This window comes from Glycine soja, chromosome 17, assembly GCF_004193775.1.
Source record: "Glycine soja cultivar W05 chromosome 17, ASM419377v2, whole genome shotgun sequence".
In the NCBI taxonomy this organism is placed as follows: domain Eukaryota; kingdom Viridiplantae; phylum Streptophyta; class Magnoliopsida; order Fabales; family Fabaceae; genus Glycine; species Glycine soja.
Genome location: NC_041018.1, coordinates 9202830 through 9269317, shown reverse-complemented (window position 1 = coordinate 9269317; position 66488 = coordinate 9202830). Strand labels below are relative to the sequence as shown.

Below are 66488 nucleotides of genomic sequence, written 5' to 3'. Positions count from 1 at the left end.
AGAGATAAGTCAATCTTGTAGCTCACAATCTTGTTAGGATTTCAAGATTTTATGTTAACTCTTATGAATTTCGTTATATCCCATCTTATATTGTTTCTAATGTTATGAATAAAATTATATATATCATTCATCATTCATTAAAAAAGAAAGAGCAGTTTGATGGATAATACAATTCTCGCACCAGCCAACTATTTTTTATTAAACCCTAAACCAACCAACTAGGAAAGTTATACTGTGCATAAACTTTTATAAATTTTACAAGAATAAAGTAAGATGTTTTTACAAGAATAAAGTAAGATGTTTTTATATTAACCTCAGAAAAGGTTCAGAATAATTTATAAATTTTACAAGAATAAAGTGAGATGTTTTTTCATTATGCAGTAATACTTTTATATTAACCTCAATTTAAATTTGATTTGTTTTCCATTTTTGAAAGTTAAAAAATTATGTAAATTTTTTTCTTAAGGAAAGACTAAACACATTATTTTTATTAAAAATAAGAAATATAAATAAATAAAATTGAAATAAGATTAAAAAGAGCATATTTAATTTTATACTATACTAATTTATCTTATTATGCATAATCCTCCTTTTAAGGGCATTGAATTCAAACTCACATATAAAACAGGATATCAAAATAGATAGATAGTATTACTTTGGACCCCATCAGCAGAAGCTGCCATGCCCATTATGATATGTCCCGGACTACAACAAATCAAGATCGCATAAGATTGCCACTGCTGTTTTCCCGTTATATGCCTCCGTACGTGTCCTTCTACGCTTGGTCCACTTTTCACTGAAATTTATGCTTCCCCAATATAATACTATGGTTGCAGAATTTTTAAATGCTTAATATTTAGGTGCAGATTCTCAATTTCACTTCTGCTTCTCTTCTTTATATTGTTGTATGTGATTCATTACATTACACGGTTGCCAGATTGGCCACGCTTTGTTCAGTGTATTCAGCAAATTATTAAAGAGTAGAACTCTGAATTCTCTGCTCTGAAAGATGTTAAAGTTGGTTGTTTCTGCATCCCCTCTTCGTTTGCAGTTATCCTCTCGCCATTCCATGTCGTTAAATTTGCCACATTCTGCCAATTCATTAGAGTGAGTGGCAGGTTTCCATGTAGAACTCAACAACAAAGCACACTTCAAATCTTAAATCATTAATTGTGGCATCCTCCAAAAATCTCTAGAAAACATAAAATAAAATAAACCAAATCATCTTTGGACTTTTCTGAACCTTTTCCTTTTCCTTTTATGGCATCCATAAGTTGGTTCCCTATATAATTTTATTCAATATTTTGGTACTGTCACTGTCACATGTATCTTTCACCACAGGTAATTTTATTTAAGACAGATAACATTAGTAACTTTGGCAAGATTTTTTTTGAATATTTAATATAATTACATATTCAAAATTTAAATTCAAGACAACTAATTAAGCTAAATCAGTTATTTCACTGCATGGTAGTAGTTCAATCCAAGTGACATTTATTTAGCTTTTCTTTTCTTTTCTTATCTTAATGTTTTTGCCTTTTTTTTTCCCTAGCTCCCACCAATTTCTTTGTGGGTTCTTTTCCTTGTAGCATGCAAACAAGTAGGCATCATAAAGGTGGGTCATTGAAGGGTGTAGTTGATGGCACTTTTGAAGGTCTGGGGAGAAGAATGTTATGGAGCAAGTGATGGAGCTTCGAGTCTTCCTATACGTTTGCCACTGCAATTTATGCTGGGTCTGCTACCAGAATTGTAACCAAAAGTTTAAGCGACAAGATCTAGCAGATAAAAAGGAGAGTAATGGAAAACAAAAAACAAGAAATTATTTGTGTACGGCCTGATACACACTAGAATGATTAGAATTATTAGCCTTATATGAATAGCAAGAAGCAAGAATTCAAAGTGTATCCTGTAGAATCACAAATTGAAACATCCCATCAAACGGGAAACAAGATCTGGTTTAACATGCATATCCCAACACACATCCAATTCGGTTCAAATCAACCCATGTCCTCGCATTTTTTGTATGATTAAATTGTGCTTGAATATTTATTTTCTTGTTCTTGTGAGCCATGCATGATTATTAATCTAATAGGGAAAAAGAAAACAAAAAAATGACCGTTTTTGGGTCCACAAGATCAACATAATGAAATGGGATACGTGACAGCTAGTCTACTTTGAGAAGAAAAATTAAAAAAGATGGGGGGTATGTCTTTGTTGACTGATGTATAAAGTTTGAAAAGTGAGGAGCATGATGGTGTAGTCGTGCCTTTGCAACAAAAAATGCAATGAAGTGGATCATATTATGGTTTCACTTCAAGATAATGCAATGCAAACATGAGGGTTGATAATATGGATCATACTATAGTATCACTTCAAGATAATCTTGCAGTATTAATCACAATCACAGCAACATGTCAGGTCACATTATGGAACAATTAATATAAGATTGCTATGCATGCACGTAACATTTAATCAAAACAGGTTCAATTCAAAATAAAACTCTAGTTAGAGCATTTAAGAATCATGATTAATATTACATCATTGAGTTGTACCAGTAGTGCACCACTTTTGACAAAGTATATACAGATATATTTCGTATTTGTGAGGTGGGCGCGGGTATGGGCCAAAGTAAGTGGCCAACCGAGACCCCTACAAAGGTAATTGCCTCACATGTCTTGCAAGGACACCATAAATTATAAGATGACTACGCTGTATCGTATGCATAATACGGACAACTAAGCCATAATATTAATGTTATATACTTGCTACCCTCCCATTGCGATTCAAATTGGGGTGGTGAATTCAATTTTGGGGGCACGGGTTCTTCGTGCATCCTGACTCCTTAGTACTATTTCTTAGCAGGGAATAATGGGTGACAATTAATTGCTCTGTTTTGTTCAATGATTTTTTTTTATTAGTTTTGTGTCTTTTTCTTTAATAGCATAACATGACATTACTTAATATGAAAGAATGCATATCCTTGAATAAGAGTTCAACCAACTAATCAGCTGATCAGACAAAAAGAACCATCCATGGCAGAGTTTACGATGTCGTCTGCATGCTGCTTCTGCTTTCTGCTTTGTTATTCCAAAAGAAAACTAAAAAACATAAAATGTTATTGATTTGCGGTTGCACAAGCTTTAACACAAAGACGGGGGGGTGCTTTTGAGCATCTACCTTTATGAGGTTTCTTCTATTATCACCATTATTAAACGGTGATAAAAAAGAGACCCTTTTTTCCATAAAGAAAATAAGAAAATTTTGTCTTGTATTCATCTCATAATCTATGTATAATCATCTATGTACCACAAGCTATTGTTTTACTATTTTGACTCCAAAAAATGACAGAATTTTAAGATTGAGGATTGCAAATAAATTGGCAATTACTAGTTCTGTTTTTCTGTTTCTTATACGAGAATGCTTTTTTTTTTTTTTTTTGAAAAAAAGTATGAGAAAACACCAAGTAAATACTAAAAAGCGCAAGAAAACACACTTGAGAAAACATCCATTTAAATGACATTATACAAAAACGAAGGAATAAACTCAACAATCTCTCGGCTCACATCTAGAGAATGATAAAATTTAGTCAGTTCATCAGCTACTTGATTAAATGTATGTGTGTTGTTATAATTATAAAAAGTATATATTATTTTAAAATAAAACCTTGCTATTTTGTATGGAAGAAACAAATAAGAAAAGGAAGACTTGTTTTAATCAACAATAGGTGCATTAACACACATCATGGGGATCACCAAAGGCATTAATATGTTTTTGGTTGTTATAATATTTTTTATTTTATTTTTTATAAAATATTTTTTCAAAATAGTCCTTGCATAATTTTATTTTTTAATTTTGCTCCTTGTTATTTTTTTAATCTTTATAATATATATTTGTAAAAGATGTTAACAAAAATAGTTACAAAAAGATTAAACAAATTAAAACTTAGAAATGTTTGTAGTTATGAGTAATGTTTTTAAATATAATAATACGTAAATATCTAATTTTATAAGTATTTTTAGAATAAAATGAAAATTTATGATATATCAATTAACCTTAATTCATTTAACTATTATTTATCATCATTTTTTTTCTTATGCAAAGAATATTGGCAATAACTTCATTTTTTTTTAAATCAATAATTTTATTGTTAAACTAAGGTTTGAGTTAATTTTTAAATTTTTCTTTCTCATTAAAAATATTCAGATCAAACATAAGTAAAAAAATTAAGGAATAAAAGTATTATTTTTCTAATCAACAAAAGTCTAATAAACATGATTCTTTTTATGAAAACTAATTACTAAAGTAATAACTTCTATTTATCGTAAAAAAGGGTAACTTCTACTTTGTTGTTTAAAAAGAAGTTGAAATTCAAAAAAATTCTTAACAGTTAACACATATATATTGTCAATGATTTAATTAATCATGTATTTAGCGAATTAATACATACTCATTTAGCGCCGTGCTTCATGCTGTCTTCTCATGCATTATTTCCACGTTCATAAATCCGAAAGCCGAATTTTTTTATCTATACTCAAATAATTAGTAAAAATATATTTAATTAAATAATTTTTCATAAATAGATATAAGTTATCTATATATATATAATAATAATTTTATAAATATATAATAAATAAAAATAAAAATAAGTGATATTATAAATTTATGAATAAATATATATAAGTTTGATTTGAATTTAGTTTTAAAATAAAATCCAAAATTCAATCTAATAAAAAAATTGATTTATTCTGTTTTTTTTTTGTCAACATTAAATTTGATCGATTTAAGAACTTTCCTACTATTGTCCATCAGCTCAAAATTTAAACTAAAAACATTTCTAAATTTTAAAAAATACATTTGTTTAACTTTTTCTCACTTTTCATCTAATTAAACTATACTATTCATCCAAGTGTAATATATACTTGTCCTTTTTCTCTTACTATTCATCCAAGTGTAATATATACTTGTCCTTTTTCTCTTACTATTCATCCAACTACTTCACACGGCAAACATTTCTAAGTTTTTTCATCTAATTAAATTGTACTATTCATCCAAGTGCATAAAATATTTGTTCATTTTCTCTTACTATTCATCCAACTACTTCACACATCAAACATTTCTAAGTTTTAATTTGCTTAATCTTTTTATAACTAATTTTTAAACATCTTTTACAAATATATTTCTTTAAAAGAAAAGGGTATTTAAACTTAGAAAACATATCCAGAAACTCTTTTCTTTAAACTTAACTTGAGTGACTCATGTGTGAGGGTTAATTATTAACACACACACACATAATTAACACAATACATGACATATATAAAACTTAGACAGTAGAATAGTAGAGTTTGTGAATTCCTTTTGGAAAAATTACTTTTGAGAGAACAAAACCTAGTGGGTTCGTCAGCAGAAGGCCTGGGGACTGAGCTAACATGCCTCAACATAAAGAACACCAAAAGCTTAGTTGCTACACCTTTTGGTCGTCACATTTCATACAATCCCACGGGATAAGAACGTGAGGACAATCCAAAAAATACCTTGATGCCCTCTTCCCACCACTCCTTCTCAAAGAAAATCTAAAATTTGAACAAAGCAAAAAAAAGAAAAAAAATCGAATGACCTACAAAATACTAGCTCGCATATATAAAATCTAAAGATTCATTCAAATCCTAAACATAGCCTATCGCAAAGAATATTAATATTTAAGGAATCTTCACTATTCTTCTTTTGACAATTTTTCTTCCTAGGATCAACATGTTGCCGCTCTGTAGCCTCTCATTCAGTAAAAAGGATTCCTTCTGTACATCTCCATTGCTATTTGATTATATATACAATCTGTCAATTTATAAAACCACTAAAAATAAATCGAGAATGGAAAAATTAATTAATTGTGAATATTGAAATTGAAAGTGTAGCTTGCATTCGCTGAAATATGGGCTTTAATTGGTTTCAGTACCGAATACCAAATTTAATCAAGATGATGCCATTGAATTAATTTAACAAAAGTAACTCATTGCATTGTAACTTTGTTAATTAGTTGTTATTCCACGTCACGTTTGGTCTCGCATGTGCTTGGAATCAAAGCCAACAAAAGCCACAATATAAAAACCCCACTTCATCACAAACTCAAAGAAGAAGAAGCCCACACACTTTCAAAATACTCTCACACGTACATGTTATGTTATCAGCTGCACCCAGCATGAATACTAACACCTCTGTGATCACCGCCATCACCACCACACGGGACGAACCCGACTATGACAGCAGCTCCTCCTCGATTACGGTACCGGAATCAAGCAGGAGCTGGATGACCAACCTCAGCTTCGGCAGCCGGCGCCGCCGGAGCTCGGTCTCCGTCTGCTCCTCCACCGCGGAGAGCCCGCACGCAAAGCCCCACAAGGCGAACCATGCTGCATGGGAGGCGATGCGGCGGCTCAGGCGGGACAAGGGGCAGGTGGGGCTGGACCACTTCCGGCTGTTGCGCCGGCTGGGGAGCGGCGACATCGGGAACGTGTACCTTTGCCAGATAAGGAACCCCATTGTGGGGTTGCCGCAGTGCTTCTATGCCATGAAAGTGGTTGACAGAGAGGCACTTGCTATAAGGAAGAAGCTGCAGAGAGCGGAGATGGAGAAGGAGATTCTGGCCATGCTTGATCACCCTTTCTTGCCTACTTTGTATACTGAGTTTGACGCTTCTCATTACTCTTGCTTGCTCATGGAGTTCTGCCCCGGTGGAGACTTGTATGCTGCTCGCCAACGCCAGCCCGGGAAGCGCTTTTCCATAGCATCCTCTAAGTAAGCACTTTTTTACTCTTTTCTTAACCTTTTCTTGGTATTTTCGTGACTGCGTTATTACTGGCAAATATTTACCAACTTCATCCATGACTAAAATGCCTAATAATTTGACTTATATATCACTTTTAATACATTTTTTCTATTTTTACATTTTATTTTTATTCATAAAATTTGAACTAGTAACTTGATCTTATAAATAATTTTTGGATACAAAAGTAAAGGTGATTTGCAGAGTTTTTCAAAGCTTTTTATTTATAAAAAAAACTACTCTAGAAAAACTCTAAAAAAACACTTATGACACTTGTATCTAAATATATCTTTAACAAAAAAAAAGTCACTTATTTTAAAGAAATAATTATTTATTATTGTCAACTTTTTATGATTGTATTTGAAAAAATGAGTCATTATATTTGAATAACTAATCAGAGATCATCCTTAGTATTAACTTTAAGGTAATATTCTTATAAGTCCCGTGTATGATGGTTAATGATTGAATGAGAGTGTAATTAACTTAATATTATTATGATTATATAAAGGTACTAACGTGGGGGTAAATTTTGGAAAATACTGCACAGGTTTTATGCGGCTGAGACACTATTGGCACTGGAGTATCTTCACATGATGGGAATAGTGTACAGGGATTTGAAGCCAGAGAATGTTCTTGTGAGGGAGGATGGACACATTATGCTTACAGATTTTGATCTATCGCTGAAATGTGACGTTGTTCCCAAGCTGTTAAGGAGCAAGACCAGATTAGAACGCAGCATCAAGAGTACAAAGAGATCCATGCCAGCCTGCACTGCCCCCATGCAGCCTGTGCTGTCATGTTTCTTGTCATCATCAAGGAAGAAAAAGAAAGCCACTGTGACAACAGTTATAAGGGAAAATGTTGAGGTGGAAGAAAATGATCCAGAGCTGGTGGCTGAGCCCATTGATGCCAAGTCCAAGTCATTTGTGGGGACACATGAGTACTTGGCACCAGAAGTGATTCTGGGCCAAGGACATGGGAGTGCAGTGGATTGGTGGACATTTGGGGTGTTCTTGTATGAGATGTTATATGGTAGAACACCCTTCAAAGGTGAAAACAATGAGAAAACTCTCGTCAACATTTTGAAGCAGCCCTTGGCTTTCCCTAGAATTGTAGTTGGCACCAGCAAGGAGTTTGAAGAGATGGTGAACGTTCAAGACCTTATAAGCAAGTTGTTGGTGAAGAATCCTAGTAAGAGAATTGGAAGCCTCATGGGTTCTGTTGAGATCAAAAGGCATGAGTTCTTCAAAGGTGTAAATTGGGCCTTAATTAGAGCAGTTAGGCCCCCTGAGGTCCCTAGTGAAATGAACAAACTTAGGAGTAGGGTTTTGCTGCCAAAACTAAGCAAAACAGATAGGGATCAGCCTTATCAGCTTAGAAGTCATCATTTTGAATACTTCTAACTGAAAACATGTAAATAGTTTAGAAAAAACAGGTTTTCCACGCAAATATGTGTTTGCCATTAAAAAAATTAAGGGTTCTTTCCCCCTTGTTTTCTGTTTTTCTTTCTCTTTTTTCTATGTACTGATGAAAGAAAGAATTAGATAAAGTAGTATGTGTATGACTAAGGCACTATGCATTGAACTCACGGTTTATTCCTCATTATAATAATAATATTGTTATGTCTCTACCAATAAAATTATCAGTAGTTGAGGATTTGTAGGTGTAAAAAAGTGGGATCCCATAATTGTCCTAATGTGATTCTCATGAAAGGTTATGAAGTCATGTGATGACAATAATTACACTTCTAATTGCTGGGAAGAAAAGATAAAAACCACTTTATTTTAACAATACTTTATAACATTGTATACCTTTTTCTCGTATGGCTATTTTCACATCTGTGCATCCACATGTCCTTTTCACCGAACGAAGAAAAGAAAGAAAAAAGAAATGTTATGGGGCTCTCTTTTTTTCTTATTGTTTTTTTGGTGAAAATTGTAAAATTTAAATTGCGGTGATTATCTACTACTCCTTTATAATAAATTAAGATTCTAAAAGCTCACTTGAGTTTATGATTGGGTTACATTCTTTAAGGAGAGAGAAATGAATGTAAACAGCCCTTAATTTCTCAAATCAGAGGTAATGAATGTCTGAAATTAGTTAATAATAAAAATGGAGGAGATTTGGGAATGTGTTGCTAACAGTAATGATGAAGTGAGAGGGGAATAAAGGGAGTGTAGGCAGTGTGGACCATTTTGAATGCAGTGAAAAAATGACAGCAATAATTTGATCTTAACATTTAAACCAAAGAAAACCAATCAAAATCCAAGACGAATCCTTTTCTTACCTAAACTATCTACTGTGAGTCAGTGCATTATGGATGCCAACCAAAAACTCTGGTGGTGCTCTCTTCCATGGCATCCCGAATAACAATGAACATTCATTACGTACTTGGAAATGGAATCCTTGATCTCTCTCTGCCTGCGTCGTGAAAAGAAAGGGACCATTTTCCTCTTTCGTGTAAAAAGTTGATCATTTTCACATGGTAATGACAACAGTCAACAGAACATAAAACAATAGATTTGTTTGATTTATCCGTATATGGAGAGAACAACAGATTGCAATTTTGAATCATAATGTGCATTGTGACTTAGTTGGAATATTTTATATGGTCGGATTTTATGTTACTTCCTAAAGACTAGTTTCACTATGAATTAAAGAATATTGTGAGAATAACTTGTGAAAGAATTAAAAAAGAATAATAGCATATGCATCCTGGCAACAGAAACATGATCAAAAAATAAAAATGGAATCACATACCACTTTAACTCAAACTATGGTGGTGTGGTGACTTTCTCCCTCCACAAAGGAGAGTTTCCTAAATTTGGCCGCATCCTCTGCCATTTAAGTGGTAACTTTTGCCATAAATCACAATCACTAAAAGGAAGACAGCATAAGTCACCATTTAGATTTGCATTCTAATGGAGTACAGCATTATATTGGGCAAGCATCAGCTTTTATCATCGATGTCATTGATTCAGTTCTTTAAACATGAATGAGCTGTAAGACGTATGTGTCCAAATACAGTCGAGTACTTAAATGACTTTTTCTCATTTTTCTTTTTGGCCTTTTGTTTTCTTTTTAGAGGTTAGATCTTTAGGGTGAAGTGAGTGAGGGACTGAGGAGCTCATGTCATTGGTTCAGTTGTTTTTGTGACAGACTGACAGCACATTGCTGAGGTTGAATCTCGTGGCTTTGAAGGTTGTTGATTAACGGTAGTAATGTAGAATGAAGGTTTGGCTGCCAATTTCATTTTTTCCTTATCATGAGACTTGTTATGATTTTTTTTTATAAAAAAATTATGAACATTACAATGTCCTAATCTTACTCGAATTGGATAATACAGTGATAAGTACCCTTTAACTATTTAACTTGACTGCATTTTATTCGAGAGTTGAGACCACTGTTAAATTAAAATAATTCCACAGTGAATTGGTTTACACCATAGTTTTTATGAGCTTCTTTGTTTGTGAAAATTTTATTGGATATATTAATTTTATGAATAAATATTAGAATTAATAAATATATAATTAAGATGTGAGAAACCTGTATAGAAAATGACTAAATAAACCCTGTTTTCATTGATAAAATTGTGGACTGATACACCGTACTCTCAGAGATGACATGTCTCTTAGCAGATACAGACCCCCCAAGTTACACACGCACATTGGTACCCTTCAGCACAGAACAAAAAAACTCAACTTTCACCAAAATAATAAGAGGGGGAAAAAAGTAATCATGCCATAAATGTCCATCAGATGTGTTATGTGAAAAAGCTTAACTATGTTGGAGCCATTATAGCAATCCAACCAAACTAGTATGATTTGATAGTTCTTTTTCTTCGTTGGATCTCCCTCGTTAGTTGCGATCTCTCTCCCAAGCTAGTTTCACCTTCACTTTTCTAACGTATATATATCAACGCACTGAAAATTTTCCTTGTTTTCCCCCCTGCAAAACTGAAGCATATACAATTTGGTGACGTAAGCATTGAAAAAATTTAACTTGAATTCTCAACTACAATTAAGATTAGAATGAGACTTTAGTCAGTTTCAATGGAGATTATCTAATGCTTTCTATGTTTAATTTGAGGGGTGTTCGCTTATCTTACACAAAACCAATTAAAATGCGTAATCATTAATTAAGTGTGGTACTAAAGGTAACATGCTTTTAAGAAAAAGATTAGGAGTTAATTTAAACTCTATAAAGCTAATTATTAAAATAGTCGCCCAATCCGTTGAAACACTAATTTCACAACTTGAATGCATGATTGATGACAAACAGTTAAAGTGTACAGGGGATTTTTTTATATATATAAAAAGGATAAAAACATATACAAAGGGTTTGTGCATGTGTTTGTATATAATCCACTAAAAATATGAGAAAGATGCGCAAAATAAAAACTTTTGAAGTCACATTTTCTAATATTAATCTCGTTTGAGCATAGTTACTGGCTTACTGCAAATTTCTGTGGAGATCCAAAGTAAGTAACATACTGTGCTACTATAAAAATAGCATTTTACATCGTTGGTCTACAGCGGCCATTAAACAACTAATGTAAAAAAGAAAAAAGAGGTAATGCTTTTGCAATTTTCTTAACTTCTTTCTATATGCTTACTGAATAATCGATGTATAATAACATATTTCTACAGGCATACACGATTTCTTCCGTTGTTCTAAAATCTCCAACTTTGTTTTCGGCTTTCAACGCAGAATAAAGATATGGGCAATGACGCGGACGTTGAATATTAACTAACCCAAGTATTTTTTTTTTCTATTTAATTTAATGTTAGGTTACGTACATAGGTTTCAACCTAGTGCTTCATGAATCATTGGTAGATAGAATAACGGTGGTTATTCAATTAATTTGGCCACGTGAATTTCTACGTGCCCGTTTAACGTTCCTTACCTATGACCCTAGGGAGGGAATATAGAAAAATTCTTTCGTGTTAGTAGCAGCAATTAACAAAAAACTTGTTTAATTAAACTTTCTCTTTTGTTAGAGTTCAATGAAGTTGAGATGTAGTCAATGTATGTTTGGGAAAACTTTACGATTAATGGTGGAAAGTGGAAACACAAACACAAACTACATTACAAAGAAAATGATATACAATATTATGTTTGATACTTGTCCACATTTACAAAAATGCTTCAGCAGAGTATTTGTTATCGCAACAAAAATTTTGAGAAAGCTTTTTTAAATAGAGTCGTAATATTTGTACAACATTTTGTACATAAATTTATATTATATTTTTTTCTCTCTATCTCATCATTATTTGCATCTCATATATTTTTTTATTGTAAATTTTGTTGTACAAATAGTATTTCTCTTCCAAAGTATTGTACTCTACAAATCTGAACATCTTGTTATTTAAGAGCAATCATAAACACTTAAACACTTCACAAGAAACTCTTCACTACTAAAGTGATATCTTACACTTAGATTTCTCGCTGTTTCCCTAGACTTAGATGCTCCCTTCACACAAGACTCCCGGCCTTTATAAAATGGCCGGTGTGGTGTGCTTTCCTCCAAAAAACGAATAAGTATATTAATGACTTTTCTTCTTTCAAAAGATGTTATTTGCTTTTTCAAATATGATTAAGAGCTCTTCTATAGATAAAAAAATAATCCCAATAACAATTGTGCATAAAAACCATCAATTTTAAACAATCTAACAAGTCTCCTTTCATTTTATTTTATTTGAAAACTAATTTGTTATTCTAATAATGTATAAGTTTGCTTACTAACTCACCTTACTTTATACTAATAATTAATTCCAAGTTTAATTTATTAAGGTAAGACCGTAAGACAAGATTAATTTCTAATTGCCTTGTTTTATATTATAAAGTCTCGTTGAAATTTTCAACTTGTCACAAAAGCTTTATTAGTTTAAAAAAATAAAAAAGAATTATTTTTTATTTAATAATACCATCTCACCTAAATATTTAAATTAATTCAATACATTCTAACTTTTAGTAAGGACATTTTTATAATCAAAGAAATAGTCATTTTACATTTACAATATTCTCTTAATTGAAACGACAGTTGGAGACTGGCATGGTGGTGCTAGCTACTGCTATATAGTGTTCTCTCTGGTGCTGGGAAGTTGAGACTGTGTCAGAGTCCAAGAGACAATTGATCTTTTCTTTGGTAATAGAAGTGATAATAGAAGCCCAAACAAAACTAGAACTTAAATTTCCTTCACGATTAGTTCCTAATTATGATGGGTCACACACAGCTACGGGATAGCTTCCTGTTGCAGTTGTTGGCTAAAAAAATTACTATCTTATTTGATATTATCGGTCACGTCTATTTATTGGTTCTTAGTTTAATTTGGTTTTAAGTTCTACGTTTAACATCTTTAGGTTTCTCGTTGAGCATTAAAATATTAAAAGACTGTAGAAGTGCATGTGCCTTGTACATGATTGAAGACTACATCTTCATCTCCACAAATTAGTGTTGTTGCATATATTGTCGCTTTAAATATAATACACTCGTCATTATTCAGTAACCATGTAATACCCCGAAGAGACTAAAAAAATAAAATAATCTATATATCTATTTACTATAATATATATATATATATATATATAAAGTTTTACCTGGTCAAGTATCCTTCTCTTCTGTTTTTTCATCACACAATCTCATCTGTTCATAAGTTTGTTACTGGTAATTCAATGGTTGTTAAAACATTTAATCAATCTTACCATTATACATAAAGCAAAAAAATTATATGTTATTAGTATTTATAAAGTGAAAAATGTCTAACATAATAAAAAAAATCACTTATGTTAGTAAAAAGATCTAATATATTTAAAGTATAAAATTTAATTTCGTTTAAAATTTGTTTTAGATTTTACTCAGAATTAGTCCTATAAGTTAGAAGATATAAAACTAATTTAATGGTAAAAAATTAAGGAAAGAGAAAAATTTTGAATTTGAATCTTTGTCTAACAAAAAAAAATTAATAATTAATATTTATGTAGAAAAAAAAACATTAAATATAGGTTTTCTTCTTTCGTTCAAACACATTCCCCCACCTCCCTTCTCCATTTTGAAATATTTTTTCGCTCTTTGATGTGTTAGAGAATTTTATTTTTTTTGTAAATGTTGTTTTTCAATTAATTTATTAAATATATTGGTTAAATGGTATTTTAATATATAATGTCTAATATTCATGATAGGTGAAACGATTGAATGGTATTGAAATTATATATTTAACTGTGTTTTGATTATTCCCATTTTAATTGACTATATAGAATTAACCGTCCATTAAATTTTGAGTTAATATCAGTCATTGATTTAATTATTCTTTCATTTTAAATAAACGGTTGCGTAATTATTGAAATGATTTTAATTAATAATTTAATGGAGATACAAATAATAGGAAGAAGGCAATATGTAGAATTTCAAATGCGTTGATATGTTAACACATGGTAAATAGAGACTATAGAAATTAGAAAGTGATTGCTTTGTATTTTTATTTTTATTTGGTAAGAATTGAAATTAAATTCTCTGGCTCATCGGAGGAATCTTAAGATATTCCAATGAGTTTTGATCCTTTCAACAGACTATAATAAGACTGATTGATTAGAACTACACCCATTGAGCAAGATTGCTTTGTATACAATACAGATAGATAGATTCAGTATAATTTATTTTAGGTATAAACTAATTTATGATCAATTGAAAATTTGAAGGAAAAAAATGAAAATCAAACATGTATTAGTGATTTCTGTGTACAAAAGATGGCTTGGTTGTGGAATTTTTCATATGCATTTTCAGGTATATATTAGAACACTGGAAAGAGAGGATGCCATGTAGAGAGAATAATGATGTTTCTGCTTGACAGAATCAAAGTTAAATGCAGAAGAAGAGAGAGCGCTCAACTTTACCGAACATGTCACTGTTTCTTTGAGTGCGATTGCCTGCATTATAGAACGTGTTGAAATCTAATCAACGTAGCATATGGTGCTAAGTGCTAACCCACCCCCTTTAATCCATGGTATTGACACCTCTACTAATGCTTCCTTTCTATTTTCTTTAATGTTTGGTTATTGGGATCAATGCCCATGGTTTTGTTTTGGCCCCTCTTTGGGCCAAACTCTAAAAAGTCTAAACCACCAGCTTCTACTGTTCCCATTGCGGAAAAAAGATAAAGTAACTTTTCTTTCATCTTACTAAAATGAAGCAAGTAAACAAAGAGAGATTCAGAATCAGGGGAAAAAGGCCACAGAATATTATTACTGTATTTTTTTTTATTGGTTTTTTATGTCAAACGAGTGGACACATTGGCATGGCATTCCCAGGTACCAAAATCCGTCACATGCACGAATTTGGGTAAAACTAATTTCATTCCCATCACATCACATTATGAAATACTATAAAGTAGAGTAAATGAGAAACCAAAGTGAAAACAACTGTCTCAGACGGTGGATTTTAGTTGAAACCATCAAACTCTACCCTGCAAAGGGCCCACCCTTCTCTTTTTTGGGAAAATTATTTTAAGTTAATGATTTATTTTCTTCACCAAATCTCAGTATAAATACGCCAGCAACTTCAGCAACTCTTCATCCAAAGCTACTTCAGTTATTCATCTCTTTATTACTAACATTTCTTCCATTCTTAGCTTTTGTTTGTCCCATCAAATTTTTGAAGATGGCCAAGAGAAGTGTTGCTGCTAATTCTTCTTTTGAGAGTACTAGCTTGGCTTCTCTGGATCAAAAGTTGGCCATGGCCAAGCGCTGCTCTCATGGTAATGTATACTTTGAGAGTGTAAAAGCATTCTATATGGTTCAGAATTATGGTCATTAATGAGTTTGCAAATTTCTCGATATCTGAATTACATGGTTTCAATTTACATTTTTTATTTGTGTGTAAACAGAGGGTGCGATGGCAGGAGCCAAGGCAGCTGTTGCTGCTACTATTGCCACTGCCATTCCAACTGTAAGTAATCCTTCCACCTACTCAATTATTTTTTACATAAAGTTCCCATGAATCATGAATCACGATCAATTTACGATTAGATTAACCTTCCACTTCTTAATATTCAAATAGAAATTTTTATTTTTATAAATAACTAACTGGAATTATGCTTTGATCATAAGCAGCTGGCTAGTGTAAGGATGCTACCTTGGGCAAGAGCAAATCTCAATCACACTGCTCAAGCTCTCATAATTTCCACAGGTAAATATTACTCATCCAATCCATAGTGCTTCCATGATCTCCTCAAAGCCATATCATTGTTCGAATTAGTCATCTGACTATAACATTTTGTCATCAGTGGCGGGAGCAGCATATTTCATTGTAGCTGACAAGACTGTCTTGGCAACTGCAAGAAAGAACTCCTTCAACCGACCCTCCAAAGCATGAATTCCAAATAGATAACTTGGATGCTGGATTCAGCTTCACCTTGGATTATCTTGGCATAAACCCGATCATCGAACTTATCATATATGTAAATGTAATTATGTATTGATAATAATGAAGAGTTTGCATTTCAATAGTGAGATGGAACATATGTACTAATTATCAGTTAATTATATGAATGCAAATCATTCACCTTAATTTCTTCTACACAAGTGCAATTATTATATGAATGCAAATCATTCACCTTTCTTCTACGCAAGTGTAATTATCTCCCTATTCAAGATCTTGGATATTAGTTTGGATGCCAGATGGAAATTTCCACAAAGACGAAGTAGGTTCTTCACGATCATAATTAATGTAGTCACCGGCTTTGTGCTTATCAAACCAAAAGCAATAGCCAACTTATCACCGCGTTGAATCAAAGCTCCTTCCTTCCGCTCCTCAAAAGTATGAGGCACAAACACAGTCTCCTCCAAGAGATTAGCTAGTATATATCTACCTCATCCAGAATTCTATAAATATTTTCCATCTGTGGATCATGGAACTAATCATCAACAAGGAAGCCATGCACGACACACTATCAATCTTTATAGAGGTGCAACGAGTAACTTTCTCTTCATTCCTTTGTCGTTTACACAAACACACACATATTTATCCTTTTGTCCATCTTTACGTGATTCCTATACATTATTGAGAGGAACCTATCCATGGATAGTAAGGCTATGACTTGTAAGACAATATATTCTGCTGTTCTTTCTATTTCCTTTTCTCGTGTATTCATTTTATTTATTTTTCCAAATTATTTTATTTTTATGAAAATGAAAGATCGAAGGGACAATAAGACAATAAATCAGGTCAGGAATTGCTGCTGCGTGGTGAAATATGGCTTCTTCTATGCTAAGTACAGAGCAGGGGCATGCAGGGAAAGCATGAATTAAATATGCATATATAAGGAAGCACTAATTACGTGAAAACATGACCAACCAAGAAAATTAATTTCATTTACATCACATTATGAAATACTATAAAGTAGAGTAAATGAGAAACCAAAGTGAAAACAACTGTTGGAGACGGTGGATTTTAGTTGAAACCATCGAACTCCCCCCTGCGGGGCCACCCTTCTCTTTTTTGGCAATATGATTTTAAATCAATGATTTCTTTTCTTCACCAAATCTCAGTATAAATATGCCAGCAACTTCAGCAGCAACTCTTCATCCAAAGCTACTTCAGTTATTCATCTCTTTATTACTAACATTTCTTCCATTCTTAGCTTTTGTTCAATCAATTTTTTTTAAGATGGCTAAGAGAAATGTTGGTTCTAATTCTTCTTTGAAAGGACTAGCTTGGCTTCCCTGGATCTAAAGTTGGCCATGGCCAAGCGCTGCTCTCATGGTAATGTAGTATACTTTGAGAGTGTTAATGCAATATTCTGTTTTCTTTCCCTTATTTTATGCCTGGACTGATATGTTTTGGACCGTGTGTGTATATGGTTCAGCATTTTATGGGCATTGATGAGTTTGTAAACTATCTGAAAGTTACATGGTTTTAATTTACATTTTTCATTTGTATGAAAACAGAGGGTGATGGCAGGAGCCAAGGCAACTGTTGTTGCTACTATTGCCACTACCATACCAACTGTAAGTACTCCTTCCACCTATTCAATTTTCTTTGTTGCATTCAATTACTTTGGACATAAAGTTCTCATGAATCATGACCAGTTTACATTTAAAATAACCTCCTCTTAATATTCAAACAGAGATTTTTGAAAATAACTACCTTGAATTAATTGTGCTTCATATGCAGCTGGCTAGTGTAAGGATGTTACCTAGGGCAAGAGCCAATCTCAATCACACTGCTCAAGCTCTCATAATTTTCCACAGGTAAATATGACTCATCCATATATAGTGCTGCCATGCATGATCTTCTCATAATTAACCATATTACTATCATTTTTCTAATTAGTCATCTAACTACCATATTGTGTAAACAGTGGCGGGAGCAGCATATTTTATAGTAGCTCACAAGACCGTTTTGGCAACTGCAAGAAAGAACTCCTTCAACCCACCCTCCAATGCATGAATTCCAAATGGATAACTTGGATGCTGGGTTCGGCTGCACTACGTTGGGCTATGTTAGCATTAACCCAACCATGGAACTCATCACATATGTATATGTATGTATTTATAATAAAGGAGGGGTTTTCATTTCTATACTGAGAGAGAGCACATACATGTGTACCAATTATCAGCTAATTACATGAATGCAAATCGTTCATCTTTCTTCTACACAAAGTGCGTATATATCATGTATTCCATTGAACAAACAGATAAAGTTTCACCAGCAGTCATTGCATGAACAAAACCCATCTTTGAGAAATGGTGTAAAAGATTTCTATCTCTTGCGATTATCTCCCTATTGAAGATCTTGGATATTAGCTCATCCAGCATCCTATGAATATTTTCATTCTGGGTGGAAATTATCACCAACAAGGAACTCATGCACAACATCATCAATCTGCCAGCTCCTGCATTTTCTCCTCTAATAAAAAGAGGTGTTCTGCAACGTATTCACGCAACTCAAACTATCCATGAATCCTACAAACATTAAGCAGAGAACACCCCAAATAGCTTCTTTTCCATATTTCTCATCGAACATATTATTTTTATATGTTAAATGTATATTTTCAGTTTAATTTATTTTAGACAAAATAATTTATAAACAAATTGAAATTTTGACAAAAGAAATGAAAATCAAACACATAATGATTTCTATGTAAAAAAAGATGGCATGATTATTGTAACCAACAATTTCATCTTTGAAGTGTTACTCTCACTCTTAATCAGTTCCTAAAGTAAAAAATAAACTAAGTAGACTTGAAAGTAGTAGGAATGATGGCATGTAGTCCTCCACGTGTTTTTTTTTTTTATAAAAAAAACTATTTCAATTAATCTTTAAATACATCAAGAGACTAAAGTGATAATTATTCAATATTTTTAAAATTATTTAAGCAATTTCATAATTTTAAATATTAACTAAGAAAGAGAGCAATAATCTAAGAATCATCACTAGATACTTATAAAGTAAAAATGATTTCCGTTCAAGAGGAAGACTATCATGTAAAAGAAACTTATATCTAGGAGGAGATTCTTGGAGTACAAGTATAAAGTAATTTTCACATCGGATAGAAATAAAAATGTTAAACATCATATAAGTGAGAAAATGACTCATAAAGTTGAGTCTTAAAATTTTAAATTAAAATGTGATATTAAGATTCAGTATTTAATTGTTTATGATTTATTGATATAAATCTTCATAATATTTATCTTTTCAATGATTGAATTTCACAACACAAAATTAATATTATTTTGATTACTCATGCATTTTCAGGCATATAGAGATGACTTATTAAATAATATATAATCCTTACAAATGCTTTGGTATAAAACAATGCTTACTAATATTATTTCAATAAATTTTTCACATTATCATTCAATTATAGACCATTATATATATATATATATATATATATATATATATAAAGTTATATTAATAGTAATTTTATACTAATTAAATGATTTTATGTTGTCCATATGTAGTCATATTTTTCTTTTAATATCTTTAAAATACATCATATATATTTCACAAGGACATATCAACATCTAGTCAAAGTGTCCAACTTAAATGCGGAAATAGCAGAAGAGAGAGCAACTGTCTCAACTCTCAAGGTTAGCCAAGAAGTGGACGATCAACTCTGCGATTGGCTAGAGTCTAGAGAGGTCACCCACTACGGCCAAAAATAATAAGTATACCAAACAATGTCGTACAGACACTCTTTCTGTGAGTGCGATTGCCAGCACTATAGCACGTGTTGAGTTGGACATGTGTTGCATTGCTCTCAGAAAGATCCAACGGGCCTAAGTGCTAACCCAACCGAAAAATTATTACTATGTTTAATTTCTATATAGCATGTAGTTTAATTTTTTAATTTATGAAAAATTAAATAAAACTTGCTTATGAATAAAATGAAAATTGATCTAAATTATGAAAAATTCTATATTGTGATAATTTAGACCAATTTTATGAAAACTAATGCTTCCTTTCTACTCTTTTATGTTTGGTTTAAATATCTGGTTGTTGGGATCAATGCAATGCCAATGGTTTTTGGTCATCTTCGGTCAAAACAACCAGCTTCTACAGTTGCCGTTGCCAAAAAAAAAACTTTTTTTTTTAAGAAAAATGTAAATTATATTAAACTCAAAATGATACAACAATAAACGGGGCATACCCCGCGGTTAGAGAAAATCAAAAGTCTTCCTAATATAATAAGGCTTATATCAAGATGTTAAAACAATTGCAGTTGCGCTTGTTTGTATATAAGAAATTTAATCTTACTAATAACCTCTATTATAAAAATTTGATAATCTTCAAAAATTAACTTGTTCTTAGAAATTCAGATGCAGTAAACTATAATTGCTGTAGTCAAGACAATCAAATTTTCCATAAACACCTAATATGGATTTACCCCTAATTAAATATTTAGTAATGCATTAAAAAAAATAAAATACCTTGCGAAAAGGAACTTTTCTTTTTTTTTGGGAAAAAATGTAAATTATATTAAACCCAAAATGATACAATAATAAACGGGGCATACCCCGCAGTTAAAGAAAATCAAAAATCTCTCTAATACAAGAAGACCTATATCAAGATGTTAAAATAAATGTAACATGTGCGTTTGTCTATACATAAGAAATTTAATCTTGCTAATAACCTCTATTACAGAAAATTGATCATCTTCAAAAATTAGCTTGTTCCTAGACAACCAAATACAATAAACTGTAATTGCTATAACTAAACAACGTAATTTTCCTTCCAAACGTAATTTTCCTTCAACACGATATGCTCCTGACGTGCAACTTTTCTTTATCGTACTAGAATGCGGCAAAGTAAACATATATACAGGATCAGGGATAAAAAGACAGAATATCAATTTATTTTATGGATTTTTTTGTCACTCGACCGGAATCAGTGGATAACGTAAGTAGTAGACTAAGTACAATGTTTACTTCCTGCATTTAATAGGATAGGGCCACGTTGGCATTTTCAGGTACCAGAATCCTTCACGTGCACGAATTTGGATAAAACTGTTTTCATTAACAATCTTATCTTATGAAAAATAAAGTAGTAGTATTTAGGGAACAGTAAAAGCATCAACCGACTGAAACAGAAACCCAAGTGAAAACAGCTGTCTGAGACGGTGGATTTCAGTTCAAACCATCAAACTCCTCCCCTGCCACAGACAGGGCCACCTAAATTAATGATTTATTTTCTTCGTCCAATCTCAGTATAAATATGCCAGCAACTTCAGCAACTCTTCATCCAAACCTACTTCAGTTGTTCATCTGTTTACTAACATTTCTTCAATTCTTAGCTGTTTTTTTTTTTTGCTCAATCATTTTTTTAAGATGGCCAAAAGAAATGTCGCTGCTAATTCTTCTTTTGAGAGGAGTACCTTGGCTTCTCTGGATCAAAAGTTGGCCATGGCCAAGCGCTGTTCCCATGGTAATGTATGCTTTTCTCCGAGTGTAAAAGCATTATGTTTTCCTTTCCTTCTTATTTCATGTCTGGACTGATAAGTTTTCGACCGTATATGTGGTTCAGAATTATGTTCATTATGAGATTTGTAAATTTCACGATATCTGAATTTCGTTTGGTTTTAATTTACATTTTTCATCTGTGTGTAAACAGAGGGTGTGATGGCAGGAGCCAAGGCTGCAGTTGTTGCTACTATTGCAACTGCCATTCCAACTGTAAGTACTCTTTCCACCTGTTCAATTTTCTTTGGTTCATTCAATTATTTTGGACATAAAGTTCTCAAGAATCAGGATCGATTTACATTTGAAATAACCACTTCTTAATATTCCAATAGAGATTTTCTGTAAAAAAACTAACTGGAATAATACTTGATCATATGCAGCTGGCTAGTGTAAGGATGCTACCTTGGGCAAAAGCCAATCTCAATCACACTGCGCAAGCTCTCATAATTTCCACAGGTAATTACTCATCCATAGTGCTGCCATTATCTCCTAATATATAATCATTACAATCATTGTTCGAATTAGTCATCTAACTACAATATTATGCTAACAGTGGCAGGAGCTGCATATTTCATAGTAGCTGACAAGACCGTTTTGGCAACTGCAAGAAAGAACTCCTTCAACCCACCCACCAATGCATGAATTCCAAATGGATAATTTGAATGTTGCATTCGGCTGCACTACATTGGGATATCTTAGCATTATGACCCAATATTGGAAGTTATCATATATGTAAATGTATTTATAATAATATAGTAGAAGGCTTTGGGTTTCAAAAGTGAGAGACCACATATATATACCAATCTATCAGTTAATTACATGAATGCAAGTTATTCACCTTTCTTTCTACAGAAGTGCATGTGTTATATACCATTGAACATATACATAAAGTTTCACCAGCAGTCATTGCATGAGCAAAACCCGTCTTTGAAATGGTGAAAACGGTTTCTATCTCTTGCAATTATTTCCCTATTGAAGATCTTGGATATTAACTTAGTAGCCGAATGGCAATTTGGACAAACACGAAGATTCTTCACGATCCTAATTGTAGTCCCCGGCTTTGTGCTTATCAAACCGAAAGCAATAGCCAACTTCTCGCTGTGTTGATTCAAAGCCCCTTCCTTCCACTCCTCATCCATATCATAGAGTACCTCAGAAGTATCAGGCACAAACCCAGTCTCCTCCAAAAGCCTATCTACCTCATCCAGCAATCTAAAAATATTTTCACTCTGCGGGTGGAACTTATCACCAACAAGGAACTCATGCACAATACCATCAATCTATATAGAGGTGCAACCAGGAACTTTCTTCATTCCTTTGTCATTTAACTTAGTTCTTATCCTTGCTACATCATCCCATCTGCCAGCTCCTGCATATATGTTTGACAAAAGCACGAAAGCCCCGGAATTTTCTGGCTCCAATTCAAAGAGACGTTCTGCAACATATTCACCGAATTCAACCTGTCCATGAACCCTACGAGCATTAAGCAGAGAACCCCAAATAGCTCCATCCGGCTCCATTTCCATATTTCCCATCAAAACCTTTGCTTCATCAAACTTTCCACTTCTAGCCAGAAGATCTATCATGCAACCATAGTGTTGCAATTTTGGTGATATCCCGTAATCCTTGTTCATTGAACTGAAATATCTGTGTCCAAGATCCACCAAACCAGCTTGAGTACAAGCAGACAATACTCCAACAAACGTGATATCGTCGGGCTGGAACCCCTCATTGATCATTTCTTTGAAAAGGCCAAGAGCCCTCTCTGCATGTCCATTCATAGCTAGCTCTGATATCATGGCATTCCAAGAAGCCAAACTTTAAGAACCAATGCTTCTAAACACTTGTTCCGCGACCTCAACACAGCCACACTTTGCATACATGTCGATGATACTAGTCCAAAGAGAAACATTATTCACATTATCCGTGCCTTTCAAGTTTTTATCTATATAAGCATGAACCCACTTGCCAAGGTCAAGAGCACCAAGGGAAGCACAAGCCGGAAGAACGCCCAAGAACGTTACATCATTGGGCTTTACGTTTTTTTCTCTAATCATGAGCTCAAACAGCACCAAGGCTTCCTCGTACAAACTCAAGTAGCAATAACCACCAATCATAGTATTCTACAAAATCATATCTTTTTCCTCAATCCCATCAAACAACTCACGCGTGGTGTCAATTTCACCACACTTGGAATACAAATCAACGAGTGCATTAACAAGCTGAAGATTCTTACCAAGCCCGCGATCTCTAACCCAAGAAAAGATCCATTTCCCCATCTCAAGCGACCCCAAATGGCCACAAGCGGAAAGAACACTCAGCATCGTGCTCTGATTCGGCGACACGTCAGCCTCCCGCATGCGTGTAAAGCAAGCCAGGGCTTCCTCAAAGCGACCACTTTGGACATACCCAGCAATCATGGCATCCATGAAACCACATCCTTGGCGGGAATTTCGTCGAAAAGGCGTCGAGCGTCATCCGCGTGGCCCTCGGAGACATACCCAGTAATAATAGCAGTGAAAGACACGGCGACTCTCAGAGTAATTTTATCAAACATCAAGCACGCATCCCGTAACTCCCCAACTTGGGAATACATGTGAACGATCAAAGTGTGGACGTGTGGATGACAGTGAAGGGCGAGCTTGAGGGCATGTGCGTGAAGCTGTTTGGCTTCATGGGCGGCTTTGGATTTGGCGCAGGACTTGAAGAGGGAAGGGAAGGTGGGGGAATTGGGGTAGAGGCCGGAGTGGGCGCGAATGAGGGTGTTCCAGATGAAGATGTTGGGGGTGTGGGTGTTGGTGTTGGATGGAGTGGAAGAGAGAGAGGACGTAGGAGAGGTCCGAGGAAGAATGGGCGCAGAATTCGATGAGCTTGCTCTGGGCGAAGAGGGTGTTGATGATGAGGGAGTGGATTTGTTTCAGGATGGGGATGTCGGGGCATTTCGCTAGGAGATTCAGATGAAAGTGGAAAGACACGACACCGCCATCGTTTTCTTTTGTTGCTAATTGCTGCTCGCCACCGATAATACTTTATTTATTTTTGGTACTACTATCACTTTAGATTTTTAGAACATGAATGTCAAACTATTTTTAGAAATAAACACACTAAGAGAGAAATAAGAGAATTATACTTTTTTAAAGATTAATTAAGTTTTAAGTGGGCTTTAAAAAAAACGAATTTTTAGTTCTCAACTTTTTCATATTCTACTATAGTGACCAACCTTCATTGGTTCTTTTCAAAGTTATTTTCATTATGCTTATGCGATGCTCGTCGAATCTCTAATTAATTAACTGTAGCATACTAGCATTGTATATCAGTACCTTTGTTAGTAGTTGACTATAGTAGCTAGATACCCAGAAACAAGTGACAATTCCACTTTTTAACTTTTAAAATCAGCGCCATGACGCCACGGCGAGAAGCATCAACGAAGGCAATGTCTGCCATTACTCTTAAGTCTTACCCTTTGATTGATAGATTACATCAGAACAAATATAGTATGCGATTTCATATTTCAGTTTTGATAAAACATATCGGCACCTTCAGTTGTAGAATCCATTTTAAGTTCTTAATTCACTTTTTGTGGATCCATTGTTATCACTAAGATTTTAGAACTCTTTATTCACTTAATACTGATATAAATTATTTTGTTTTTTTTTTCAAAAAAGATATAGATTTTTATAGATTTGATTTAAATTATACTTTCTTAAGCCAAAAAGACTTGTATCATTTCATTTGTGTGTGTGTAAAAACTAGTGGAAGCTAACATCTATAAAAAGAAAATAGTGGTAGTGAAAGCTAACAAGGGAATGTTTGGGGGTAGGGTTAAAGTAAAGTAGGTTCTAAAGCTTAATTATCTCAGTAATAAATATGGAAAGATGTTGATCCACGATTAGAAGCAATAATATCCTTATTCCTTTCAAATGAAAAAGCAATGGTATGACTATATTACAGAGGGCCTTGATCCACGATTTATCTAGAGCTTGACGTAGAGAAAGTAAGATGGAATGTTGTTTGGAGAAGAAAGATGTTGGGGGAAATGATTGACATTCCAGGCCTTCTGAAATTTCTTCTCAGTCTGCACCACCAGAAACAGAACAAATATCATTGGAATTGAGGTTAAATAGTAGTAGTATTTTTTTTATATAAAAAAAATGAACATCTAGACAATACTTTCAACAAAGAACTGTTGAAACGTCAAAAGTTAAACTTTCTCACCTAAATCCCTTGGCACTTTGCATTTGAAGCATTCTGTCCTGCTAGCATAATTATGTACTCCACAGCCGATTCTGTTACATAAGTAAAAGGAAAAATAAGGTGAAATACTTGAATCAGGAAGAAATTAATTAGGATACAAGCATTTGTATCATATTTCATATTTTTTTCTTGTGTGCAACAAAATTAACTGAATTCTTTCATGTTGGCCAACATCGGTACTGTATTTACTGGCATGGTCCTAATTCTCTCATGTTATTAGATTACGTTGCTCACATTTTATGATAGTTTGACATGTAAGTAGGTGACAAGCAGTCAGTGTTTCTAGTCTCAAATTAAATGCAGGCTCACTTCATTGGAGTGAGGCAGCTGATAATGTGATGATAAAGAACAATGATATACAATCATCTCATTATTTTAAACACATCATCAACATCTCTCATTTATCTATATCTCTCTTCCTATCGCATCATAAACCCTATCATACTTACATTTTTTTTTTCTCTTTTTCTAAGTGGTACATAGGGACTTGGGCTGTCCATTAAACTTTTTCCAATGATAAATAATTTAGGGTAAGAAAGAGATACTATTTTGAGTACTGAAAATGTGATGATAATGTGAAAAGGACCTTGGGCAAAGCCAGTCTCCATTCTTCCATCCAGGGGGGAAAGTGTCAGATCCATATTCTCCAGAAGAGTAATAGTCTTTGATTGCACCACATCTATAGCAGCTTGATCTACTGGCATAGTTGTGAGCTCCACAGTTGCAGAACCAGTCCCCTGCTAATGCTTCAGTCTTGTTGTATCTGTAGGTTGAAGGGTCATGGCCACCATACTTGGGGTATCCACAACTCTGGCATGCTTCCCTCTTCTTGAAATTTATGTGTTCACAAACACCACACATCCAATCTCCTCCAGACCAGCTCATTTTCCTGATCAATATCCACACTTGAAGTTATAAGTTATAGGAATTTTTGGTTCTATCAATTCTCAGTGCAACCAAATAAGGACTATATGTGCATCAGTGCATGTAGCCTATTATTAATCCTTGTTTTATGCATTATGAGTTATGACCCTACTAAAGGCATGCAATTGTTTATCCATAGATAGCCTATTTGCATAAGGAGCTACTGTCTTAGGTGATTGAATACTCTGTCATGATAGCATAGCAAATTAGCAATCTTGTCAATTTTTCTACTATACTTGCTACTATCATGAGGTTCCAACACACAGCATTAACAAAGATTACACATAACATTCACGTACAAGAAATTATTTAAGATGCGAATGACAAGCATAAAAACAGGAAATTTACCTTTTAAGAATTATGAAACAGTAGAAGTATCACGCCAGTAATGATTTGTTGTTGCTATAATAGTAGTAGTTTTAGAATAGCTAGCTTGCTAATCAAGATGGTGAGTCGGTTGCTTGTGTTGTGTGACTTTATATATACTATTTGTAAGACCCATTGTGGGGGCACGAATGTCTCTTCGTTCCCCGGTGATCTCTAAAAGTAGAAATTAATGGAAGGGGTATATAAAAGTCTGTACTGCTTCTATTGTAATATATTTTTACAAAGGGTTGGAAAGGTAAGTAACCTTTTTCAATGGCATGAGTAGAGAGAGGCACTTTTACTTCCTTTGTATAAGAACAAAGGAGATATTCAAAGCTGTGTAAACTGCACAGAGATAAAATTTATGACCCACATTATAAATTATTGAAAAAATATAATTAAGCATAAGAGAATAGATTAGGATTATGGAGACTCAGCAAAAAAAAGAAAAAAGATTAGGATTATGGAGAATCAATTTGAATTATGTTAAGAAGGTTTACAACTAAAGTTATTTATCTTTTATTGGATCGAGTAGATGGAAAAGGTACAAAAGATAATCATCAAATGATACAATTCTAGTTGAGGAATCAAGGAAATAGGTTATCTCTAAACTTGGAGACAAACATTGGAATCAAAGGGTTTTCACTTGAGTTGTAGTAAGATCAAACAAGTGCATTGCAATTTTAGAAATAAGATAAAAAAACTCAATGGTAAAAATGAAAGAAAATGTCATACCATATATTTCTATGTTTAAGTATTTAGGATTAATAAAAAAAATATGGAGAAATATTTAATGAACACAAGATACAAGTTCAGTGATTGAAGTAAAAGAAACACATCAATGGTCATTTGTAATTAGTAAGTACACCATGCTGAACAAAAATATAATACATTATGATTATACATAAAAAGATATTGTTATGACATCTATCAAAGCAAATATGATAAAACAAATCAATTAAAGTGATTTGAACTAGTATAGAGAAGAGAACTAGAGGCATTGATGAGGAGAATAAAATACATAGTTTTTAACCTTGTAAAAAGAGTAAGATGGAAAACACTAAAAGAATATTAAAAAATTCTCATGATAAACAACATTTATGAAATATTGGTTGCTAAATCCAATAACATTGTATCATGTATGTGTAATCAATCTTGAGACTATTGTTATTAGTGAAAAGTGGAGAAAAAGGGTAATAATAGTGCATGGATACACGTTTTGTCTATCTAGTCTTTTGCCTATCTTTACGTGATTCCTATGCATTATTGAGAGGAGCATATCCTAGCGAGGCAATGTTGCGAGGGGTAGTTGTTATGTGATAGATATTTGTTCAACATTTTCTTTATCCACATTCATCTTTATTCTATTCTAGTGTTCATTTTACATCCTTTTTCTAGTTTATTTATTTTTGCCAAATTAAAAGAAAAATGAAAGAAGGGACAAAAAGACAAAAAAACTGGTCATGAATTGCTGCTCCCTTGGTCAAATATGGCATCTTCTATGTTAAGTGCAGGGGCATGCAGGGGAAGCATGAATTAATCATAAGGAAGCATTAATCACGTGAAAACAAGGGAATCAAACAAAAAAATCCAGCAAAACAAGCAGGAAGAAGGGACAAAAAAATAAATTAAGCTAAAAAGATTAGCACTAAAAAGGTAGAGGCTTGCTGCTGAATGAAACAGGCATGGAGAAAGACGAAACATTGAAACAGGCATGGAGAAGGGTGGAAAAAATGCAGAAGAGGGGTGCTGCTGGTTCCTATTAGGTACACAAGATGAGAGTATAACACAGAGAGATAAAAATGAGGGAACAATGAAGAGTTGGCTTTCGTTTGTGTTGGTTACATGCTGAAAAGCCTGGGATTAAGGTAACCTTGGCCTTCGCGTTACTTTTTGAATATCAATTATATTGTATATATCACCCCATTTTACGTATGCACTACTCTCATAACTCGGGTACACACAACAGTTTTAGCATTTTAATCAGTCCATGTAATTTTATTTTTTTTACTACTGGTCCATGTAATTTGAAGGAAAAAAAATGTTGTTTTGGTCCTTATTTCCAAATGTCGTTTTCCCAAACACCATCAAAACGAGTATTTTAAAAGAAGATCACACATGTGATAAGTGTGTATGATAATAAGAAATTAAGAATGCATAATAAAGTGAATTATCATGTGACCTGTAAATCTGTAATTTGTTAGTCAGGTAAGGGGAATCTCTATCGACATTTGGGTGAAGGGACTAAAATCACTATTATCCTCTATGGTACAAATTAGATTTTTATTAGACCAATGCGCTAATATATAGAAAAAAAAAATTATGAGGTTTAGAATCATTATTCCTACTTATTTGTAGATGATACATAATTAAGTATTACTTTTACAGTTATTTTTATAAGAAATAAATTTTAGTGTAAATTACAATAAAACTTGTTTCTTAAATAATGGACTGGAAGGAGTATTATTGATTCTTTTTAGTAAATTGAAAACATTAGTATACCTCCTTCAAATTGGTTGGGAGACCATGGCCATGTAATGGACTCAGACTACATAATGTTGTCTCATCAAAAAAGCCTTGATTTCTATAGTATTAGTTCAATTCGCTCATAATAATAGAAGAGATTATTTAGTGATTTATGATCACTGTTATCCTTACTAATTTGTACATGATACATATAATTAATTAAGTATTTTTAATTCTTTTCGATAAATTGAAAAACATAAATATTTATTATCTTAAAATTTATTGGAACTATAATTACTTAGTGGTCACAAACTACCTAATATTTTATCATAAAAAGCCCTTTGTAGTCCATGATAACTACTCATCTCATAACTAATTGCAAGAGCTTTCAAGAAATTTTTTAAAAATGAATTTCACGGTTTAAAAAAAATACTCTTGAAACTTGCTTTAATGACTTGGGCCTCCTTTTGACTAACTTTAGGTTAATGTATCAATTAAAAAAAAAATTATTGCATGACATTCCATCTAAAGATAAGGTCCTTGATTCAATTCGGAATGGGTCTCATGTCCAATAAATTAAGAGATATAGCATATTTAAACATATGATCATATTTTAATTTTGTATAAGATGATCCATGTTGATATGTAGGAACGGAAGTAATCAAATGCGTGGTCGCTTTTTGAGTTTAACTTCTATTTTAATTCCTTGATCTCTTTTTGAAAACTAAGGGATTAATTACTTTTGAAGAGCTCAAATCAAATCAAGGGATTAAATAAATAAGTCTTGAATACTTTTTGAAGATTCGATCAATCTTAATTTGAATGAAAATGGATTTAATTAAGTAGAGATTCAAAGTTTATTTTTAAATTGAATGAAATCAAGTTAATTTCTGAGGGTGTTTCAGCGCGGCATCCTTTTGCTCCAATCATCAACCTCATTCAGGAGTTTAGGGACGGGCAATGGAACTCTCCTTTCAACATACCTTGCGGGAGGGAAACCAAAATGCAGATTTTTTTAGCTAATTAGCTAGGTGCCTCTAGCAATGTATCTTTAGTTGTTTTAGATACCAGTTCTCCTGCTTTAAATTCTACTCTGTTAGATGGTGCCATAGGGGTAGTCTTTGAGAGGAGTTAGTCTCTTTTTTCCTTTTTCTATAGCTTTCTGCCTGATAAAAAAAAAATTGAATGAAATCATCAATTTTCAGCATCATTTTCTTGATTTAAACTTATGAAAGTTTAGCTGTTCATGTACTAGCTTTTATGATTTTTGTATCTTCGTATTTAAAGCAAAAATTATGAATATTCACCCACTTTCTCTTCTATCTTATTTTTAATCCATCTTTTATATTTTTCTTTCAACTTTCTCATGTCTGTTTTTTTCTTCTTCTTTCGCAATCTATTTCATTTTGGGTGGACGTTAATCAACCCCCACCCCATTAGTTTAACTTCCTCGTTTAAAAACAATATTCATATTCTTACTTTATTATTTGTATGATTTGGTATATTTATCTCTGACCGCAATATTTTGTAGGTTTTCATGAAAACGATATATTCATCCTGGTGTGACGCATATCATTTTTAATAGTCTTAGATGTGACTTGTTAAAATTTCTTTCAGTTGCCAAGTAGCCTATTATCTCCGTTTCCGTAAACATAAAGATGACTATTTTAAGGTTTAGATTGGCGTAAACACGCTGATTATGCTAAATTTGTGGCGATGCTGATATTGTTCAAAATCTAAAAAGCAACGGCTATATTTTGGATTCTCCAAGTATTATTGAATAGAGAGAGGGCATGGTATGGCCCCCTTTTGAGAAAAGTTTTCACACGTTGAGAGTGGAGTGGTGATATGAACTGTCAGTCTAAGGTTTTATTTGATGTCAAATGCATGCAGAATATTCATCTTGTCCAGAGAAAATTAGCGATTAGGATTCCTCCTTATCGAACCCAGCATTAGCATTGAGGCCACGGTGGATTCCACCATTTAAGCCATGTCAGCCAAGCCACCAGAACTGGAGAAGTAAAATCTTTTCATTGTTTCAAATATTTTATGTAATTACCTACTTAATTAAACTAAAATTTAAATTGAAATAACTTGTTAAACCCAAATCATTCGTATCATTTACTTTACGTATTCACGTAAATAATCATATGTAATGACTACTTCAGGAAAGAATTAAGAAAAAAAAAAACATTTGAGTCCTTTTACTTAGTTTTTAAATAATGGAAGGAAGACAAGGAAAATTTAATTTTTGCTTGGTTAAAATTAGAGAGTGGAAATATTTAATCACTTTTATTTTATTCAGAAATTTAGAAGAAGAAAAAAAGAGAACCAAAATATCTTCTTTAATTTACCTCTAATCTTTTTTTATTATTACTGAAATCTCTCCCCTTTTTCCACTACCTTTAACCTTTTTTTTTTATAACTACTACCTTTTACCTAAACAATCCATAAATTTAAGCCCAAGGAATTGGTAAATTAATTATCCCCGTTTATATTATATGCAAGGTAAAATAGTTTAAATGACTATTTTTAAATGCACAAATAAAAGTGTTTATATCTAAAAAAAAGTTATTGGTTTGTGTGATACTAAATTTAATTCATTTAAATAATGTATCGAATTTAAGTTTTGTGAATGAAAAAAAATTAAGAAGAGAGAATCACTAAAAGTGATTAACTAAATTTCTCAACAAAAATTAGTTATGACCAAAATTAATAAATATTTCACACCCACGTCTTGGTAATAGAAAAAGTGTTTATATCTTTCATTTCATTACAAATGCATTATTATACTTGTTTTATTTGTACACTTTAAAATAAACTCACTTCATGAAAGGTTATATGATATGCAAATATCATTTCTCCCGGCGGGAAATACATGACTCGTTGAACAAATGGTTGAGAGAAACTGAAAAAAATGAGGAAATGAAATTTAAAAAAAAAATAGAATCTGTGTGATATACAAATCTTACATATGAGTTTAATAAGTATTCATTTATTCTTGTTGAAATAGCTTTTTTCAGATATTTTGGAGGAATAAAGATAGAGACCTAGCGACATAGAGTGAAGTAACCAAAGAGATGTGTGTAAGAAAATGCAGAAAGATAGTGCGTGCATCATGTCAAATTATTAAGTGTAGAGATAAGCAAAAGTATACCAACTAATATACATGATTAACGATTTAACGTCATGAAAAATGAAGGAACTTGTAATATTTGATCTTCTAAGTTTTTTTTTTATTATTAATATTTATGCTATTTGAAAAAATATGATAATCTATTTCATTTTGGGACGAAGAGAAAAGAGAAATAGAAAGAAATAAAAAGAGAAAGTGGTATAGATTTATTTTCCTCTTTTACTTAAGTTCTCTTCATCTTCAGAAAGTGATAGATATGAAAGGAATATGATTAAAAATGATTAAAGAAATAAATGAAAAGAAAATGCAATGAAAATAAGAAAGAAAAGAAAATACATGAATAAATATAAAAAAAAATATTTCTTGGACAATTTAGAATTATTTACTACTTGAGAAAGAAATGAAAATAAAAAAATAAGTAATTTATTTGATTATGATGTAATGTGAGAAAAAAAAGAGATAGACAAAAAAATATCAATTATATATTTAAAATTTATGGTTATAAAATCTAATCACTGTGGATCCATTTCCTACCACTCGAATGTAAATTTTAGTTTAAAGGTTGAAAAGACTTTGATTCCGCTGTAGCACTTTTTTGGAACCTAGATAAGTAGGTTCACCTCACGTGTCGATTTTTTCCTGCGTCGAGCCGCCGCATACTTTTCCCCAAGTATTTCTTAGGACTTTCTTTTACAATAAAAAATTAATAGTAATATAGAAAAAGAAAAGAAATACAGCCAGATAAAAAAATAGGATGAAAGAGAATTTAGATGTAATTGCTTAGGCTTAACTAATGGGAAGAGAGTTAAGGGAGTCTATTTCAATTTAAGCAAGATACCTGAATCATTGTAAATCTCATGATTCTATCTTTAATTTATATGGATAAAAACAATAATGGTATTGAGCGCAGCACCAGTGAAAAAAATCGCTAAAGTGTATAAAAAGTCATCAGTTCATGTCTCGGTAAAATTAATACATGTGTTTTGTATAGTTGTATGTAAAGAAGGAAAACAAAGTATTAGTTGGCATTGGATATGAATCTTCGAATGGCATTTCAATTATTGTCCTAAAGGAATTGAAACAAAGGAAAGAACATGGAAATGGATGTGCATGAGGTTGGAATCAATTCCCCTTAATATTTTCACTCTCACTACTCCCCCTTTTAACTGCGCAGACACTGTCCAGCACAGCACTGCATAAGCCTACCCTGTGAAGGCTTATTCACAAATTACAAGTTGGATGTGTGCAGAGTCTTATTATGCATGGATCAGATAAATGCGACTTGGGTTGGATGAGCTCATATTGTAGGTGGGGTTAAGGGGATATAGGATTCTATAGTAGATTTGCAGCCTACCACATAACAACCTTCCCCTCATATAGCCTTTGCTTACCTTGGATATGTTCTTCTCAATAATGCATAGGAATCACGTAAAGATGGGCCAAAAGACTAGATAGAAAAAAGAAAAAAAGAAGAAAAAAAACGTGTATGCATAATGCATGCACTAATATTATCCACCATTTTCTAAGAATAACAAGAGAAGGCATTACAAATTTTAATCCACGTCTTCCAGTAAATTCTTCTTTTAGATTCCCGTATGAGGAAAACCATTTCTAGATTACCAGGGAAGAAAACAGGCATTCATGTCATGTCCCCCACAATAGGACTTAAAACCAGTATATATAGCCTCACAACACAAGCAACAACACACTCACCATCTTGACTCACAAGCTATTCTAAAACTACATACTTTTATAGCAAATCATTACTCGTGTGACACTTCTTCTAGTATTCTTAATTCTTCTTGAAAGGTAAGTTTCCTTGTTTCCGTGCTTGTCATTCGCGTCTTAAATGATTTCTTATAGGCGGATGTTATGTGCAATCTTTCTTTGTTAATGCAGTGCAGTGGAACCTCATGGTTCAACTCCTATGAATAGATTAATATTGAGTAGAGTAGAAAACTTGACAAGATTGCTATGCCATCTTGACAGAGTATTCTATCACCCAAGACAGTAGTTCTTTGTGCAAATAACCTATATATGGATAAAAAATTGCATGCCTTTAATAGAAGTTAGGGTCATAAGTCATAACTCATAATGCATAAAACAAGGACTAATAATATTTCTCATTACTGTGTAACTAGGCTACATGCACATATAGTCCTTATCTGGTTGCACCGAGAATTGATGGAACCAAAAATTCTTATAATTCAAAAATTCAAGTGTGGATATTGATCAGGAAAATGAGCTGGTCTGGAGGAGATTGGATGTGTGGTGTTTGCGAGCATATAAATTTCAAGAAGAGGGAAGCATGCCAGAGTTGTGGATACCCCAAGTATGGGGGTCCTGACCCTTCAACCTACAGATACAACAGGACTGAAGCTTTAGCAGGGGACTGGTTTTGCAACTGTGGAGCTCACAACTTCGCAAGTCGATCAAACTGCTTCAGATGTGGCTCAATGAAAGATGATTACTCTTCAGGATATGGCAACAACTCTGGAGGATATGGATCTGACACTTTCCCCCCAGGATGGAAGACTGGAGACTGGCTTTGCCCAAGGTCTTTTTCACATTATCATCATATTTTCAGTACTCATAATAGTGTCTCTATTTTATCCTACATTATCATCACATTTTCAGCTGCTTCAGTTCAATAAAGAGCCTGCATTAATTGTGTCTACAAACACCAACTACATGTCATCTACATGTCCAACTAGTCCAAGTAAAAACCAGGTTAACCCCACAGTAGATGATTGGTGCAATTGTCTTTATGTATTTGAAGATAGTTGGTACAATTTCTTAATTGCACCAATCATCTACCATGAGATTGTTTAATCTCATTTTTACTCGACTTAAGTTAGACAAACCATCTAACTATCATAAAATCTGAACAATGTAATTTAATAACATGTAACTGTTGTACACACAAAAGCTGCATTTTCATATATTGATAGTACTAACTCTTTTCTTCCTCCAGAGAAAGAGGATTATTCTCAGTCTTGCACATAGGCATGTATAGTGACACGATAAGAAAAAAAGGTGCAGAATTTTTTTAGGCCAAAGCCAATAGAAAAAGTTGAGATGGAGAATTAGGACCATGTCAATAATTAAAGTACGGATGGAAGCCAATATAAAAGAGTTCAATTTATTTTATGACACTCAACCCAAAAAAAAATGAACTAAGATACAAATACTTGTATCCAAATTAATTTCTTCCTAATTCAATGTAACAGACATGGATGTGGAGTGCATAACTATGCCAGCAGGACAGAATGCTATATATGCAAAATGCCAAGGGATTATGGTGAGAAAAGTTTAGTGTTGTTTCATCTGTTCTTTTTGAAAAATATGGTCAAGATGTTTCTAAAATATGCTATTTAATCCAATGACACATTTATTACTACTTCTGTTTCAGGTGGTGCAGACTGAAACAAGAAATTTCACAAGACCCGCAATATCACTGATTTCTCCCTTGGCGTCTTTCTTTTCCTAACATTTTCTATCTTGCTTTTCCTATGTCAAGTTCTAGATAAATCATGGATGAAGGCCTCTGTTAGAATCATAGCAATGTTTTTTTCATTAGGAAGTAATATGGATATCCGGCTGTAATTGTTTATTGCTAGATGTACTGACAAGAAGGTTATGAAATCCATATATTTTATTTTCCATATTCGTTACTGAGATAATTAAGCTTTAAGACCCTATGTAACCCTTTCCCCCCAAAATTTTCTCTTGTTAGCTTCACCAATTCTCCAATTCAAATGCAAGTGTTCATGACTACTTGCTTCTGTATTTGTCACACATGCTGTGTGAAAGAAAGTTAAAAGGCGAGAGGGAGACATTGTGTGCTGGAGGGGAACATCTATTTTATTGAGTTGCAACTGTTTGTGTGGTCCAAAGAATGTTTTTCATAATTCATAGATCAGGCAGAGAACTCAGACCAAAGTCAAGGATCACCGTGAGCAATAGACTCATCAACACTAATGAGGGAAGTTTACTTCAAAATCCAGCCTAATCTCCAATCACGATTAAGCATATAAGCTCTGAGCAAGGAAATAATTAAACATGCAAGAATCTAATGCACCATATAAAAACATAGATGTTAGTATGTTACAACAGAATTCCAAACAATTAATCAAACATAATTATTTTTTACTAATTAATTTGTTGCTGGGGCATGAGTAGTAGTGTTTTGGTTACTTATTGACCTCTAAAATTGGGAAGGAATTCTAAATTTCAAATCATGTTTGGTGCTTCATTATCTTTTTGTAATCTTCACTTACTCAATAGCAACTTTAGAACGTGGATGTTGACTTAAAAAGCATATATATGTTCTTTCCTTCTCACTTGTGCCCTATTATAAAATATTCTTGGGTTTCTTTAAGCTAGCTTTTCGTTTATATGCTTTGAAGATGTTAAGAAAGGACCCCACTTCTAATGAACTAGTTCCCCCAGCATATTGCAAGTATCCAAAGTGTTGGACCATCTATCTGAACACAGTGAATGCTTTTCCTTTCTGGTATCCACATCTAGGAAAAAGACGCACCACATTAAGGAAGTAATACTATTTGCATCACAGGATTTATAAACAATGACCTTCTCAAGGTTTCTCTATCTTGTTAGAGAACATTAGATGATGCAAAATAATGAAGGAATTAAAATATTTTTTTAACTTAAAAAGAGAAATTAAAAATCACTTTCAAGAGGCATCTAAAATCTGCAAATTTACATTCCTTAACTATGTTTCGTACTTTGCAAAAAAAGTTAACATAAAGGTGGGAAAATGAAAAAGATCGAACAGAGTAAGAATTTAACAATTAACATATTACATATTTCATATTTGACATGCCATTTATATTAAACATGTTAATCAAGAATAAATATTTCCTTTGCGGCTAAAATGAAAATAGAGGGAGGGATTGGATAGAAGAGAAAAGGAAAACTAAGTTAATACCTTAGTTTCTGATGATAAAAAATGAATATTATTCTACTAACAGTTAAACCTTTTCATTTCCTCAGTCACTTGGTTTGGTTATCTTTGTGGTGAGGTCAAACCAAAATATTCAAACTAGACATCTACCCTAGTTAATCTCCCACAATGAAGTGACCCAGTAACCACTGATTATGTGTAAAAAAAAAGTAACTACTGATTCTATTTTGTTGTTTGTATTTTCTTTATAACAAATTATTCATTGGTAATTCATATTCGTTTGTTTGCTTATTTTAAAGCTGTCACGATTTGCTTCAACCTAATGATAATGCGTGTCAAAAAACTGATAAAGGCTCTCTTTTTTCTTATTTACTTTACAATTTCTATCTTTCTTCCTCCTGTAGCTTCATTGAATTTTCTTTTCTATTTGGTTCATGGATGATTTTTCATCCATCATATTAATCTCTCCCAAATAATCCTTAGAGAATTTACACACGGTGAAACGAAACAACACAACAATCAATTTAAGGGAAAAGAACAGTATTTACCATTTACTAAGAGGGGAGTTTGAAATAATTTATAAATTTTTAATTTAGACTTATTAACTTATTTTTAAAAGTTTATTGGTGAAATTTATCAAAAGTTCTTTTTAACTTATTTTTTGGTTAAGATATCATAAATAAGTTATCTTTAATTCATTTCTATAAGTTTTATACTCAAATTTATGACTTAAGCTTTCACCTAATAGGAACTTATTAAATTGCTACTGTTTACTTAAACAAACCCTTACTAGCCATAAAACTCCGTAAAGGCTAGAACAACTACTATTTGCAGTCACTAATTATTGAAAAATGCATGGACATGTGCAGTAAATGCTTAATCATATAGACATGTAGTTTCTCTGGCTTTTCTAGTCGTAATGAATTCTAGAATCACCCAAAAACGGCATGCTCTTCAGACAATTCATCCTGGTATGCATAAAAATGCTTACAAGACAATGAGTTATCTTCGAAATTAAACATGGGAAGAGCATACCTCGTGGCTCATGCAAAATGCAAGCATCAATCTTCCCTCAATCTGTTTTGTCCACCTTTAAAAACATAGTAGTGCAATAACAATTCTCTGACTCCTTAATTTGTAAACTTAACAACAACTTTAAGAGAACACTCTGAAAAAGCAAGGTTGGGCACATGATAGCAAACTCATATTTACACAATATATTGTTATGTGTCTCTTGGAAATTGGAAAGGGAAACAGAAGAAAAGCAAAGAAGAGGAAACACACCTTGTTCGATAATGACTTTCCGATCTAAGTTATTGGATATGCTAGCTTCTTTTTTTACTGAATATGCTAGCTTTATATAGTTTATGATTGCATGTATATTATATAGTAAAAAAGTGGGCCTGTTCTGTTCGGGCTACTCACTCAGTCTTATTTTCTGGTACAAACAACTTACACAAGAGAGAGTTGTTATTGGCTTGAACACATTGCTAATGGCCCTTGTCAAGTGGCTGAAACTTTTTTTTTTTTTTGAAAATGTTTTATCCATGGAAACATGGCTCCCTTGTATAATTGTGTACAAAGAAAACCTGTTTTTGTTATAGATTTTGTACACAAAAATAAGTTTTATTGTTAATTTTATATGCAGTCCTGTATTACAATGCTAATAAGTCTTCTTCCTGTTGTGAATGAATATGTATTTTCATTATTATATAGGAAGTTTGTACCAAATGTAAAAACAGAAACATGTTTTCATGTACAAAATCTACAAGGAAATTACACTGTATATATCCTGCATGCTATAACGATAATGTATTTTCATTGTTATTTCATAAAATGTTTGTACAAAATGTAAAACAAAAACATTTTTCTGCTACAAAATCAATACCTACCAGAGACGTGTTTCTGTATACAATATCTTTAAAACATAAGTATATTTTTGTTGTAAATTTTGTAGACACTCTTTATATTACACGGACTCACAATTTCATGTGTCTTTGACAATAGAATCATGATTCCATCCATTACAACTCAGTAGAAAAATTTATATGGACCAACTACAACTCTCCTAAAATTAGGCAAAATATTTAGAAATATTTATAACAAATCAAGGAAATGGTAGATGGATAGTGTGTGAGATTAAGTAACCCTGTATTTTTATTTGATTTTTTTATCTTATATTAAAAGGTATATTTTAATTCTATTAAATAACTAATATTTTTTATACAATACCAAATATATATTATATATTAGATAATAAGTTAAATAACATCAATATATTATATAAAAAAATATTATTGCTTTTCTTAAAATTATGATATATATATATATATATATATATATATATATATATATATATATATATATATATATATATACTTGTCTGAGAGAGAATGTTTGATAGGGGAAGCTTTTTTATGTTTAAGATAGAATTATGATTTTTAAAAATGAATAAAATTTGTTTGATTGGTTATAATATATTTTTTTAAAATATATATTTAAAGTAATTAATGTAAGTATTACATAATTTTATTAAATATTAAATATAAATTATTTTTTTTTATTAAATTCCAACTTTACACATGTACAGAAATTGGAAAAGAAACAATGCATAGTCTTTCAAATAATGCATGTAATTATTATACATAAGTTTTTTTTATTGAATGTCATTTAATTTTTAACGACAAAATCACATAATTATGTTATTTATGACTAATTATGGTAATTAATGTAACTACTAATTATATATAATTAAGACAACTATCTTAATTATATATAATTGCTGTCCAATATAATTCATGTAAGGTACTTTTGGAATATGTTTTTGGAGTATATATTTTTTAAAATAAAAGCAATATTAATTTAAGTTATGATAAATATGTCATTTTAAAATATACATTTAAAGTAATTAAAGTTAATTAATGTAATTATTAATTAAAATAATTAAGGTGATTAGTTATGATTATTAAATATAATTTATAATTTTAGTAATGTGATTATTAAATAATTAAATAATATACTTTTAATAAAATAAGATTTAATGCTCACTGATAATGTAAAAAATATAAAATATTATTTGAGTCCTATTCACCCATGGATGTTCCCCAATCCATAGGGATATGACTCAATCTCATTTGCATTGTGTGATTGTTGTTGACCCAAGGAAATTGTGCACGCTAAGCAAATCGGATGAGGAGGATTATTTCCTTAAATAAATTATCCATCCACATGTGTCAATCCTTTGAGTTGGTATGATTTTTAAATTAGTTATTGTAAAAATTAAAAAACTTATCACACATGTAATATAAAAAATATTATATATATTTATCTATTACATAATATAAAAAAATTCATTTGTGAATCTTCAACTTTTTCTTGATCTATCTTTTAATTTGGATTATAAATACTGTAATTAGAGAAGACAAAAAATATTTACTAAACTTTATTATGAATTAAAAATATATAGTTTAATGGGTATTTACATCTAAGGGTAAAATAAATCAATTTTTACACTTTACAAGTTGCATAATTTGAAATTTCTTAAATACCTTTAATTATATATAAGTTAAGTTGATTTAATATAATTTTAGAATAAATATAAAAATTCAAAATTATTTATTTTTAGTATAAATAAATATTTTAAAAGTATTTGTTTTTAGTATAATAATATGTTTTAAATTTATTTGTTTTTAAGTTAATTTTTTAAGGGATACATGTGAATATACTTACAAGTATATGCACACACATGCACACATACATGTATAGACATAGACATAAAAATTGTAGATTTAAAATAAAAAACAATACAAATATATTAAAAATTATAATAATATAAAAATTTATAAATTATATAAACCTATGATTCATGTAGGAGACACATTATTACACTAATTATATAAATACATATTTGAATTACATTTTACTAATTTCTATAGTCAACATATGTTAGATAATTTACTTTGTTTTATATAATTTTTTTATAAAATTGGATAAAAGTATTCATTTTTAATCATTAATTAAAAGGTAATAATTGATTTTTAATTTAATTAGGTGAGTTTAAGTTTTTAGGTAATTGTTTTTTGTTTGATGATCAATCAAGGTGTGATAGGCGGCTAGGGTTTTGACTTTCTTATGCCTACAAAAGGCTTAAACCTCGCACCTCTCCTGCATTACATTCCTTCCTTCTTCTTTTTTCTTTTTTTTTTATAAATACTAGTGATCAATCACAGAAAAAGATTCAAACTCTGATTACCCATCTGATTTCTCTCCCAACATTCTCTTTCTTCCTCTCACAAACTGGTCTCAATCCAGAGAGTTTTTCCTTTTCCCCTTTTCAGCATTGATCATTTGATTACACATTGCATTCAATTGAATATCAGTGTTTTCAATTTGATAAAAGATATTGATTCATTGATTCTTTAAGTCCATCATTCGCCAAGAATCAAATCAAGAAAAAGAATCTAAATTTGATAGAATTGAATCAAAATTTCGCCATGAGTTTCTCTGACCATATTCCATCCTTCATGATGTCACCGCCGTCATTTTCCACAGACACGGATGCCATTGAAGTGAGGCTTCAATTTCCAATGAACAACGAATCGTTGGAGCCACATTCACCACAGGATCGACCCCCTTCGTTCAAGAGGGCAAGGACCTGTGATAACAGCCTCTCCAATGCAATGGCATGCCCTCCAAGGATGATTCAGCACCCTGCAGTTAACAAAGGAACGAGCCACATTTTCTTCAAGACCCGCATCTGTGCAAAGTTCAGAGTTGGTGCTTGTAGAAACGGCGAGAACTGCAATTTTGCACATGGGCTTGAGGACATGAGGCAGCCGCCACCAAATTGGCAAGAGCTTGTTGGGTTGCGCGGTGAGGAGCGGCCACCGATGGCGGGGGATTGGGATGATGACCAGAAAATCATACACAAGATGAAGCTGTGCAAGAAGTATTACAATGGGGAGGAATGCCCCTATGGTGATAAGTGTAGTTTTCTTCATGAAGACCCTGCCAGGTTCAGGGATGATTCGGTGAGGTACAGGGAGAGCACATCTATAAGCATTGGAACTAATGGATCCCCCAAGTCCTATGGTGATGCCTCTAATAATTTAGAAAGCAATAGGGCTGTGAATACTGGCTTAAATGTTTTCCGGGGGAATGTTAAATCTACCTATTGGAAGACTAAACTGTGCATCAAGTTTGAGACAACAGGCCACTGCCCCTTTGGGGATGACTGTCACTTTGCTCATGGGCAAGCAGGTAATAGAAACTCCCCCTTTTGATTGATTATTGGTTTTGGTACTACGTTGTTTTGATTTGTTCTGTTCAGTCATATGAATTCAGTTTTGTGATTTATCTAGGTTATGTGTAGAACTAGAATGTCAATTTCTGTAATGTTGTTGTACTGGTTAGTGATCTGATCTGCAAAGAGATTATTTCCCTAATAAGATCCAAATTATGTACTTGAATGTGTGTAATTTTTGTTGTTGTGTATGACCATTTGGTACTTTTTTATGCAACAGATGTTACTTCAGTTTAAAGGTATTTAATCACTTAATTAGTGATTACTCTGTGTCTTTGTCTAAGGATATGTCTTGGATTTCTTATAAACCCCGCTGCTAGGAATTTTTCTCTGATAGAGATGTCTTAGATTTTCCAAGACATCTCCCTTTTGTAATGGAATACAATACTATGACTAAAGTGTGATGTTAAAACAACTTTCACTTTGCAAAGTACACGTTTGTTGCTTGACTGAAGTTTATAGTAGTTTGGTGTAATTTGTGAAATAAATCCCGAGTGTTACCAGCAATTCCCTCACCCAAGTGATTGGACAATTTAACAGGGCATCATGGCCTACTAGATTGCTTCTGTCTTTCGAAATATATCAAATGATGTGGACATTGCCTCTATGCATGATTCTGAATGATCAATTTGCGAGCATCCTTCCTAGATTTCTGCTAATGGCTTAGAAATTTGATGCCTGGCTCATAAAAAAATTGGATGTGCTTTCATTAACATGTAACAACTTGTATCTACTTATTGTCAACAAAAGTACAATAGAGAAGTAGGGTGATTTCAACAATTAAAATTGTTTGGTTCTCCCGTCTTTCTACTCAGACTCCTATCTATTTTTGTCTTGCAAATCAGAGTTACAAGTTCCTGGTGGTCGCACTGAGGCAGAAACTGCAGGTGTCAATCCAATCTCAACTAAAGCTACCATTCCAACCTTACCAAGAGCTACATCAGTTTCTTCTAATGATGCACCTCCTAGCCACAGAGCAAGTGTACCTCCAGCAAACGAAAAGGAACGAGATAAGAAGTATTTACTGAAGTGGAAAGGACACAAGAAGATCAACCGAATTTATGGTGACTGGCTTGACGATTTGCCGCTCGTTCACAACTTGCCAGGTAGAGTGGGGACCTGACTTGAAGTCTGTGGTCTTGAAAAGTCTCATCAATTGGATTAGGAAATTGCATTCTTCCCTGCAGACAAAATTTTGAAAAATGGGGTCACTGATTGATGGTGATCAGTTCATAGGTTTATTTGTTCTTATTTTTTCTGTTAATTGTTATAGTTTTTTTTTTTTCTTATTAGAGATGTGCAATTGTCATTGTACATCGGGATTTTGATGGATTCAAGAATTAAGCCACATTGGTGACAAAGAACCAAATTCTGAATTGTGTGGGATCCTGATTCGGGTTCAACAATTTTCAAAATTTCTGGACCCAAATCCAGGCCTTAAATAGGTTAAACTATATTATTCTATTTCTACTCATACATGAAATATGATTATCTGGTATTTGTTATACTTTCTTCTTGCATGATCCATATTAATGCATCGAAAAAAATGTTGAGGAGACACTTTAATACATTTTTTATTTTATTTTTCTAAATAAAAAATGATGAAAGTGTGTCAAAATATGTTATCAGTATTATGTTTTGCAAGTTCTTTAGGTTATATGCATTTCTTGGATCAATTTCAATATATAAATTTTATGAATATAACTATTTATCATTAAAAACATATTCATATTAGTTAAAATAAATGTTTAAATATGTTTTTAATCCCGTAAAATTAGCGAGTTTTGATTTTAATTTTTACAATTTTTTTAGTTTTTATCCTTAAAAAAGTTTTAATTTTGTGATACTATCGTGTAATACTCATTAACTAATGTGTGCAGGAGAAAATCAAGTGATCATTTAAGTAACACCCAATATTTTTATGATACAGTTTAAATATGTGATGTCTCAAAAAAAAAAAATTAAATCCCAAAACTTCAGATGAGTGCTAGGCAGAGAGCAAAAATAGGAATATCATAATTCACTCACTTTATACTGACTAAAAAGAAATTACAAAAAATATATTCACCAAAATTTAAATACACTCATTTAACTTAAAATATATTTAAACCTAAAGTAAATATATATCTACATATAGATAATTGTTAACATAATAAATAAATTCAATTGTTTTATCATCAATTTGAAGATTATGAAATGCATTAAAACTAAATTATATAAAAGATACAGGAACTTAAATTACTGTGCAAGCTAAAAAAATAAGAATAATTAAAAGATAAAAGGATAATTTATTCCCTAGAAATCGGGAAAAAATATAATGAAATTGAAGACGGGAGAGATAAATTAATTTAATTAGGAAAAAAGATGACATAGGGAAGAGATGCAGGAATGTAAACGAGGAAATAGGTGAGGAAAAATAGAAATTTTACTTTCATCGAAAAGAAAGAGAAATTTTAAAAGAAATTTTTTTGTATAGTGTAGAGTATAATTTACCTTTATTTTTAGATAAGAGAGTTTTTTTATTCATGGTTTGTAGTGTAGCGAAGTCATAAGTGGGACCGGAAATTGAACATGTGAAACGTGTCATCACCAGCGACACTCCTGAATGACCAATCCCCACCTACCTTTTTTGGTCTCTCCTTTGACCCTTCTTCTTCATCTTTCAAACACCCACCCACCCACCATGGAAGGAAGCATATGTTCATCTTTCAGTTTCTCCTCCTCCTTCCTCCTACTCTCCGTTGCTTTTCAAAATTCCCCTTCCCCCAAACGGCGTCGTCTCTAACAAGAGCTTTCTCACAAAGCACCTCCATGTCCATAAACCTTCACTCTCACGCCTTCTCCGGCAACCCTCTGCTCTCCAAATTCCCACTCCCCGGCAACCCCCTTTCGCCCTCTGCAGCTCTCGAAGCTCTCAACGCGCGAATTAGCCTAAACAACACTCACTCTTCTCCCTCCCCGAGCTTCAAGGTGCTGCCTTTCAGAAATGGGAGGCCCTTGGCTTCTTCATCGGCCGGTACCGGCGACTCGCCGCCGATTTGGGATCTGGGTTGGCTCGGCTTGGACGATCTCAGGGGTATTTTCGAGAATTCAGGTGCCCAGTTGAGCGTGGACTTGTTGGTGTATCTGAATTCGAGTTCAGAGGACGACGCCGTTTACTGGGCAATCGATGTTTCTGATAAAGTACCTGAATTGGGTAGCAACAACGCGGCGGGGTTGTGTTTTGTGGAGCTTCGAACGCTCATGGTGGCTACAGACTGGTCGGATTTGCAACTGATGGGAAACTTGGCTATTGCTGGTCATGTAAGTTCATTTTCTAACATGATCAATCCTACTAGTTTTTGTTATGTGTGCGTCTGTTGCTTGTGAATAATTGAAATAAAAAACTATAAATGTAGACTATTAGTTAGCTTATAATTGAAGGATCAAGATTTTCACTTTGATCAGTGACTATCACTCTGTAAAATGCATAATGATCTTATTCAGTGACTTCACTCCCCATTTTACACTGTAAAATGCATAATTATCATTAAGGAGTCAAATTTATGGTTATCACCGTTTGTTTGCCCGTTATCAAATTATTGTAATAGTGAATTAGTGCATGATACTGGTGGCCAGGCTAAGGCACTGCTGGAATGGCATAATTTTTCACGATTTTGTGGCCATTGTGGAGAGAAAACAGTCCCAATGGAAGCTGGGAGACGGAAGAAATGTTCAAATGATTCATGCAAGAAGAGGATATATCCACGTGTTGACCCAGTTAGTTGTCCTCTGTTCTAAGTTTTGATTTGATAAATGGATGATCAAGTGTTTGCTTACATGATCTTATGTAGGTGGTCATTATGCTCGTTATTGATAGAGAGAATGACCGTGCTCTATTGGCTAAACGACCGATGCGTATAGCTCGATTGTATACCTGCTTATCAGGTTTCACAGAGGTACTTGTCTTGATAATTTTAAGACCTTTTAATTTTGTAGCTAGGAGACAAAAGGTTTTCTGGTATAGCATGAAACAGGATAGCTTATTCCTGTTAGCTACCATAAACTGACTGAATAGAGAAGAAAAAATTTTGAATTGATGTTCAATAATAGATAATGGCCATAAGATGTTTTCATAAAATGACACTTTTCTGTTTGTGTTCCTAAAAGCCTCCCATTTATGTGATCTGGAATTCTTGAACTTCCTTTAGTTCTGTTAATTGGTAGTATTTTGGCTGCTTACAGACAAAAACTCTGTAGCTTTTGATCTGTGAAAAGTTCAACCTTCTCCTACGAAGGAAAAGTGATGCCTATAAGGCCAGGTTTCATTAGAGCTTAAGAATTCATTTTTTGGCTGGGATTATTTTGTAGTTGTTGTTTTAGGTTTGACCCTTTCTCCATCTATATAAAAATTTAATTAGTTTGTATCCTCTTGTTGCATTTTAGCCAGGAGAAAGCTTGGAGGAAGCTGTAAGAAGAGAAACATGGGAAGAGACTGGTATTGAAGTGGGAGAAGTTGTTTACCACAGTTCTCAGCCATGGCCTGGTATAACTTATGCTACATTACCTAATGTTGATTTAATTCTATGCTTTTATAATTTTATTATTTCTCTGTTGTTTGCATGAGAAGCATTTAGGGTTTTGAGTTTATAACTGCGTGATTTAAAATTTTATTGGCAATTTGTGCTATTTGAATTTATTTTTACTTGTAAACAAATTAAGTCAAGTTAAGAATTTGAAGCTCAAGCTTCGCTTGTCAAAAACCAACTATCTCAAAAGTTTAAGGCTACGTTTGGATAAAAGTTGGAAATATGTTTTTGGGAATTCTAATACACATTACCTAATTCCAAAACTCAAAATGAAGAAGGAAGAATTTGTTGCTTTAGGATTAAAAGTACTTTTGAACTCTTCCAACTGACATCCAAACATGCGCTAAGCTGTTAGGTAAAGGCTTATGATTTATGAATGGTTTAATATTATCATCTCTAAGAATATAGTTAAACAAATTAGCTTGATCAAACATCAAAATGCTCAAATAATTCACACTTAACTCATTTACACTGATAGGAATGATAGGATTAATAATAGAACTTGATTCTGTCAATGTTTTTCACCTTACTTTAATTTGCATAGTTGCATGTGGCTAATGGAGAATGTGAATGAATTCTTTTCTCCAAATTAATAGCTGGTAGTTCTGTGGTTGTTTGGACATGTTCAAAGTAAATTAAATCAGAGTTGATATCTTAAATACGTTTTTAATTTTTCTCGCACATGTAGTAGGCAGCTTTCAGAAGTTAAGTATAGGTGAACATAATCTAATTTTATGATGAATTTACATAATTGTATGTGTATTTTACTATTTTTCTTATCAAATTTATAATTATATTCCTCCCTTTATTGTCTATTAATTAAACAATTTCTATTGTTTTTGTTTCTAGTTGCACCAAATAGCATTCCATGTCAGCTGATGGTTGGGTTCTTTGCATATGCAAAATCCCTTGAAATAACTGTGGACAAGACAGAGTTAGAAGGTACAACATTGACCTCCCTCGTACTTATTTGAATTTAGCCCTGATGCTTTTTTCTTTTGCTATTCCCCCTTTATTTATATATGCATGACTTAAAATAACGAACTTATGCAGATGATTTTTATTTATCTCCATTTCTTTTGCTTTTGTATATTGAATCTGCAACAACTGATTCTGCACTTTGCTTATCTAGATGCTCAGTGGTTCAGTAGAGAAGATGTAAGAAAAGCATTGACGTTTGCTAAATACAAGCAAGCCCAAAGAACTGCAGCAGAGAAGGTTGAGCAAATGTGTAAGGGACTAGAAAAGAATCGAAGCTTGGCTTCAGATCTCAATGTGGAGAGTGCTGATGAACAACACGCTTCAATAGTTGTTCCTGGACCCTTTGCGATAGCCTATCACCTTATTTCTTCTTGGGCCTTCTCAGATCAAAATGTAGTAAATGGTGTTGAATGCAATTCAAAAAACCCATCGGATCTATGACAAATTCGTACATTTTCTTTTTCAAGGAATCTCTGGAGATAAAAATTATGTTGTTAGTGTTATATATCTCTTTCATCTCCAATAATGTGAAGGGGTTCTGTGCCAGTGATGGAATTTTCCCATCAACTTTTGATTTTGCATTATTCATTCATGTACAACTCAAATTCTTTATTAACAACAAACTTATAAATATTATGCAAGACCATCTGCTTTCTGTTATGGTTTCATGCTGTTTCTTTGATAACCTTGCAATTGATCTTAATCTTGTAGTATTACCAGAGTTCTTGAGGTTAGTATTTAGTAAATGCACTCTTCTAGTGCCTAACTTACTAGGCCTATAGTAGGTCATGTGATTTCTTTGCTCGTTCGGTAGGATTCCTTTATGCAAGGACAGTGTGGAATCTTTGTTGGATGTTCCATCTTGGAGAGGTGGTTGAACTCCGAAATTCAAAGCTTCATATGTTGTGGAGGAAGGTGGAGAATCATGCATTATATTCCAACATTTTCTAGCTTTCTCGTGATTGGAAAATGACAAATTATTTCAGAATGTGGTATCCTGCTATATATCTAAGAAACATATAAGGCATCATCCGTCACATGGAGTGATTTCATGACTAATGAAAACTCAAATAGTTGCTAAGGAGCTACCAAGACACTTTTAGTGCATCCAAAGGCACGCCAAAATCTGCTACATATTTAAACATAGGCACTGCAGATAAGCTACAACTATCAGGTTATCAAAGGTATTCTAACAAATAATGTAAAATCAATTTCCACACCAAACTAAACGGCAGTTTCTCTTTTTATTCTTCTATCTATCAAGGAAAGGTGCTGTGACAAAGGAGAAATTCTATCTACACGAAGCCATACTTTTCTATTTTTTTACAGAAATACTTCAAACCATTATGCCAGGTTTTTGGAAGAAAGGAATACTAAAGCTTCTCGTGTACCTTTACCATTGTTTCTGCCCAGTGTATAGTTGACCTGGCCAAAGCATCCATGGGGTCTATACATTTCCTTAGAAGAGGATCATTGTGAGGGAGAACCCCTAGCAAATCATCAGATGCCAGAAGCACCAAGTTCACTGCCCTAACCAAAAGAACATGGATTGCAATCCTCAATAAATTCCTTGCCCCTTCTATGTCCTTTCTGTACAATGCCTCCATTGCAGGAACCAATACATGTTCTTCGGTTGCTTTGTCTAGCAACACTACTTCGAATCCCTGCAGATGATTAAATTTTACCACCATATACACACAAAAAACAAAACAAAACTCAATCTGGTACACCAACAAAAATACTGAAAGCAACCAATAGTATTTGAATTACTTGTTACTAATAACATGAAAGAATACCTGACTTTGAAGCCTCTCCTGGTAATAACTAGCTACAAAATTTGAATCAGTTGTCAGCAGTCCAATCCTCACAATACCAGCAGCATGAATTGGCTTCAACTTGGCGTTCTTGAGTTCCATGGCCACACAATCACCAACATGAAGAAAGGGTAGTGAACTATCCTCAGAAATTTCACTGTGCCACGCATGTGAGAGATGGCAAGGCATGGCCAAACCCCGAGCTCCAGACTGCTGAAGAAAGTTCCTTTTGCACCGCAAATTCTCAATCACAAGGTCCTGATTCAATTTGATACGATCAAATCTGGTCCTTGCTGAAGGGAGGGGACCGCGTAATGAAAGCATTTTGCTCAACGCAGGATCACTGGAAACAACAAAAGGTGGACATTCTTTACCATTTCTTGAACCCCAACAAGCAAGTTTCTCCAAGAAAATCAGAGTTGATAGAAGTGATACCCCTCCTATAACACCAATAGTGTTTGGTTGGCTTAGAAGGGAAGTACATGGTTCTGCATAGTTTCCACTCTCATCAGAAGATAACTGCAAAGCTGTGCTTGAATTTGCTCTCCCTCTGCACCGAGTCTGAGTCCTCTTTCTAAAGGCATCACCAGTAAGAAATGGAGGGTGATTCATTGTCTGCACAGACATCAATATGCCCCTTTCTAGCATCTCTAACATAACAAAAACAACAACCCAGTTTCTATAGGATTTTTTTTTCTCTCCTCTCAATTACAAACATGTATTTATCATCATCATCATCAGTAAAAAGTTGACAAGTGCCGATGAAAGTTGTCACAGTCACATCACTAAATATGGTTTCTGTGTTTTGGCGAACCTTGAGCAGATTTTAAAGCCAAATCAACGAGAGCAGAAGCTCGCACATCATTTTCAGTGCCAGATTCCACAAAACAGAATCTCTGACTAGAGGACAAAATTCAAATTACCACAATGGATCTTATATAATTAGTGTATGTTGTAAGGTTTTATTTTTATATGGTAGTAATTAATAAATGGCATGTAAAATCCAGAAAGACCCTCCAACGGCCTTGTGTAGCTTATACTAAAATTTAAGGTTCTCTAGTGAGAGTGTTTGGAGAAATCAAGATAGTTTTATCTATCTTCGGTGGTTGCATAATTGTCTACCTTTATAATTTGTCTTATAGTATTAAGTATTAATTATTAATTTTCTCCGAATTCCAAGACTAGTCCATTGTAAACCGTTCAGAAGATTAGTGAATGCGATATAATAGTCTATCCATGAAAACTACTCGAACTTGTAATCTTCTACTACATGTGATGTGTCATTGCAACTTATTTGTCGCACTGAATTATTAGATATTATTTGTTTCTTTCTACAATGGGGCGAAAGCAATGAATACTTGACGCGCGTGTTTGGTGTCCAGTGTTTGATGAAATCTGAGGCACATCAATTTCATGAGCCAATCCTCCTGGTTTGTTCCGTAGGCACTAGCCTATGAAACAGCTTATCGTTCTTTTCAACTTAAAAAAGAGAAAAATTATTTGTCTTATGCTCAATGGTTGTCCTTGCTACCCATTACCAATTATTATCTTACAATTTTATTTATTTTTCTTCTTTTTTTCAGCAAAAATATTTTATTAAGATAGAGAATATTAGGTACATGGGATACCCAATCTTTACACTAAAATTTATTTCTTATTAAAAAGATTGAAGTAGTAGAACAAATAACACCAGATAAATCTCCTCTACCCCAAAGGAATAAAATTTTGTTTAACGAATGACTATGTTTGTATACAGGTTAAACTAATCGTTGGTATCGAATTATTTGTGAATTTTCAAATAAATTCTTAAATTAAAAGAAAAATAATAATTGGGTCTTTCAATATGTAATCTTTTAAATTGAGTCCTTAAAAAATTTTAAATCAAATTTTTATCGGTTTCAAGTCATCATAAACTAACCTTAGAGATCTACGTTACATAAATATTGGCATTCCAAACGTATTATAAATCTCACTTGATCTTTAGTGAAAAGGAAGGAGAAATTATATATGAATCAGAATTAAATGTGCAATCTCATCTATTAATTTTAATCTAATAATTATAATTAAACATTCTAATGTTTCATAATAACCATTAAATAAAAGTCGGCATTTCAAATTGCATATTAAGTTATAAATCTCGCGTGATCTTTAATTAAAAAAGAAGAAAATAACGTATGCTTATAATTGAATGTGTAATCTGGATTGTTAATTTTTTATAGTTGTAATTAAATATTACCATTAACTTAATTTACCATACATGACAAATTTTGCAGCTGTATATAGTTTTATTTTGAATGGTTTTTTTAATCTTATATATGACAAACTGACAGATTTTACATGATGAAATAATTTTAGCTTCCTTCCAACGAATTAATGGCATGTGATTTTCACTTTTGTGTTGGGTGTGTGCGTCAGAGAGAAATTACCTCACCTAAGACTTGCCATGCCAACTGATTGGAGCTTGTTTATATGATTATTGTTTTGAATAATCAGAAATCTACTTGAAGCTTCTAGGAGCTAGGATGAAAGATCTACCACTCTCCTCAACGAAAGAACGTGTACAAGGATAGTCAAGGCTCAAGGGTGAGAAGATATCCAAGTCATCATTGCCGAAACACTGTCTAATGGGTCATTATTTCCCAGCTAATCAACTTAGAAAAGTGTGTATATGCAATAATAGACCAAGTAATAATTATGAACGTTCGATGAGAGAATTTAAAATTTTGAAAAATTTTAAATTTTAAGAATTTCAAATACTTCAATTAAAATTCTTTTATTTTTAAAATTTTATGTTTAGATAAAAAAAAATTAAAATTATGAGGGTGAGGAAAAATAAATGAAAAAAATGAAAATATATGATTGGTGTGCTAGTTATACGTGTTTCTCTATGCTCATGTTCGATCAATGTTCCACGAGTACAGTATTTTTTGAATAAGACTGTGAGAAGAAAATTTTAATTTCTCACCTTTTAGTTTAGAAGGAAATTGAAATTCCAAATTTTTAATTGTTTAAAATTCTAAAATTTTAAATTCTTCAAAAAAAACATCCAAACAATAAATTCTAGATTACAGAAATTTAAATTCTTTGATAAATTACTTTTCTAAGTTAAAATTTTCTATCCAAACACACTCTTAAAGTAATTTTATAGCATTTTGGTTACCCATCAATTAAAGTAATAAATGTAGAACCAAACACATATTATTAATTTAGTTGCTCATATTGATATTTAAGATTCATTGGTCAAAATAGATAAGATAAATATTTTTTTTATTCTAATAAGTTTTTTCGTGTATTAATAACATGATTTTGTACATCTTTATTTTTTTTAATCCTAACCTATTAGTATGTGAAGGAAGAATTGAGATAGAAAGTATCATAGGATACTTCTCTCCTCTTTTATCATCTCTATTGTTATGTCACTTATTATTATTATTATTATCATTATCATTATTATTATAACTATTAATCACATAATCAATCTTATGGTTTGTATTATTATTATCATCATCATTATTACATTCATATCAAATAAAAGATATGATAATAGAATAACGTTATTTGATATGCACTAAACATAATTAAAACTACTATCCTAATATGTTATTATCTTGTTTTTTTATTCTTTCGTAATCTTTAAAGTTAAGCAAAGTAATAATACTATTAGAAAAAATAAGTTTTTATAAAGTTACTACATAAGCTATTTATATAAAACAACTATAAAGAAAATTGTTTAACCATTAAAAATATTTTGCTATTCATAATGAGTGGTTTTATATAAGTGGAGAGACCCAATGCTTTTAATTTTAACACCCACTTACTCATATTTTCTGTAATTAATAATTAGAATAGCAAACATCATAGCTTTATTCATCTTCATTGTCTTTTTATACAAATGTGTTCTTATTGAATAATGCTCCACTAAACGAAACAAGTTTTTCAAGTTCGATACTCGATTTTTTACCGTTTAATTATTACTTGTACGACTCGGTACACTTGTCGATAAGATTTCGCATTCATAATAACAAGTAGTAGAGGGGCGGAACAGTAAGTTAAGAAATACAATCTGATATTTTATTCTAATTAGTCATATAAATATAATAAAATTCATGTGAGTGGATTATATTATATTACATATGATTAATCACAACTACTGTTTTAAATGTGATTTTAACACTTAATATATAAAAACCTAATCAATTAAAGATGTTGTGATTATTCTCTAATCAATTAAATTATATTAATCACTTAACATTAATTAATTCTTAATAAAGAGCTAAATATTTGCATAACATTCTCAATAATACAAAAAATTGAATAACATTGCATAAATATTATTTAACATAATTTTGCATGTTAATAATCATAAATCATACATATAAATTTCAAGAAATAAATAAAAAATTTATGCATATCATTATTCAATAAAAGAAAACACATAAGCTCTTTAATCATTACTTTAATGTGCAATTTTTTATAAGTTAATATCGCATGCTTAAATAGATATCAAAATTTAAACATACAATTAAACTAAAAAAAATAAACATGATAAAATGTACTAAATAACTCATAATCATATATGTATTAAATCATTTAATTTAATTATTTATCATTTGTATAATTATTAATAAAAACTATACATGCAAACTCATAATTAAATTAATCTCCAACACACAAGTAATAAATTAATTATGAACAACATATTAATTAAAATCATTAAAGCACTTTATAAAACTTAAAAGCAAACAATATAACTTCAGCATGTTAAAGCACATATACAAAAATGGTTATAAAAACAAAAGGTATACATGGACTTTCAAAGAAAAGGTAATGCTATTGACCTTCAGTCATGTCATTTTGACCTGGTTGTATCCCCGCGGATCCAAATGGAACTTGGTGATTGTCATTTACAAAGTTATAATTATCAGTTTAAATCACAAACAAAAAAATTAATTCCAATATGTCCATATTTCAATAAAACAAGTATGAGTGACAAAATAAAAGCAAAACATAGGCAAAGATGGTTCAAATACCAAATGTAAAATATTTAAATATATTAGTATGATTACGTTAACAATCATAAACAACACATTTAAATCAAAAATAAAAAAGAAAAATAATTTTTTGAGATACCTACTTTCAATACTGTTATTGATCTTTTTCGGAACATTCAATTCTATTTATAGAACTCTATTCATTACAAAGCTCATCATTAATAAAATGGGGGCATGATTAAGATATTGGGAAAAGATCATGAATTGTTATTGAACACGAATAAAATGTAAACAGAAAATGGCAACAAGAAAAACACCAAATGCGATTCTTCGAGGTGATAAAACGATGACAATAAGAAGCGTTTCAAGTCCTTGTGTAACATTAACAATATAGATATTACGAATTTAGAAAATTCAAATGAAATTGAAAACTAACGTGGGAACAAAGAAATTACCTTGAGGATGAGGTGAGGGAGTGACTAGAGATTTGTGGTCGGAGCTGTACTCACTTAAGGTTGATGAGGGTGTTCTTAAGTTTAAGATAAAATATACTGACGGTCTATAAACTCTCATTATATTATATTTGATTATTTTAAAATTTAAAATTATGATAGAATTAAATATTTCAAATGGAAAATACAAAAATAATCAAAACAAAATTTTGGAAAACAAAAAAATCAAAATATTTTTTTTTAAAACTTAACATATTAAAACAAAACTAAAAGTAAAATTAATGGATAAAAGTTGACATTAAACCTTAATTTTATAGAGATTAATGCCTTAATTAATAAAACAATACAAATCCTGAACTGATTTCGATATATATCCAATAATTTAAATGTGAAAAGCAAGAGTCCAATTCTTAATGTTGTATATGTATCAAAAGTCAAATTCACAAACTCAAGGATTAATAGAATGAAATAAGATAAGACAAATACTTTAACGTATCATAGGTTTAAATTTTTTTTATGACGCAGATATAATTTTTTATAAGTATATTTGAACAGGGAGTATTTTTCTGTGTTGAACTAGGCACTAATTTTTTTTTTCCCTTTTCAATTGGGTATACCAGAAAAAGTCAAATTACCAACAAAAAAAACGAAAGGGATTAAAATCTTAATTCTGTCTTAAAAAAAGGGTTTATGAAGCAACGGCAACGACTGGTCGTTTATTACTTAGACAAAGCATCTTGTAGGAGGCGTGAATGTGACTGAAGAGTGTGTTGGGGTTGAACACCTGAACACAACTTTAACCCTGCTTGTCGAATCTGTGCATTGCTTGAACGATTGAACCCTAATGGCTGCTCTCTTGAGGAGGTTTGCGAGCGCCACTCCGATCCCATCCAATTCCTCTCACACCAATCTCCGCCTTCCCTTCACCGCCATCGCCGCCATTTCCGGCGGAGTCTCCTTCCTTTTCTACCATTCCTCTCCCAACTTCGTAATTATTCACCTTTTCACACTCCACTTTTTTTATTTCATTCTTTCAATTAAAAAAAAGAAGATAATTCTAGATTTTTAAATTTGTTTTGTTATATGAACATCAACATTAGTAGCAGAATGTTTTAAATCAATTGGTACATGGTGACTGTTTGCAGGCTCATTCACAAGAAGCAGAACAAGTGGAAAGTAAAAACATCGGTGGGTATGGTTGCGCGTTTGATTTGTGATTTCCTTTCACTTCCAATTGCGTAATAATGAATAAGATTCCGAACTTTCCTTTTTCAGCACTCGTTCCGGATAAATGGGTCGAGTTTAAGTTGCAGGATACTGCTAGGGTTAGTCACAATACCCAGCTATTCAGGTACGACAACTCGTCAATTTGCACACGATTAAATTTCTTTTGTTTTCTCCTTTAATTTTTGTTTACGTTTTTTTTAATTAGTTGTTCGTTTGATATAAATGGAGTGAAATGTGAGTTTGTATTTCTTTCATTCCAACCCTGCATACAAACCTAGCTAAGAGGTGTGCCTCTTACCCTTCTTCTGTGGACTTGAACCCACTATATGCTGATTCTAATGCTGTTTCTAACAAAGTGTCGGTGCATGTTAGAGCTAAAGTGATGCTCTAGTAAAGCAAATCTTTGTAGTTCCCATCTCAACCTGGCATATCCTTAAATCGACGTTCTTGCTTTCTAGGAGAAAAGTCTGGTGTGAGTTTTCATGAGAGAATAAATTAAACTATTCTTTAATTTTGTGCAGACTGTTTCATTTTAAAGTCTAAATCATCTTATTTGACTAACAGTTAGTAAATGAATAATATTAATGGTGTTCATATTTTATCTATCAATAATGGAGTCTTGTTTCTTATCACATCCAATTATTTATAAAAAAATGCTAGTCAAGAGAATTGAAGTGCTTATCATAATATGCACTACAACTGAAGCAAAAGCTGGAAATTTAGAGATTGAGTAGGGCATTTGGAAGAGGTTCTTTGGAATTTATTTTATTTGAGCTTATCGTATAAACATTTAAGCAAGTGTTTGGTTAAGTTTATGAAAGTGGTTCGTGACCTTTCTTTAAGTTTCATGGTGAAGCTTGCCAGGATAAGCTGTAAGTTCCCAAGTTCTCATGTGATAAGGCTCTTTTAAAAAATGAAAAGTGCTTAATTTAATTCAACTGTTTGCACAAATTCAAGCCAAATCATAGAAGACACGGATTCACCATTGTTGCACATATTCATGATCAAATAGCAAAATGTACTCAATACTCTCATTACTATTTTAATAATATCATGTGTGGAAATGCAATAGGCTTTTATCTTCTATTTGTATAACTATGTCTCTCCCCCTGTGATTGATGCCAGGTTTTCATTTGATCCCACTCAGAAATTGGGTCTGGATATTGCTTCTTGCATCCTTACAAGGTGTGATAGATTGTCAATAATTAATATGGTTTTGCTATTGGTATAATATATTTCTTTTTTGTTTCACTACAATGTGGAGTCAAATCATCTGTATAACTGCAGGGCTCCATTGGGACAAGATGCTGAAGGAAAACCAAAATTTGTCATACGCCCGTAAGTTTTCCTGTTCAGACAATGGATGTACTTTATCTCCAGATCTTTCTTTATTATGGCTCCTGATCATGTAATCTTCACTCTTCAGTCTAAAACCTTCACGATTGTTCTATATTGAATATCAGTTTCTTAAATTGTAGGCTTCATTTGTTTTTTCAGTGCACTTATTTTTCTGTTTGCCACTGATAGCCTTAGTATGATTAATCAGTACAGCTTTTCAGAATGCTTGTTAAGGTCCCTCTCGACCCTACATTGTTAGTTGTGAATGTCTAAAAATCATTCATATGGTGTGCGTTCTTTTCCACTTATTTTGTTGACCTCAAATTTATTTAGCTATGAATAAATTAAGATTAGAGGACACCATCTATTTATTTTCCACCATAATAGACAATTAGTTCTTCTGTTTCTTGATTATATTTTCCTTTTCTCTATTTCTTTATCATGTTACTCTTTCTTTTTCTTTTTTTGGTTCCCTTTGAAATGTGTAGCATTTCTGACCTTGCAGGAATTCTTCATTGTAAATTTGAACACTATTTGTCTTTGAATAATGTAATGCTTATCATGTTATGTTTTGGTTCCATTAACTTTTACAAAGCATGACAAAGCAATTTTTTTTACTAGATGATGCGGTATAGTGGTATAGATAATAGAATTGCAACATGTATGCACTGTATATATTAGTACCAGGTGAAGGATTTAGTTTATGCTTTTGAGACAATATTTTACTATTTAAGATAATTACATTTGTAGGTTGCAAGAGTAGAAGAGATTCTATAACTTAAATGCTGCTAGCCCAGCCCGCTGTACTATTAGATTTCTTTAGGAGATTAGTTCATTAAATCTCAACTTCTAAAATTTTCTGATGACATTTTGTGTTTATTTGGATAAGTAGTGTAGAGTTACTTTAGATGAGAATTAATTAAAAGAAATCAAAATAATACATTTTATGTTTTGTTTTTGTTTATCTAAAGAAAATTTATGTAACAATGTGTTTTGTTTGAATGGTGTTAAATGAAGTTAGTTTTAGTATTAAAAAATAGAAATTAAAAAAATTATTGTATAGTTTTATAACAGCCTCTTTGCATGTGGCTGTAAGGCTGCACACGTCTACTCTCCCTAGCTTCAAAAAACCCATCAGTGCTATTTACATTTGGTGGAGGGAGAAGGTGTGGTCCTGGGAAGGTTATATTAGAATAAGACCCTAAAATTTTCAACTCATCGGAAAGTTCACTTTGGAGATGCTAATAATTTCTCACTTACTGTTGATATTTCATGTATGTTAATTTAAAAAGGGTGCTTGTGTCTGAATCTTCAGGTACACTCCTATTTCAGATCCAGAATCAAATGGCTATTTTGATTTGCTAATCAAGGTGTGTGACCATTATGGAGGCATTACTTTTCACATCTTGTTGATCATCTAGCCTACCATTTTAAAGAGGCAATTGGGTGATCCACTTTTCAAATTGTTGCAGGTATATCCTGAAGGGAAAATGAGCCAGCATTTTGCAAGCTTAAAACCGGGTGATGTTGTTGAAGTGAAAGGGTATGTCGTTTGCAATAACAATTTAAGATCAGAAATACTTTCCATATTTTAACTTTATATAAGAAACCCATTGCTTATTTCAGGCCCATTGAAAAGCTCAGATATACTCCTAATATGAAGAAGCATATTGGCATGGTAAGCATATTTGCACTAGTAGCCATTGACAATGCTTGGATATGGTGTTCAGTATCACCATTTTAATTGTCCATTATTCCATTAACATATAATCTTAAGATGGACAATGAGTTTACTGAATGCAGCTCCTAAAAAACGATTCTTGCCCTAAATAAGAGATACTTTCCAACTTATAAATTAAGCCTACTTTGTAACCAGTAGAGTCACCTTGCCTTTGAAAAAGGGAAAGGAAGAAATTAGTTACTCCTTTTCCTCAAAAGTTTGTTTGGTTGCCTGCATAGATCTCTCCCCAAAAGTGTACTTTGCTGCTGCCTCTCATTTTTTTTAATCACTGTATTTCATGTAAATATAATGGTATGAATACATTAAGTTAATTTGTAAAAATATCTCATTTTGATTTCCATGCTACACATGCCTGAGCTCTCTTTTTTTAAGCCTTTTTTTTATTGCATCACTCAGATTGCTGGAGGCACAGGAATTACTCCTATGCTTCAGGTAATTGAAGCTATATTGAGGAATCCTGATGACAAAACTCAGGTGGGTAATAAACCTCTGCTTTGCTTTCCCCCAAGATATAGTTTTCCTTTCTCTACTCTTCTCTTAATTATGTTATCAAACAGTGAGGTATGAATAGTTCTTGTTTTAATTTATTCAAACTGTTTGGGTTATGTACTGTCATTTTGTTTATTGTGTATACCAAGTATATTGAATTTTTTAAATGTATTTCTGACAAAGTTAACTACATAAGAATATCACTGCTTATAGTGGTCTTTTTCATGGACAGATATCTTTACTTTATGCTAATGTCTCCCCGGATGACATACTGCTTAAACAAAAGCTTGACATTCTTGCAACAAGCCACCCAAACTTAAAGGTAAAAATCTTGTTTAGCAAAGATAACATTATTAACCAATGTTATGAATAAATTAATTGGAAACTTTTTTTTGGCAAAATTTGCAGATATTCTACACTGTAGATAATCCAACGAAAAATTGGAGAGGAGGTGCAGGTTACATATCAAAGGATGTGGTTGTGAAAGGCTTACCCAGTCCTAGTGATGATACTCTAATACTTGTGAGTTTTGCTTTGTCAAGTAAAACCTACATATACTACATAGTATTAACGGAACTCCTCTAATATTGTCCTACTGATGTATTTAAGCAATTTGAACCTTTGGGGAAATTAAAAGATGATTTTTATTTTTCTTTTGAGAACAATGAGAATCCACATCAGATAGCTGAAATCATCCATATAGATTAGTAAGGCGCATCTCAAACATGTTTTGGTAACTCCTACCAAATGCTAACCACTAACCAGGATAGCTGCATTTAATCAGAAGCAACTGTGCTACTCCATATGAGTTGAATGACTTCAGTTTTTTTTTTTGGGAGGGGGGGGGGGGCAGAGGTTGGACAAAGGAGGTTCATGTCCTGAGTTCAGGAGGATGGTAAACTAAAGTGGGAGCAACAGTAGGGGATTCAGTCAGTGCTTTGTAGTTGAAACCTCAATATATTTAGAGCTCCTTCCATGGCAAGTTATTGCACTAGACCATTATTCTTCTAGTAAGGCATGCTTGTTTTACACTAATAATCAATTTCCCATATTATGCAGTGTGTGCACATTCCAATGTAAAATTTGCAACTGAGATTAATCTGGGCACAAATCCCAATTACTTTCAACAGTTCAAAATCAATCTATTAAATTTTAAAACGATGGACACTAATATTTCTGAAGGCTAGTGCAAATAATCTTGATCTGTATCGAAAGGCTTATGCCAAAACTTTTTTCTGCCTTTCATATTTTTTGTTAATGTTTCAGTTTTTGCCATGAGGTTTATTGGAAGATGGATTTAGGTGGAGGTTGTTGCAAAGTTTCATTACTATTACAAAAGTTCTATAGTTAATTGTTAACTCCCAACCTTTATTATCACCTGCATTTCAGGTGTGTGGACCCCCGGGTATGATGAAAGCAATATCTGGAGAAAAGGCCAAGGACTGGACACAAGGAGAGGTTTGGAATTAATTTATGGTGTCTGATTTTATCTCCTGGATCCCTGTACTGATGCACCTTATCGTTGATTTGCTGCAGGTTTCTGGCATCCTAAAAGAGGCTGGATACACTGAACAAATGGTATACAAATTCTGAGAAATTTAGTTTTCTTGCATCTGAATTCCAAGCACTTGTCCGCTGCAGAAATCGTGTACTGAAATGGTTTTCTGATAACAACAGTTAGGTGCGGTTGAAAATTCCAACATGAAATAAATCTTGAATTACAGAGCATAGAGAATTATTAATGGTATCTTGTATTTTCAAAATTTTGTGGATATTTAATCATGCGGTTGTCTAGCATGGATGTCAACAATGGGCATCTGTGGGGGTAAATTTACTTCTCCCACCCTATTTTCTAACATTTTCTTTAAGAGTAAACTATAGCACCCTAAAAGGTTTGGGGCATTTTTTCGAAGGAAAAAAAAGGTGAAAATCTAAATAATAGTTATTTGTATTTTTTAGTGTTTTTTCTAAGAAAAAGTTCTAAAAGTTAATTTAAAAGGTTATAATTATAAAGTTATACCATAATTTTGAACCAACGGATAATTCAACTCTGTACGAGACCTAATAGGAAAAATCAACATTTTGTACGTTAGTGTCATCAAAGACATTTTCCATAGGGTTGTTTTAAAACTTAAAAAGAAAACCCCAATTTGTTTTATTTTCATTGCATTAAGTTTCTTGAGCCCTGACAAATTCATAAAACCTAGAAACTTTCATTTTGTAATTATATTAAATTACAATTGGGACTTTTGAACATAAAGCCTAGAAACATTTGTTTTGTGATTAATTTATAATAGGGATGGTTGAAGATATAAGATGAATTGGATGATTAAAAAAGAAGGAAAGAGAAACACTTTGATATCTTCTGTTAACAAAATTATCATTCTAACACATGTTTGTCAACAAAAAGTTTATAAACAAATTTTCTTAAACTAAATTTGATTATAAAAAGATTAATTTACATTAATTATTTACCACTCACTAACATGTCATTGGTTGGAGCATCGACTTTGAAATTTTAAAGTAAGATTTCATATTTAATTCTTATAGATGAAAAAAAAGTATGATTAAGTAAAATTTTACTAAGAGTAATTACCAAGAAAGTTAATAAATAGATATTTCATATTAATGAATTGATGATCCAAATTTTTTTTACCATTTAATCTTATTTTCATAATAACTCTTTCAAGACTTAGAATAACTCTTCTCAAACCATTTTTCATTACGTAAGAGAATTATTTATCTAAATTTTACTTTCCTCCTGTATAATTTATTTTGGGTGACTAGATAGATAGAGTATCTTCTGGCCAAGAGTCAGAATAATATCTGAATACACATATATCCATTTAATATTTCTTAGCAAAAAGCTTCATATAAACAAATGTAAGAATTAAACCTCTAACAATGTATTTAAGAAACATTGTTATAACACCATATTAATTCTTTCATATATTTATATGATTATGTAGCTTTTAAAAAATCATAAAATGCAAAATGGTAATACATCTTATTTTATTACCTAGTAGAAATCATATAGCTACATTTAATTTCATCTTCTAAAAGTATTTGCATATATTACAAACAAAATAATATTTTCTAATAAAAATAAAATTAATTGATAGTTCTGCATCTGTTCCATAACTTTCTTCACAATAATTTAATTATTTTCTACTAAATTTTTTTTTTCTGATAATTTAATTAAATAATAACTTTACGACAATAAATTAACTACGACCATGAAAAAACTGATAAAATGGGCACGTTTAAAAGATCAACCTTTTTTTAGAATGAACTAAAAGAAACAAATTCAATGAGGACATCGTTTTTTTTTCCCCACTTGAATATTCATTTTTATGTCTTGAAATAAAAAATAATAAAATCACTTCTAGCCTTAACTGCTACTATATGGCAAATAAACCCAAAGAGAGAGGGATAAAAACAGAACAAAAAATTCATACAACAACCATAGAATACTAACAGGTATATTAAAGCAAGATTACGTGCAACTGCAGCAATATTCCTAAACCCAGATAATATTTCAAGTACACCTAGATTACTTGTTATTAAGAGGTTAGCCATTTGCTTACCATTACACTGTTAAATATTAGTTTGCAATTATTGATCTGAAAAGAACCCAAGAGAGTCATCAAAAGGCACCTAAAACTAATGCAGAATCATAGCTACAAAAGCTGAGGTTGTAGATTTATAATTTGAAAATGACTTTGTTACATTGGGGAGTGTTATTGCAACAAAGGCTGCATTTTCTAATAAAACAGTCATAGGATTAAGAAGAGAAACCAGTGAGTTTTTTACATATCAGAATGGTACAACTTCGAAGGATAAGACTGAAAAAAAAGTGAAATTTTCATACACTAGATGCCAAAGTGGGAAGAGTATAGCATCTACAGAACTCATGTCTTGCTAAATGTTTCAAACATATTTTCATGGAAAATAAGATTCTATTACAACTTTACAAGAGAAAGTGAAAGAGTTAAGGAGATGTAAACAAAGAATCAATCAAGAAAAGAAAATGCAGCAAAAACCAATGCAGAAACACAATTAACAATAGCCAATAAAATCATCCAACAGAGTAATCAAACCAAGGAACTGCCAAAATTATAAACGCTGCTGTCCTGTCCAAAAATTAAATTGCAAGGTTCTGAAAGACTTACATAATTTAACATAAATTGATATAAGCAAATGCAGGTAACTTAATTTCAATATGGCAAAACCAAGCTTGGAACATAATCATAAGACGAAGCCGAAGATTTGTGGCAGTTGTTGAAATCTCCAGTACGGCTTATTCTGTTATTCCTCTGATCATAAAGAATAAACTCCGCATCTTGATGGCTTGCCAGAAAAAAGACATCTTCATCTTCAGACACGTACAAAATCGTAATATTTATATAGCCATGAATTGGATTCAATTGAAGATGTTGATAACTAACATTCAGCAACTGAGTCCAAGACGTCTCAACTCCAAACTCCCTCATTATCCAAACAACAAAATGGCTCTTTTGATTAAAAGAAGCACAAAGGCAACCCTTCAAAACCCCAAGTGAAGGCAAAGCTATAGGGATTTCAAAAGGAGCATCAGGCGCGGACAAATATCTGCATGTCTCGTTCTTTAGATCGCATGAAAAAACTAAGAATCCATTGACAGTAGACCCGCAAGTGATCCAGTTAATACTGCCACTCACAAACCGTCCAACTTGTCCCAGAATGAGAAACCAAGGACAAGTTAAAATATTTCTCCAGCAAGTGTCAGTGTCACCCATGCAGTGAACACTCACCTCCATTTCATGTGTTTTAGTATTGGAAAGGATTACCACCACCTTGTACGTGTCACTCCAATCATCGTACCCAAACCCTAAAAACCACTCCACAGAATTGGGTCCTGCGTTGTAACAGCCGGAATGGAGACGTAAGTGTGGCGAATCCTCGGACATGATCCTTGTGGCCGGGTTCCAAAATCGGACCCATTGTTCATCGGAAGAATAATCATGCAAGCAGACCAAGCCATTGCAGGAACCAACGTAAAAGTAACAGTCTTTTTTAAAGTAGTGGCAACCGTCATCAATAGTGGATGAGGGGTTCTCGAGTAAAGAGCGTATGGAGCAGAATGCGCCCCAGGGATATGCGTAATAGTTTTCGCATTTGATGTCTATGAACTTTAATAGGGTGTGGGTGTTTTTCGAGGACCTTTCAAGGTGCAATTTAACCAACATAGGATGAAAGATGAGGGAATTCCAAGTCTTGGAAACGCACTTGAATCGAATGAGAACCTTGACAGGGAGCCATGACAGAATTTCCACGCTGAGATCCTCAGCAAGTACTGGAGCAGCGCGTGGAAGACCACCAACAACCATTGCCATCTTCCAAAACCCTAACCAATAATTCCTATTTATAATACGACTTTACTGCTATTCACACATCCTATTTAATCATTTTACCTAAACTCCTTTAATAAATCTTCTATCTTTATATTTATATATAAAGTAAAATAATTATCTCGAATGAGAAATATTCTCTTCGTAAGATAAGAGAGCTTTTTTTTAACGCTTTCAAGATAAATATTTTTTAACGAATGTTTTTAAGATTTTCGTTTTATAACAAGAACGTTTTTGAGATTTCATATTTTTTTATCTCTTTTAATATAATAATTTTATTATATTTTAAATTAAATTTTCATTTCCCAGTCAAAAAGATCATTTTTATAAAAATAAAATATCAA

At 32.3% G+C, this 66488-nt stretch overlaps 10 protein-coding genes, 1 long non-coding RNA gene and 1 pseudogene across 15 annotated transcripts; 7 read left to right on the top strand and 5 right to left on the bottom strand.

Moving 5' to 3' along the window:
• Positions 1-6002: 6002 nt before the first annotated feature.
• On the top strand, positions 6003-8385 carry LOC114392681 (protein kinase PINOID 2-like). The gene is made up of 2 exons (XM_028353893.1): positions 6003-6789; positions 7365-8385. Exons 1-2 carry the CDS (start codon positions 6173-6175, stop codon positions 8218-8220), a joined length of 1473 nt encoding a protein of 490 aa, XP_028209694.1. The 5' UTR covers positions 6003-6172; the 3' UTR covers positions 8221-8385.
• A 6992-nt stretch (positions 8386-15377) lies between these two features.
• Positions 15378-18321, top strand: LOC114394235 (early nodulin-93-like). 2 transcript variants are annotated; one of them, XM_028355907.1, is made up of 4 exons: positions 15378-15570; positions 15700-15761; positions 15926-16001; positions 18175-18321. In XM_028355907.1, the coding sequence occupies exons 1-4, from the start codon at positions 15474-15476 to the stop codon at positions 18261-18263; spliced, it is 324 nt and encodes a 107-aa protein (XP_028211708.1). In that variant the 5' UTR covers positions 15378-15473; the 3' UTR covers positions 18264-18321. The 2 variants fall into 2 exon arrangements, with proteins under 2 accessions (XP_028211708.1, XP_028211707.1); XM_028355906.1 differs by lacking the exon at positions 18175-18321 and adding an exon at positions 16099-16391 and having other exon boundaries at positions 15382-15570.
• Positions 18322-21421: 3100 nt separating this feature from the next.
• On the top strand, positions 21422-22632 carry LOC114394234 (early nodulin-93-like). The gene is made up of 4 exons (XM_028355905.1): positions 21422-21743; positions 21930-21991; positions 22159-22234; positions 22332-22632. Exons 1-4 carry the CDS (start codon positions 21647-21649, stop codon positions 22418-22420), a joined length of 324 nt encoding a protein of 107 aa, XP_028211706.1. The 5' UTR covers positions 21422-21646; the 3' UTR covers positions 22421-22632.
• LOC114393549 lies at positions 22554-25222 on the bottom strand (annotated as a pseudogene). Its single transcript, XR_003662566.1, has 2 exons — positions 25140-25222; positions 22554-24805 (listed from the first exon to the last, which is right to left on the bottom strand). The product of XR_003662566.1 is annotated as a pentatricopeptide repeat-containing protein At1g08070, chloroplastic-like (transcript).
• A 306-nt stretch (positions 25223-25528) lies between these two features.
• Positions 25529-27497, bottom strand: LOC114392058 (ranBP2-type zinc finger protein At1g67325-like). Its single transcript, XM_028353095.1, has 4 exons — positions 27305-27497; positions 26619-26921; positions 25994-26064; positions 25529-25853 (listed from the first exon to the last, which is right to left on the bottom strand). The coding sequence occupies exons 2-4, from the start codon at positions 26915-26917 to the stop codon at positions 25849-25851; spliced, it is 375 nt and encodes a 124-aa protein (XP_028208896.1). The 5' UTR covers positions 26918-26921; positions 27305-27497; the 3' UTR covers positions 25529-25848.
• Positions 27498-34628: 7131 nt separating this feature from the next.
• Positions 34629-36722, top strand: LOC114393139 (zinc finger Ran-binding domain-containing protein 2-like). Of its 2 annotated transcripts, none has more exons than XM_028354403.1 (4): positions 34629-34733; positions 35161-35481; positions 36155-36225; positions 36337-36722. In XM_028354403.1, exons 2-4 carry the CDS (start codon positions 35165-35167, stop codon positions 36348-36350), a joined length of 402 nt encoding a protein of 133 aa, XP_028210204.1. In that variant the 5' UTR covers positions 34629-34733; positions 35161-35164; the 3' UTR covers positions 36351-36722. The 2 variants fall into 2 exon arrangements, with proteins under 2 accessions (XP_028210204.1, XP_028210205.1); XM_028354404.1 differs by having other exon boundaries at positions 34647-34733; positions 35066-35481.
• On the bottom strand, positions 35466-39191 carry LOC114393141. Its single transcript, XR_003662471.1, has 3 exons — positions 39136-39191; positions 38887-39019; positions 35466-35538 (listed from the first exon to the last, which is right to left on the bottom strand). It is a non-coding gene; the product is annotated as an uncharacterized LOC114393141 (long non-coding RNA).
• Positions 39192-42016: 2825 nt separating this feature from the next.
• Positions 42017-44660, top strand: LOC114393031 (zinc finger CCCH domain-containing protein 39-like). Its single transcript, XM_028354287.1, has 2 exons — positions 42017-43110; positions 43999-44660. The coding sequence occupies exons 1-2, from the start codon at positions 42345-42347 to the stop codon at positions 44274-44276; spliced, it is 1044 nt and encodes a 347-aa protein (XP_028210088.1). The 5' UTR covers positions 42017-42344; the 3' UTR covers positions 44277-44660.
• A 1134-nt stretch (positions 44661-45794) lies between these two features.
• On the top strand, positions 45795-49368 carry LOC114393545 (nudix hydrolase 19, chloroplastic-like). Of its 2 annotated transcripts, XM_028354898.1 has the most exons (6): positions 45795-46456; positions 46772-46912; positions 46987-47091; positions 47579-47678; positions 48571-48663; positions 48854-49368. In XM_028354898.1, exons 1-6 carry the CDS (start codon positions 45851-45853, stop codon positions 49141-49143), a joined length of 1335 nt encoding a protein of 444 aa, XP_028210699.1. In that variant the 5' UTR covers positions 45795-45850; the 3' UTR covers positions 49144-49368. The 2 variants fall into 2 exon arrangements, with proteins under 2 accessions (XP_028210699.1, XP_028210700.1); XM_028354899.1 differs by lacking the exon at positions 46772-46912 and having other exon boundaries at positions 48854-49335.
• A 267-nt stretch (positions 49369-49635) lies between these two features.
• LOC114393546 (probable amino-acid racemase) lies at positions 49636-51386 on the bottom strand. Its single transcript, XM_028354900.1, has 2 exons — positions 50499-51386; positions 49636-50366 (listed from the first exon to the last, which is right to left on the bottom strand). Exons 1-2 carry the CDS (start codon positions 51171-51173, stop codon positions 50076-50078), a joined length of 966 nt encoding a protein of 321 aa, XP_028210701.1. The 5' UTR covers positions 51174-51386; the 3' UTR covers positions 49636-50075.
• Positions 51387-56650: 5264 nt separating this feature from the next.
• LOC114391420 (NADH-cytochrome b5 reductase-like protein) lies at positions 56651-62610 on the top strand. Its single transcript, XM_028352424.1, has 13 exons — positions 56651-56947; positions 57105-57147; positions 57235-57310; positions 58312-58371; positions 58474-58524; positions 59840-59894; positions 59997-60067; positions 60151-60202; positions 60662-60739; positions 60987-61076; positions 61163-61276; positions 62144-62212; positions 62291-62610. Exons 1-13 carry the CDS (start codon positions 56804-56806, stop codon positions 62345-62347), a joined length of 960 nt encoding a protein of 319 aa, XP_028208225.1. The 5' UTR covers positions 56651-56803; the 3' UTR covers positions 62348-62610.
• A 2143-nt stretch (positions 62611-64753) lies between these two features.
• LOC114393548 (F-box/kelch-repeat protein At3g23880-like) lies at positions 64754-66129 on the bottom strand. The gene has a single exon (XM_028354903.1). It carries the CDS (start codon positions 66127-66129, stop codon positions 64972-64974), a length of 1158 nt encoding a protein of 385 aa, XP_028210704.1. The 3' UTR covers positions 64754-64971.
• Positions 66130-66488: the final 359 nt, after the last annotated feature.

Coding starts and splice junctions, on each gene's coding strand:
- LOC114394234 (XM_028355905.1), top strand. CDS start 21,647: ATGGCCAAAAGAAATGTCGCTGCTAATTCTTCTTTTGAGAGGAGTACC. Junction 21,744..21,929: donor GGCCAAGCGCTGTTCCCATG/GTAATGTATGCT, acceptor GTGTGTAAACAG/AGGGTGTGATGGCAGGAGCC. Junction 21,992..22,158: donor TTGCAACTGCCATTCCAACT/GTAAGTACTCTT, acceptor GATCATATGCAG/CTGGCTAGTGTAAGGATGCT.
- LOC114393548 (XM_028354903.1), bottom strand. CDS start 66,129: ATGGCAATGGTTGTTGGTGGTCTTCCACGCGCTGCTCCAGTACTTGCT.
- LOC114392681 (XM_028353893.1), top strand. CDS start 6,173: ATGTTATCAGCTGCACCCAGCATGAATACTAACACCTCTGTGATCACC. Junction 6,790..7,364: donor TTTTCCATAGCATCCTCTAA/GTAAGCACTTTT, acceptor AATACTGCACAG/GTTTTATGCGGCTGAGACAC.
- LOC114393139 (XM_028354403.1), top strand. CDS start 35,165: ATGAGCTGGTCTGGAGGAGATTGGATGTGTGGTGTTTGCGAGCATATA. Junction 35,482..36,154: donor GGAGACTGGCTTTGCCCAAG/GTCTTTTTCACA, acceptor TCAATGTAACAG/ACATGGATGTGGAGTGCATA.
- LOC114393546 (XM_028354900.1), bottom strand. CDS start 51,173: ATGTTAGAGATGCTAGAAAGGGGCATATTGATGTCTGTGCAGACAATG. Junction 50,367..50,498: donor AGGAGAGGCTTCAAAGTCAG/GTATTCTTTCAT, acceptor AATCATCTGCAG/GGATTCGAAGTAGTGTTGCT.
- LOC114392058 (XM_028353095.1), bottom strand. CDS start 26,917: ATGAGCTGGTCTGGAGGAGATTGGATGTGTGGTGTTTGTGAACACATA. Junction 26,065..26,618: donor GGAGACTGGCTTTGCCCAAG/GTCCTTTTCACA, acceptor CTTATGTAACAG/AATCGGCTGTGGAGTACATA.
- LOC114391420 (XM_028352424.1), top strand. CDS start 56,804: ATGGCTGCTCTCTTGAGGAGGTTTGCGAGCGCCACTCCGATCCCATCC. Junction 60,203..60,661: donor TGAAGAAGCATATTGGCATG/GTAAGCATATTT, acceptor TGCATCACTCAG/ATTGCTGGAGGCACAGGAAT. Junction 61,077..61,162: donor CAAGCCACCCAAACTTAAAG/GTAAAAATCTTG, acceptor CAAAATTTGCAG/ATATTCTACACTGTAGATAA.
- LOC114394235 (XM_028355907.1), top strand. CDS start 15,474: ATGGCCAAGAGAAGTGTTGCTGCTAATTCTTCTTTTGAGAGTACTAGC. Junction 15,571..15,699: donor GGCCAAGCGCTGCTCTCATG/GTAATGTATACT, acceptor GTGTGTAAACAG/AGGGTGCGATGGCAGGAGCC. Junction 16,002..18,174: donor AGCTCTCATAATTTCCACAG/GTAAATATTACT, acceptor TTGTGTAAACAG/TGGCGGGAGCAGCATATTTT.
- LOC114393545 (XM_028354898.1), top strand. CDS start 45,851: ATGTTCATCTTTCAGTTTCTCCTCCTCCTTCCTCCTACTCTCCGTTGC. Junction 46,457..46,771: donor ACTTGGCTATTGCTGGTCAT/GTAAGTTCATTT, acceptor ACTGGTGGCCAG/GCTAAGGCACTGCTGGAATG. Junction 47,092..47,578: donor GCTTATCAGGTTTCACAGAG/GTACTTGTCTTG, acceptor GTTGCATTTTAG/CCAGGAGAAAGCTTGGAGGA.
- LOC114393031 (XM_028354287.1), top strand. CDS start 42,345: ATGAGTTTCTCTGACCATATTCCATCCTTCATGATGTCACCGCCGTCA. Junction 43,111..43,998: donor CTTTGCTCATGGGCAAGCAG/GTAATAGAAACT, acceptor CTTGCAAATCAG/AGTTACAAGTTCCTGGTGGT.